Source organism: Pimephales promelas, chromosome 8, assembly GCF_988280905.1.
Source record: "Pimephales promelas chromosome 8, fPimPro1.hap1.1, whole genome shotgun sequence".
NCBI lineage: Eukaryota > Metazoa > Chordata > Actinopteri > Cypriniformes > Leuciscidae > Pimephales > Pimephales promelas.
Window position 1 is genome coordinate 36932257 of NC_142776.1, and position 72089 is coordinate 37004345.

Here is a 72089-nt window from a genome sequence, read left to right on the forward strand (position 1 = left end):
ACAATTAATACTATATTCTGTTGTTATGACTGACACAAATGGCTGCGTTCACTTTAAGAACTAGTGCGCGAATCCATTACTGTTTCATTAACTTTCTGTCACACGCGTTTAATGCTAATTTAAGACATTACCGACTGTCTTTACGAGGTTACTCACCAAGACCAGAGTTTTGACATAATGTCGCGTGTTTTAACTGTTTAACTGTTTATAATTTGCCATACTATAGTATAATGTGAGATAGAAATGAATATTTAAGTCATTAAATTCAAGATCACATAATCTTTTCCCTCGGTTGCAGCTGTCAGTAATTTTCCATTCAGCATTCAAACAAACAGCGCGTCGTTAGTCAGTCAGCATTCAAATAGCACAGCGCGTCGCATTCGGCAACGATGAAACTCTCTCCAAGATGATTAAATGTTACTATTATACTTAATCTGTAGATAAAGCTCAATGATTTCGCATAAATTGACTATCTTGCTGTAGTACCTCAATCATGTTCCTTTACCGCGTGTCTATCACAACATTGGAGAGAACTATCATTGTTCTTCACGCACACAGTAACTGAAATGTAAAACTGTTAAAAGAAAAGGCTCAATAAACTATTGCATAGATAGATAATGTATAATTATCTAATAGATACCCAGACAGCAAACTGACATTGAATCAACGTGGAAACAACGTCTCTCATGACATTGAAACAACGTTGATTTTGCTCATCGAATTAACGTTGAACCAACGTCAGACGCGGCATTCTTCAAAATGAAAATCGAAAATTGGTTTGCTTTCATAACGTTGAAACAACGTTGATTTCAAGTTGATTTTCCGTTAGTTTTGAAAGAATGACGCGTCTGACGTTGGTTCAACGTTAATTCGATGAGCAAATCAACGTTGTTTCAATGTCATGAGAGACGTCGTTTCCACGTTGATTCAATGTCAGTTTGCTGTCTGGGTTAGCTTTGAAGAATGCCGCGACTGACGTTGGTTCAACGTTAATTCGATGAGCAAAATCAACGTTGTTTCAATGTCATGAGAGACATCGTTTCCACGTTGATTCAATGTCAGTTTGCTGTCTGGGAAATGAAAATCGAAAATTGGTTTGCTTTCATAACGTTGAAACAACGTTGATTTCAAGTTGATTTTCCGTTAGTTTTGAAAGAATGACGCGTCTGACGTTGGTTCAACGTTAATTCGATGAGCAAAACAATGTCAGATCAACGTTGTTTCGATGTCATATTTCCACGTTGATTTAATGTCAGTTTGCTATCTGGGTAGATAACTGTATAATACACTATGCATCGAAATGTATTTCCTTTGTGCTTTGAACTTTTCAATGCGTAACTTGTCTAAACAGAGCTGCGGGTTGTGACTCATGTTGCCTCAAGCGCATCATTCAGCGTTCGGGATGCGCATAAGCACTGTGTGCAGCACTCTATTGGGGTCTTTCACAATCATAGCATAATACTTCGCAATAAAAGATTATTAATAGTATTTTTTCTGTTCTGTCCTATCTATCATATGTTGCTGCCTCATTAAACAGCTGTGCTATACATTTGTGCTATATATATATATATATATTGTTAATTTTATAGAATAAAATAATTGTTGTCTGGTTGTATATGGGCTGTGGCAATAATTTTTTTCTCACAACATATGGAAAAAAGAACTATGAACTAGGTAATTTTTTGAAGTATGAACTATGAACTGAACTAGTTCATTCTAAAATATGTGAACTGAACTTTGAACTAGTTCATGTAGAAAGTGAACTTTCCCAACACTGTTAACTTGTCAAACTGAAGTAAAGGTTCTAAGAATTTGTGACTTAAGTAAATGTGTATATTTTAGGAATGTCTTAGTTTTATTCAAGAAAATGAGTGAAAGGGGGAAAAAAAAAGCATAATTTCTGCCCGTCTTCTCTTAAATCCTTTATTTGTCTTTCCAGGTTCAGGAGAAGGTGAATCTGTGACTGATGGAGAACTTCAATGGAACATCTGCCTTTTTATCATTTTATTATCATCCCCCCCCCCTCCAAACGCAACCTCCCAAACCCTTCCAATAAAACTCTACAACCGAACACCTGCATTTCTGTTTGTCATGCATGTGTAGAGCTGATGCATGTATAACCTACGGCTAATGACAGTCCCTCCAGAAAAACGCGATTATGCGATCGCTGAATTCAATGCAAAATCAGCCAAAGTCCGCATATTTATGCGGGGGCCGCATTTTTTTCAAATACGCCTCACTTTCGCCGCATAAATTGCCGATTTCCGTGCAAAATATGCGGGGTTTGCATAATTTCATAATCCTAGCATTTTCGTTGCAAAAAAAGTCACATGTATCTTAGCAGAAAATTGAAAAATGTTGCGTTTGCTTCACATAAGAGCAGCCATTTCCCCCTGTTTCCATGGGAACGTTATGAAGTGACGCAATTACGCGACGCCAGACAGACTCACGGAGGCGATTGACATCTCACAAATCGAACTCGTATAACTGTCTGTCGAACGTTCTACCGTCACAGTGTTACTTAATAAACAACATAAGATAAAAGTATTAGCATCAAACAGAAATTACCCACACACATGGGGTGTTCGACAGTTCAACAGGGAGCGCGCAGCTCTTAAAGGGGCCACACCTTATTTACACTCTTACAGTCTGAAATAAAACAAGATGAGAAATTAAATATTCCCAGCACTTTCTATGATGTAGTATGCTTGTTTATCAAAGGAAGTAATAAGAAATGACTCTTACATTAACAGGATGTTGGGGGAATCACTTTTTTTCTCTTTTTCATCAAACCGCAATTTTTGCAAGTTCCCTCAATTTTTGTAAATTCCAGCAATTTCATCGCATAAAATTGCATAAATATCCCGCATATTCCATCGCATTTTTAAAGAAAACTGGCCGCATAATCAATCAATTTTTGCCCGCAACAATCACAAAAAAAAAACTCTGTGTTTTTCAGGAAGGACTGAATTCTAGGTAAATGTTAAATAGAAATCGCAAATTTTTTCACAAATTTTTGGAAATTACCACCACAAAATCAGTCATTTTGATCGCAAAAATCACAAAAAAAATCGTGAAATCCTGGAGGGACTGTAATGAGCACCACAAATGAGATTTATTTCTCCTTGATTTAAGCCAAACAGATTGAGTCTCATAGAGGTCAAGTCAAACTGAGATGTTAAAGAGCCCAGAAAATCAGCCCTCACGAAACAATGAATCCATGTCTTCTTTATCAGCCGGCCTTGAAGATAATGCAGCGAGAAGCTCTCCCTCGTCCCACAAGCAATGAATGAAGCTTGCATTCTTCACAGGAAAGATGCATACTGTATATCATAAAACTGGATCATAGTTTTAACCCTAATACTTTATTATTTCGATTCGATGATCCACTTTAGATGTTATACTAACTTTAAGTAACTTTGCAACTAGAACTTATTCTACTAACTCCACAGCGAGTTTGCTGACATGTAGTTGCAATGTTACTTAAAACTTGCAATGTCTTATTTGAGACGTTTGCTGTGGGGAATGCTGGCTGCATTAATATATAAAATAAAATAAATGCTTCTATTTACACAAGAACCTGCTGAGTGAACTAAATACTTGTGTAAATATATAGCTTTAATTTTTATTATGATTATAAATCACATTCAGCTCAGGTGAAGCAAAACAAGGCTACTGTTTTTAGTGAGATTCTCTACGAGACCAACCTTGAATGTTCATATGTGACAAAAATAATTTACTCAATTTTATGGCACACCTCTGACCCAGTTGTCAACATGGCATTCATTTCCCCCTTTTTTAAGGGCACTTGGCAGTATCTGTAGAATTATGATGAAATCACACCAGGTGTAATTTGACGATATCATCATTGTGTTTAATGTTATGCTATTAGTCTGCTTTGAATGATGATTTAAAGCAGTAGGAAATGAACATGAAGCTTCAGTCAGGTCAAAGTTTTGTCAGTCAGAAATGATTCACTGTTGAATGATTCATGAACAAACAAGACGGTGAAAGTCGAGAGGAGTTTTATCAATAACAGGTAAAGTTTTGTTTGTTTGTTGTACCAAATTTTAGAGCTAGTCTCTCCACAGTGGATAATGTATTACAGTCAGCAGGTCGTGTTTGCATGAGTTGTGCACATTTCTAGTGAGTATTTCTTTGCATGGTTGGTTGTGTATTAGTGTTACTGAACAGATTAGCAAGCCTTGCTTGTTCTCTGGGTTTACCTGTATGTGGCTTCCTCAACATGCGGTTGCTTTGCATCTAACCCACAGATTTGCATTCAAGACACATTTTCTCCAAGTAGGTTTCGGTTTTGTCAAATGAAGATCCTAAATTGAGGTCCCTATTGGGAAACAAACTTCTGTAAATCTTACACAATTATTATTTTTATTTAGCTTTTTTTGCAGAAAATGAATGAAGATTTCTGTGATGGGTCGGGTTAGGGTAAGAGGAGAGAATATACAGTTTGTACAGGATACAAATCATTATGTCAATGGAAAGTCCCTGCAAAGATAGTAAACCAGGTCCAGACGTGTGTGTGTCTGTGTGTTCTCGTTTATTTTGTTGATCTTTTTCTCTAACGTTAGCCACTGAGGTATAGCCCACCATGACAAGTGACAACTGACCCCGGTCGCCCCTTTAGTCCCAGTCTGTATCTCACCACGGTAACGGATTTGTGTTTTTCGTTCATCACTTTCGGTTTATGACTCAATGAAACCGGCTGACCTGATCCGCCCATAACAGCGAGAAACGAAACTAGACCAACATAAAAGACACTGACAGATGGAAGAAGCACTGAGACTGAAAACATCGAACCAGGTGAGTGCTTCAGATTATTTTAATTAAGAATCACGTTGTTTACACTATTATTTATATGTTACATCCATTGTCATTTGCTGCCGGCCGCTGTTTTTATTCGTTTAAAAGAGAACAGTTTTTTAGCCTGTCGTGTTTTTAGCTTGTTCATTTCCGGTAGATGACTAGTACGCAGTCATTTAATTTTAAATGTATTGTTTTTGTTTGTTTGTTTTTTTATTTTCGAGTAATAGGCCTAGTAATTCTACAATATATAAAAAATAACATTTTAATAAAGCATTTGAGTAAAGGAAATTTATTAAAGCATTTTATTAATAGTCTCTCTCTCTCTCTCTCTCTCTCTCTCTCTCTCTCTCTCTCTCTCTCTCTCTCTCTCTCTCATGTGTATTTTGCCACCAGGGGGTGGCCAGGGGTGGCCATGGCCACCCCTGGCCGACTCCTGGCCACCCCATTGGCCACCCCAATGGCCAGTATTAATTTTTGTAGCATCAGTTATGCATTTTATAAATAAGTCAAAAATATTCTTAACTAAAAGAAGACGGGGAATTATGTGTCGTGACGTGCTTTTTAAGTGCCAAATGGTATACAGCAGCTTTTAGGTGTGTTTTTGCCACGTTTGGACAGGCAGGGATGCAAACAGCCCGCTTTTCGGCGCCTCCCGCTTTTTTCACGTCAGTTTGGGTGACAAAGTCATCTGAAGTCATTCCATAGCTTAATGTGAGGGACAGAAGTATATTTACATCATTAAAATATAAACTCGTTTTCCCTCCTCTGCGACTGTCATCATTCTCCATTCATATTCAAACAGCACGCGCGCCTCTTGGATGCACGGTAAAACTCTCTCCAATATGATATATTGACATTATAAATGCATGATCTGTAGATAAAAGTCTGTATATTCGCATCAAATTACTTTATTTTCTTGGAGTTTGTTGCTGTTTTTAAGCGACTCACTACCGTGTTCTGTTAGATCACACATACATATCACAAGGATTAGCCTATGAATCGGCATCAAACGCACAATAACTGTGAAACAAAGGAACAAATCGCACTTGGATTTGTGTGCTCAACATTTTTTCGATTTGTGACATGAGCTTTTAAATGCGCACTTATGAAGCGCAGTGCTGCTGCACACTGTGACTCCATGTTGCTTTGAGCACATCATTCTGCACCCGCGATGTTTTTCATGTAATCATACAAGAACGGGCTCAATCATGGGTTTGCGCACTGAAATATTATTAAAAGCCAATATATTTTGTTATACCTAGCCTGCTCAATACATTTTAAATAAGCATAATTTAATTGTATATAATTTATTTGTAGTTTAGGCTATGCACTTCTGAATTCTTGACAGTAATATATAAATATAAAATTGTGACATGATTGCCTGATTGAATTTTAAAAGAGAACTAATAGTAATTTGTTTTTATTAACATATTTAGATTTTATAAAATTACTGTGCAGATTTTTTCAAGAATTACTTTTTGCTGCTGATGTATACACTCATTAAGTGTATTAAAAATTCATAATACATATATGTAATATTTAAAGGTGTTAACTGTAATCTTACACTGCAAACTAATAACTTAAAAATGATTAAATTCATCACAATTATGTAAGTATCTGGAAATTTGCTGTGGGGCAAGGACCCTTATATATCATATAATATATATCATTATATACAATGTAATATATATTAGTTGGGCCCTACTAATATCATTAGTAACATTAAATATTACACAATAAACCAAAGTATATCAGTAGAAGTTTCCTTAAGTCTTTCTGATAGTTTTCTACAGGCTGGTTTATTACAACAGTAAACAATTCTGAAATTATGGTTTATACTGTAGTTTTGGTGTGCCACCCCAAGATTTTAACTGGCCCCATCTGGCCACCCCTACGAAAAATTTCTGGAGGCGCCACTTGTTTGTTTGTTTTTTTATTTTCGAGTAATAGGCCTAGTAATTCTACAATATATAAAAAATAACATTTTAATAAAGCATTTGAGTAAAGGAAATTTATTAAAGCATTTTATTAATAGTCTCTCTCTCTCTCTCTCTCTCTCTCTCTCTCTCTCTCTCTCTCTCTCTCTCTCTCTCTCATGTGTATTTTTCTGTAGTCTTTTTATACATAGCTACCTTAGCGAGAAATGAAACTGAGTTCATAGTAGAATATCAATAATTTATCCAGGCATCAGCTATATGTTACTAAACTCATTAAAAGATTTCAGTTTAACACGTGCGTCTTGATTACTCTTGAATAAGATAGAAATTGTTTTGATGATATTTATTGTAATTATTTCTCAGATCACAATTTAAATTTTTAAACGCACCCTCTTGTCCCTTTTGCACATCATAAAAGCAAATTATAATTATTTTGAACAAGTTACCAATTGCTCAGGTAAATTCATCCACTGTTTCCTATATGATCAATTGCGATGTGTAATAGATCAAAATACATTTTATTTACATAGTTTAAATCAGGAAAAACTGACTGCACTTATTGCCAACATGAACAAGCATTTTGATATCTTATTTTGTGAACAATGACAAGGACTTTTCATTCTGATGATGCACTGATACACATTCATTGGGATAAATGTTTTCTTTTGAGATATTAACTAAGGATTTTGTGCAAGTTAGGCTAGTTTTTGCGGGTAATCAATGGTGATTTGTACAAATTGTTTCAAGAAATGCACTTATTGGGAGACTCATGCATTTTTGCTGAAAGGCGAAGAACGAATATGTATGTTCTGCAAGACTTTCCATTAAACATATTTTGGTAACGCTTCCTTTTACATTCCAGTTACCATACCATTTACTTATTTTTGTAACTACAATTACTGGGTAATAACTAGTACTAACCCTGAACCTACCCCTAAACCTACCCCTGTTCCATGTACTTACCTTATATTAGCCAGTACTTTCTAGGTAAGTACACTGTAAGTACTGTACTGTAAAAGGAAGCGTTACCCATATATTATTGGACTGTTCCACTTTTAAATATTAATGTGGACCCCCATGAAAACGAGATGTTTCATCTCATGGGGCTGATCCTCTAATAACTGTTTATAAATAAATAATGCAAATGGAAAACTTTTTTATGAAGTAAGCTCACTTAAGGACTTGTTTAGTGAGATTTTAACAGAAAATGTTTCAGAATTTCTTATGTTAAAGTATAACATCTTGTATATAATACGAATTATGCTGTTTAGTTTTTCCTTTTGTTTCGTTTTTATTATTTTTATATATTCATGCAACTTTTATATTTTTCTAACCCAGTTTTTGTCACGTAGGTAGATAGCCTCAGATTCTGACATGGCATTAAAAAGCTATATTACTACTACTGCACTTATTGGTTTGAAAATATTAACGGTGATTCAAGAAATGTACCAAAGAGACTGGGGGAAAAGTTGTAAAATGGACCGAAGTCATTGCATCAGATCCAGCCTTTCAGCCAGATGTAAAGCATAGCACTAGCAGTGAATAGAGAACATTTTCCTCTTGATTATTTCTATTTTCTGTATAATCTATTGGTATAATCACCTTGCAGAGATATTAACAGCTGTATAATGTCCAATCCAAGAGGAGGAGGTCAACAAAGAGGAAGAGGAGGCTTCAGTGGCCCTCAAAGAAGAGGTATAGATCTTTACATTACTTCGTTTTAACCCAAAAAATAAAAGTTGCTGTTTGGATTTACACAGGCGAATGCTTTAGAGTCTATGATTGGCTCATTATTGCAATGATTGTTTGGCAACAGTTCTTCTAACCCTAATTGATGGAGTGTGTAGTTTTTAGCCATGTAGGAATCATGGCCATATTCCAGGATGGCAATGTCAAGATTATTCAGACTCAAACTGTAAAAGAATGGTTTGAGGGAGCATTAAGGTTTTGACCAAAAATGGATGCACCTCTTGATGGAATTAAAGGACAACTCCGGCGCAAAATGAACCTTTGGTCTAATTACATATTGCTACCTAGTCAACCGTTATCTGAGATTTGTTTTCATGATTGCCGAATGTAAATTGTTTTATCTCTAAAAACAGTTTAGCCTATAACGCTAGTATATTGGGCATAGAGTAATGATTAGCCACTAACAAGGCTCAAAATAGCCCCACACTAACACGACAGCATAATAAGGGTCCCTACATTCAAACCGAAGCATTGAGAACTTTGTCAGTGTCCATACAGTTTAATAAGAAGATATTTTATACACACAGTCAACTTTGCGAATACAGGAAGAAGCCATCTTTGAAAAATAGTCTCTACCTGTCGATCTACGAGCGCCGATCCAAGTGCGCTGAACTGTGCAGAATCTCAATATGGTCCGTTGTTTCCACAAGAAACAAACACGAACCGTTTTCTTCTTATCAATATGTACATGTAGACTACTGTTCGTGCTCACCTTATCACCTTATTCACATCTCACCACCGCACTTGGATCGGCGTTCGTAGATCGACTGGTAGAGACTATTTTTCAAAGATGGCTTCTTCCTGTATTCGCGAAGTTGACTGTGTGTATAAAATATCTTCTCATTAAACTGTATGGACACTGACAAAGTTCTCAATGCTTCGGTTTGAATGTAGGGACCCTTATTATGCTGTCGTGTTAGTGTGGGGCTATTTTGAGCCTTGTTAGTGGTAATAACAAGCGATTTTTATTTGTCATAACTCTATGCCCTATATATTAGCGTTATAGGCTAAACTGTTTTTAGAGGTAAAACAATTTACATTCGGCAATCATGAAAACAAATCTCGGATAACGGTTGACTAGGTAACAATGTGTAATTAGACCAAAGGTTCATTTTGCGCCAGAGTTGTCCTTTAACATCAAGAGGTGCATCAATTTTTGGTCAAGGTCTGGTATTGTAAAATCTGTAAAATCTCCTCCAGCACATCCCAAAGACTTTCACTGAATTTAAGGTCCGTGCCAATTCATGTGTGAAAACAATTCTTCACACTCATTCTTTCACAATCTTAGCCTGATGAATCTTGACATTATCATCCTGGAATATGTCTATAACATGCTAGAAACATAATAATCACTACAATAATGATCCAATCATCAACTCTTAAAGTGTTTGCCTATTTAAATCCGAACTGCGACTTTTTGGGGGGCATTGTGCATCCTTATTTATTATGCGCCACAATTTTATTTTAACAGATGGTTCTGTGCCTGGTCGAAGACAAGCAAGTAGGTCTCCCAATCGAACCAGAGGAAGAGGAGGTGGCCAAGGCGAGGGAGGAGGAAGAGGTCAAGGTGACAGGAGTCAAAGATATCCGGATGAAAAAGCACAAGGCTCAAGAGGAGGTAGAGGAGGAGATGGAAGAGGTCGAGGACTGTGGAGAGGAGAAAACGCACCACATCTCCACCGCCCTGTGATAAGGGGACGCCCAACAAATGGTCCCCCATCCTTACGAGCATTTGGGAGACCTGTTTCTGGGTTCAATCCAACTCTTCTAAATCATCCTTTTCAGGCTCGTGTGAACCACACTGAACACACACACCACCAACGAGCCAGTAGAAGCATGACGGACTTAAGTGCCAGTCCACAAGGTGAAGAACCTCAAAGAGGACGAGAAGAAGCTATGAGAGGTAGAGGGGGTTTCGGGAGAGGAAGAGGACGATGGAGAGACGGCACACCTGAGGTACGCAAACTGGGGTATAGAACGCTCGAAGGTCTACTGGAGAAAGAAGCGTCCGAGGTGGCCATCACCCTTTCATCTAGCAGTGGGCTTAAGAATCTGCTTGAGGAGAATCCAATGAGAAGCGACTTGGTGCAATTGATCTGTCAGGTTCTCTGCAAGGCCTTTCAGTCTCGAATCGACCGCAAGAACGTCATGCATTTGGCCCACGTCTTCAAGGACTCGACGTTTTTCCGTAACCTCTTGCCCTATCATGTGACTGGAATGATGTCAGATTACAAGCAAGACCGAAGGGATCAGTATCCCCAACTTGTGAACAACATAATCAGCCTTCTCTCTCATGTTCTCAACATGTTTCCACACAGCTCTGTCCAGTCTGTGTCAATGTTGGTTGCTCTTTTGAAACCAACCATCAACCAGTTGCGTGCCTCTGGTGTGGATATTCTCGACAGTACCGATGGGGACTTGGAGAAGGTGCAGGATATGGTGGATCATCTCCAAGAGAAGTCAAGGGAAGGCACCTTGCGGACAGACAACTACTCTTTCCTGGCAGCTGATGAAGATGCTCCACCTGGGGAGGAAGACTTCAGGACGATGAGCATCTATCCAACCTTTGATGAGTTCCACCTAGACCAGAGGCCTTTCTTGAGACCCAACATAATGTCTCAAAGCTTCCCTAACGCTCGCATCTATCTGGACACACACTTCCGACTTCTGCGTGAAGATTTCGTGAGGCCACTGCGAGAGGGCGTCAAGCAGATCCTGCGCGATAATACTGATGGGGTACCAATAAACAAGAGGCGTTTTGATGACATCAGAGTCTACACGGACACCCGATTGCTGTTACCACTCTGCACATCCACGGGAATCGCCTACAAAGTGCAGTTTGACCCACAGCCTCTTAAGGTAATGACGAGCTTCTTTTCTATTGTAAGTATTCATTACTTGTCCGAGAGAACATTGTTCCTTCTAACAGTTTGTTATTACATTGCAACTTCTCTTACAGTTTGTCCGGTGGGAAAATTCCAAACGTCTTATTTACGGATCCCTTGTGTGTCTCTCCATGGACAACTTCAAGACCTTCCTGTTTGCAACCGTGGCCGATCGGGACCCAAAGTTTCTAAAGCATGGGCTGGTGAATCTGTCTTTTTCTTCTGAAAGCAGGGAAAGAATGGCCATGGTTCAGCCCTCAGACACCTTCCTGATGGTCGAGACCACAGCTTACTTTGAGGCCTACCGATACGTCCTAGAAGGTCTCCAAGAGGAAGACGAAAATGATGTTCCCTTTCAAAGGTATGCAGGTTTGAAGTGTACGTCTCGTTTACTTGTGCATAACTCTGTGGGTGGTTGCTATTTGCTTTGTAAGGTGTTCTGAATGGTTTAGAGTGTTGTTTTGTAGTTTCTAGGGTGTTCTGGAAGTTCCTAGGTGGTTTCAAATCAAGAGCTCACTGCCAAGTAGGGGTGTGTAATATACTGAATATCGTCTCCTACGATAATATCTGACATTTTCGAGTATGTTCCCCATTTTACAAAAACACATTTAGAGAGCGCATGCACTATGTGATGTAGTCTAGTAGGCTACTAGTGCGCTTGAACATTTATAGGTCACACTTTCACTGGGTGATTTAGCATTTTGAACAACCCCAATATTCAAGATAAAGGGCAAAAATACCTCTGTATGTCTTTATATTTATATTATTTTATAGTCAATCAATAATCAAACACGATGTGTCATTTTTTTTCTCCAAAATCAGCATATGAATATTACATATGTGATATTGATTTTTTACAACAGTTCAATAAACAAGAAGTTTTTATCTACGACAAAAGTAGAAGATGGATTCAAAGAGACCGGCGGCTTGTAGTTCATTCCAAACCCCAACGCAAACTCCACGTAAGACAAAGAAAATAAAACTTTTGTCTAGTGCCAGGCGTCGGAATAAGACGAGAGTCAACATCGGGAAGCTTTCAACAAATCGAGAGATCTCCGGTCGGCTCTAGGGCTCAAACGGGATCCTATACAAAGTAATAACTTATATTGTTCATGAACATGTTTCCATAATAATACAATCATAAGTGGATACAGAAAGCACATAAAACGGTTCAACATGGAGATAGATGGAAACAAAAAACGAAGTTTTCTACTACCCCCATTTCCCCCCTTACACATAAGTGTGTAATTTACTTAAATGCCTTTCCTTCATATATTTGAAATGACTTGCAGATTTATAACTTTATTACAAGTGTGCCTGTGGTCCATGAGCGTGCACACCTCTGGTTGCAGTTTCGCTTGTCGCCAGAGGGGGCGTAGTTCTGCAAAAACTCAGAGACTTGCGCTATGCACCTTTAATAAAAAATAAAAAAAAATATAGCTGCGAGCAGCGATGAAGGGCCCAAGCCGGTGGCACCGCAACCCCGGTTCCTTAGTTACCTAAAAGCACCAGGGTGGCCATGCCACTGGCTTTGGCCCTTCATCGCGGATCACAGCTATATATACATATATATACTGTATATATACATATATATATGAAGCCGGTGGCACCGCCACCCTGGTGCCTTTAGGTTTATTGTGCACGACATGCAAAATGTAACCCTGCTTTGACTGATGCAAGCTCTACAGCACAGTTTATAGTAAGAAAGAATATAGTAAGAAAGAAAAGTAAGCTGTTACTCTGAGATGGTTTGGGAAACAAACATTCATCATGTCGCATTGGTTTTAGTTACTTGTCCTCGAACAGAGCCCTAATCTGTTTATATTTCAGTTACACATTCTACATTGATTAAAAAAGAAAAATCAAATGTGTTTTTAATTCATACAGATATAAAATATTTATAATTCAGCTGAGAATAAAGTTAGTTCAAATTTTAAGAAAAACAAATATATGATCTGAAATATAGCACATTCATTTTTAAATTCATTCAGGTTCAATTACCAAAAATACAATCTTAATTTAATTTAAAGCAAATAATAAATCTAAAATATATGGGTTATATGCATATTTTGTAAAAAAAGAAAAAAAAAGAAAGAAAGATATATATCCAAAAACACAAGGCCTTTAACTTTAACAAGGGTGCAACTCTTATCACTACAACAAACATAGTCACACACACAAGTCAAGTCACTTACATTTTAGATGCAATATTGACTTTCTAGATGCAATATTGACTTTTTTCTGTTTCAGCAGAGAAAATAGTTAAACAAAGATCACAGCGACCCATCGCGCATCTCAAAGCAATGTGTTTTCTCATTACTGAATGATTCAGCATTTTGAATCCATGACTCATTCATTAAGACGGTCATCTGGTGACACCTTATGGTGATTTAGGGTTATGTTTAAAAGTATCGTTCTTTACAGCGATTTTTAATTGACTCCTGTTAAACCAATCTCGTAACATTATTGTGTAACCGATTTAATTTGATCAGCCTTACCTAGGGTAACAGCCCTATAGTGTCTTATTATTCTAAATTATTGAATTTATTGATCAAATTTACTAATGAAAAATGAAGCATACATTTCTGCCCTGCAGATATTAGGCTACAATATGCAGATTTAAATATACCATTTATCAAATAATCTGTTTATTTTTAGGTTACACATTACATTGTTTAAAAAATAAAAATCAAATGTGACCCGCTCTGGCGAAATGAGTCGGAAGTTGCAACCTTCCATTTTAAGATATGGGCCGATTATGTGGAAAAACCATGAAATAACAAAAAAAAATATATATATATATTTTTTTGCTAATTTCAAAGAACAGACATTCAAAAATAATCTCACAGGGTTTCGTAGTCGAGATAATTGAGTAAAGGTATTTAAATAACGATTAAAGTTGTCAAAGCTTTAAATTCGCTGAAATAAACATTGCTCTTCTCAACTCCCCTCGTCACCTCTGAGCATTTCCCGGGTATCCCCTGAAACGTTGAACTCACTGGAGGCTTCTAACCTAAACTGCGTGAGTATATTTATCTGCAAGAAGAATATAGCCTATGTAAGGCTGTAACGATCGCGACACTCAGATCCACGAACCTGTGTCGCGGTGTGAGAAGACAGAATCACGACACCGACACGTCCCTTCAACTCCCGAAGTTATCCTTCACGTCCAGACCCAATGCTACAACATCTTTAAATTACTATTAGTATTATTTGAAGTTAACATTATAAAATACGTAGACTTACACCACAAAACTTAAATTATTACTATTTTTTTTTTAAAATTGGGCAATTTCAGCATTATGGAGGAGATCCAATTCCCAGATAATTAAATATTTTAATAAATTGGCCTATGTGAACCACACTGCACAAACCAAAAGTAATACTCACCGGATGAAGAAGGGTTGACTCTCTCCAGAACATAAAATCTTTATTTTATTTTCCGTGTTCGCATTTATGAGGAAAAACAATCCGAACGTGACCGTTCTCTGGAAGCAGCACTAAAACTTTCACATAGCTTAAACATGCAAGCACAAAGCCTTTCTTTAAAGTAAATTTCGTTTTAAAATAATTATCTTAATTTAAATCAATGTTTCATCAACCAATTACTAGGATTTAATAATAAGAAATAAATTGCAGACAATAGGCTAGGCCTAATCACGACGCGGAGACGCGCGGCACGTGAACTGAAGCTTGTCTCATGAACCGAAAGTCAGCGTATAAGGTATCCTCACAGACATATATATTGAAATGTCTACTTTTAAAGACAACCATTCAAAATGAAAGAAAACAGACTGCTCTCTGCTTATGTGGGCTAATCCGTATGAAAACTGAATTTCTCTCTGACTCCTCTTCAATCTTTCTGATTTTAGAACATTTTTGTAAAAAGTGACTTTTAATTATTTATTTCAAAAAAATTAAAAATAAGTTGAGTTTCAGCCTCGTTAAATTGCATTTGTTAATCTATTTGGTCAAATTAAGCTATATAAAATAAATAGTTTATCCCTTAAAATGCTATGGATTTTGAAAGATATAAAAAAATAAAAAAAAATAAATAAAAAAAAAAACGGGCAAAAAAACTTTAAAAGCGATTTTCTTAGGTTTTCAATTGGAAAAAAAGGGCAGACGACCAGAATTCAAATCTGTATATCTTTACAACCATTCAAGGTATGACCAAGGTATCATTTGAAAGCTTACAGTGTCCTCTTTCCATTAATATCAAAATCTCAATTTTTAAATTTGGGTCACTGTGACTAATTTTGCTGGATCAGGTCGGTCACAAATGTGTTTTTTATTGTAGTATTATTTTATACAGAAATACATTATAATTATATATAATATACAAAATATAACCGTGGGCGCGATTAAACAGTGTTACAATAAAACTCAACATTGTGTTTTTTTAAAATAAATTCAAATAATACAAATCCCGAAATTGCACTAATTTTAAAATTAAACTAAAACTCATGGCTGTACAAGCATTCATAACTGTGCGCGCCAACAGCGAGGAACCAGCAGAACAGAGTGAACGTTCATTCTGTTTAGTTCAATCCTACTTAATAGGAATTTATTTAAAATGCTTGCTCTACTCCACAACATTAATGTCTTGTGCGGATATCTGTATTTTGACTTTCGGTTTTAAGTAAGCGATTTAAAAGTTCCCGAGTCCCAGCGGAGTCACACGTTGATTAACCGGTGGGAATATACACAATAGGCCTAACTGATATTGAACACAAGAGGGCAGTATAGCACTACGTATGACTCAGATTATTTTTTCTTCTTCTAAATTTTACAACCTGGCTGTTTTTGAACGTAAACATAATTCTTAAATGAAAAAAGGGAAAAACTGCTTTAATTATAATATTTGTATAATTTAATTTAGAAACAAATGATGTATAATTACATTTTTAGAAGATATGAGGCTTTTAGTGTTTACTTTTTTGACATTACTTTAATCTTTTGCCAAAGTTGCACATGCCTACTGGCTAATAAATGTGATGTATCTGTCGAGCTATCTGTATCTATCTGTTTCAAGCAATTTCAAGCATGCTAAGAGTCCCAAAAGTATCAAAAAAGAATGTTAAAGTTTGTTTGTTGCCACAGCAACAGTATCAAAGATATCAAGAATCCATTCACAGGTCTACATCTGCTGTATTTTTACATTATACAGATGAAGTTTGAAGCAAATCGGTTAAAAATAAGAGGGTGATATCAAAGCATTTTGAAAGTGACACACTTCCTGCTGCCAGTTGGTGGCGCTATAACTTTGACTCACAATAGTCACATCCATGTAATCAGCCTCTTACAGTGAACACACTGCTGAAGTTTCATCAAGATCAGTTAATGTATGCTGAAGTTATAACACACTTCCTGTTTCACGTTTCTCGCCATAATTTTGTTTCCTCGCCATGGCCAAACCGTTCGAGATATCAAAAATCCCCTCGCAAACTTTCATCCTCAATGCCTTGACTTCATGCTGACCGAGTTTTGTGCCGTGTGTTTGAATTCTCTAGGAGGAGTATTGCACATTCCATTGCGAGCGTTTTACAAACAAACCTCAATAGCCGACTTCCTGTTTGGCTGGGGTAAAAAGTAAGAGTGTGAGGTATAGATGAAACGATGACATCAACATGTGTACCGAGTTTCATATTATTACATGCAAGCGTGTTTGATTTATGGACCAAGTGTTCGGACCCCGTTCCAGGGGGCGCTGTCTAGCCCCCCTGCCACACCCAGGTACCATCTTCAGCCCGGCTCTGATGGCTGTGGGATCTGACCTGTGTGCAAAGTTTCAAGAGTTTTCAAACCCGTTAAGGGCCCCAAAAGCCGCTAAGAGTCTCAAAATCATAAAAAAAAAGAATTTTAAAGTTTGATGCGTTGCCACGGCAACAGTATCAAAGATATCAAGAATCCATTCACAGGTCTTCATCTGCTATGTATTTACATTATACAGATTAAGTTTGAAGCACATCGGGTAAAAATAAAAGGGTGAGTTCAAAGCATTTTGAAAGTGACACACTTCCTGCTACCAGTTGGTGGCACTATAACTTTGACTCACAATAGTCACATCCATGTGATCGTCCTCTTACAGCGAACACACTGCTGAAGTTTCATCAAGATCAGTTAATGTATGCTGAAGTTATAACACACTTCCTGTTTCACGTTTCTCGCCATAATTTCGTTTCCTCGCCACGGCCAAACCGTTCGATATATCAAAAATCCCCTCGCAAACTTTCATCCTCAATGCCTTGACTTCATGCTGACCGAGTTTCGTGCCGTGTGTTTGAATTCTCTAGGAGTAGTACTTCAAATTCCATTGCGAGTGTTTTATGAACAACCCTAAATAACCAACTTCCTGTTGGGCTGGGGTTAAAAGTAATAGTATGAGGTATATATGTACGATGAGATCTATATGTGCACCGAGTTTCATATTATTACATGCAAGCGTGTTTGATTTATGGACCAAGTTTTCGGACCCCGTTCCAGGGGGCGCTGTCTAGTCCCCCTGCCACGCCCGGGTACCATCTTCAGCCCGGCCCTGATGGCCGCGGGTTCTGACCCGTGTGCTAAGTTTCAAGAGTTTTTGAGCATGTTAAGGGCCCCAAAAGTGCCCGAATAGTCGTATAAATAATAATAATAATAATAAATATAGCTGCGAGCAGCGATGGCGGGCCCAAGCCGGTGGCACCGCAACCCCGGTTCCTTTAGTTACCTAAAGGCACCCGGGTAGCGGTGCCGAAGGCTTTGGCCCTTTTATGATTAAATGTTAAAACGGCTTGCCATACTCTGTCATTTCGACTAGTCACAATTATGTTACAGATGTCTTAAATGATAATACAAACTATCCAAAATGTAATTACGAATAGACAGAAAGACGTTGTTGATATCTACAATGTTAATTCCGGACAGGCAAACTTAGCTTTTAAATGTTAAAAGGGCTTGCCATACAGGGACGTAGGCTCAGAGAGAGGCTCACCATATTCAAACCAAAATATCTGACTTCCTCTTGGTCCGAGCTAATGACTATGTATTAGAAAGTTGTCCGGCTTGAGGAGTACAATGTATATACCGATTTTTGTAACTGTAGATAAAACTAACAACCCCACTTTTGTCAAAAGGTGGCGCTATTTAGTCCTTGCACATTGCCCGTTTCTGAAACTTTGCACGTCTACTGGCTAATAAATGTGATGTATCTGTTGAGTTTCAAGCAATTTCAATTTCAATTTGACTGTTGAAAAGAAGTGCGCCGATTAGATACTCAGGATCGGTATCGGCTCTGACACTGCCATCTTTGACGAGGCTGATTCAAATTCTATATTGTGCATATACTATTCTGTTAGGCACAAAGGCACAAAAACTTTCTAAAGTACCATAAAGTTTTTGTGTACTGTATTATTAGTGTTCTGAAGCTATTATGTGATATAGAAATTAATATTTAAGTCATTAAATTCAAGAACACAAACTTTTCCCTCTCTGCGCCTGTCAGTCATTCTCCATTCAGCATTCAAACAGCACGTCACATTCGGTTACAGTCAATGATGAAACGATCTTCAATGATTCAATGTTAATCCTATTATACTGGATCTTTAAGATAAAGGTCTAAAGGTCTATATTTTCGAATGAAGAAACTTTTTCTTGCTGGACTTTATTGCTGTAACTTAATCGTGTTACTTTCTACCGGGTGTCGGACGCTGTCGGTTAGATCACAACACTAGAGTCAGAGCACTATAATTGTTCTTCACGCACACAGTAACTGAAATTTAAAACCTTTAAAAGAAAAGGCTCAATAAACTATTGCATAGATAGATAATGTATAATACACTGTTCATAAATATGTATTTCCTTTGTGCTTTGAACTTTTCAATACGGACTCAATGCGCTGTAACTTCATGTGGCTTCAAGCACATCATTCTCCGCTCGGGATGCACATAAGTGCTTTGTGCTGCACCGTATTGGAGCCGTAATATCATAATGCAGTGACGTAATGACAGATTATTAATTGCCTTTCAATTATATGTTGCTTTATAGCAGCCATGGCTATATTTTTTTTTAATGATTTTTGTTATCTTGTTTTTCATGAATGTATTTTTCAAAAATAAGAGCAATGTGTATTATCTATTATTAATATGGTTTATAATAGCATTTTTGTCATAGATTATGACAAAGTAATCATATGATCCACCAGCGAGGAACCAGCAGAACAGAGTGAACATTCTTTCTGTTTAGTTCAATCCTACTTAATAGGAATTTATTTAAAATGCTCGCTCTACTCCACACCATTAATGTCTTGTGCGGACATCCGTATTTTGACTTTCGGTTTTAAGTAAGCGATTTAAAAGCTCCCAAGTCCCAGCGGAGTCACACGTTGATTAACCGATGGGAATATACACAATAGGCCTACCTGATATTGAACACAAGAGGGCAGTATAGCACTACGTATGACTCAGATTATTATTTTTTTATGAATTTTACAACAATTCTGGCTGTTTTTGAACGTAAACACAATTCTTAAATGAAAAAAAAGGAAAAATTGGGGAAGTTATAATATTTGTATAATTTAATTTAGAAACAAATGATGTATAATTACATTTTTAGAAGATATGAGGCTTTTAGTGTTTACTTTTTTGACATTACTTTAATCTTTTGCCATAGTTGCACATGTCTATTGGCTAATAAATGTGATGTATCTGTTGAGTTTCAAGCAATTTCAAGCAAGCTAAGAGTCCCAAAAGCATCAAAAAATAATGTTAAAGTTTGTTTCGTTGCCACGGCATTTTGAAAGTGACACACTTCCTGCTGCCAGTTGGTGGCGCTATAACTTTGACTCACAATAGTCACATCCATGTGATCGGTCTCTTACAGCGAAAACACTGCTGAAGTTTCATCAAGATCAGTTAATGTATGCTGAAGTTATAACACACATCCTGTTCCATGTTTCTCGCCATAATTTCGTTTCCTCGCCACGGCCAAACCGTTCGAGATATCAAAAATCCCGTGGCACTTTTTCATCCTTAATGTCTTGACTTCACGCTGATCGAGTTTCGTCGAATTTGGTTCAGTGCTCTAGGAGCAATAATTTAAATTACATTGCATGTGTTTTAAACACAACCCTAAATAGCCAACTTCCTGTTGGGCTGGGGTAAAAAGTAAGAGTGTGAAGTATATATGAAACGATGAGATCTATATGTGTACCAAGTTTCATATTATTACATGCAAGTGTGTTTGATTTATGGACCAAATTTTCAGACCAAGTTTATTGACCAAGTTAATCTGATTAATAAACTAATTATATAAAACTATTGTCAATTCACTACAATTAAACTAGTTATATGCCTTTACTTATAAAAAATAAAAATAAAAACTTATTTAAAAAATACCAGGCTTGAGAAATGTATTTTCTTTATGCAGGTCATACACACAGCAGTGAAATGGTTAAGCCCCCTCCCCCTGCACACACACACACACACACACACAGACAGCCAGCCAGCCAGCCAAAGGCTCAGAGTGGCCATATTCAAACAAAAATATCTGACTTTCTGTGGGTCCTAGCTAATAAGTGTCAATTAGAAAGTTGTCCGGCTCGAGGAGTACAATATACATACCAATTTTTGTAACTCTAGTTAAAACTAACCACCCCACTTTTGTCAAAAGGTGGCGCTACTGAGCCCTCACCACGCCCGTTTCTGCAACTTTGCACATGTCTACTGGCTAATAAATGTGATGTGTCTGTCGAGTTTCATGCAATTTGAAGCATGCTAAGGGTCTCAAAAGCATCCTAAAAGCATCCTAAAAGAAGGGTAAAGTTTGATGCGTCGCCACGGCAACAGTTTCAAAGATATCAAGAATCCATTCACAGGTCTACATCTGCCGTATGTTTACATTATACATATGAAGTTTGAAGCAAATCGGGTAAAAATAAAAGGGTGATATCTAAGCATTTTGAAAGTGACACACTTCCTGCTGCCAGTTGGTGGCGCTATAACTTTGACTCACAATAGTCACATCCATGTGATCGTCCTCTTACAGCGAACACACTGCTGAAGTTTCATCAAGATCAGTTAATGTATGCTGAAGTTATAACACACTTCCTGTTTCACGTTTCTCGCCATGATTTCGTTTCCTCGCCACGGACAAACCGTTCGAGATATAAAAAATCCCCTCGCAAACTTTCATCCTCAATGTCTTGACTTCACGCTGACCGAGTTTCGTCGAATGTGGATCAAAGCTCTAGGAGGAGTATTTGACATTCCATTGCGAGCGTTTTACAAACAAACCTCAATAGCCAAATTCCTGTTGGGCTGGGGTAAAAAGTAAGAGCGCGAGGTATAGATGAAACGATGAGATCAACATGTGTACCGAGTTTCATATTATTACATACAAGCGTGTTTGAGTTATGGACCAAGTGTTCGGACCCCGTTCCAGGGGGCGCTGACGAGCTGCCCTGCCACGCCCGGGTACCATCTTCAGCCCGGCTCTGATGGCCGCGGGTTCTGACCCGTGTGCAAAGTTTCAAGAGTTTTCGAGCACGTTAAGGGCCCCAAAAGTGCCCAAAAGGTAGTAAAATAATAATTATTATAATAATAATAATAGTAAAGAAAAATAATCCCAAGGAAAACAATAGGGCCTTCGCCCTTTCAGGGCTTGGGCCCTAATAAATATAGCTGCGAGCAGCGATTGCGGGCCCAAGCCGGTGGCACCGCAACCCCGATGCCTTTAGTTACCCAAAGGCACCGGGATGGTGGTACCGCCGGCTTTGGCCCTTTATCGCTGCTCACAGCTATATTTATATTTAATAAAAAGCCGGTGGCACCGCCACCTTGGTGCCTTTAGGGTTATTCTGTACGACGTGTAAAAACGTAACCCCCGCTTTGACTATCAAAAAGAAGTGTATTGTAGAGCTTGTATCAATGCGGACTCGATGCGCTGTGCGCTGTAAGTCCATGTGGCTTTAAGCGCATCATTCTCCACTCGGGATGCGCATAAGCGTTTTGTGCCACACTGTACTGAGCCTTTCTATCATAATGCAGTGACGCAATGACAGATTATTAATTGGCTTTCTTGTTCTGTTCCATCTATTATATGTTGATAATAGATAGGACAGAGCACTAAAAACCTCAAACAAAGCACTAAAAACTTAAGCTGTTTGCTGTGTAGTCTGAGAATGAGCTGTTTGATTTGCACCCTCTTCCTCTTCACTGTCCTCCATAAAAACCAGCTATCCAGGTCCATGTTGTTCTAGAAAGTTTGTATGTTGCTGCCTCAATTAACATCTCTGCTATACATTTAAAACATGGCTATATCTAAAATAATTTATCTTTTTGATTTGTGTTATCTTGTTTTTCATGAATATTTTACAACAATACAAAGAGCAATGTGTATTTTCCATTAATATAGTTTTTAATGGCTTTTTTGTAATAGATTTTAATCATATATTTTTTGGATTTGTTATTTATCTTTATAATGAAGTTGTCTGTATTAAGTAGATTGTGTTTAACACACACAAGAGTGATTTATTAGTTCAACACATAGTTATAGAAATTCTACTTTATCTAAAAAAAACCCTGCACTTTACACACACACACACACACACACACACACACAAATACATGTAAATAAAAAAAAAAAAACATCAAATGTGTTTTTAGTCAGAGTATTATTTTATACAGAAACAAATATTTGTAATTCAGAAAAGAATGAAGTTAGTGTTTTAAAATCTTAAGGAAAACAAATATATTGAAATATAGCACATGAATTTTAAATTCATTCAACTTCAATTACAAATACAATCTTACTTTTATTTAAAGCAAACTATACATTTAAAAGATGGGGGTTATATGCCTATTTTGTCATTTAAAAATATTGTTATGCGAAATTGTTATGCAAAAAGACAAGGACTTAGAGACAAGGACTTGTAGGAAAAATCACAGCCAGCCACACACACACACACATAAACACAGACAACAGCCCTCCCCTCCCCACACAGACACACACACCCACCCACACACACACACACACACACAGAGAGAGAGAGAGAGAGAGAGAGAGAGAGAGAGAGAGAGAGAGAGAGAATCGCAGGGGAAATAAATCCATTCAAACTACAATATCTGACTTTCTGTTGCTCAGAGCGAATGACTTTAAATTGGAAAGTTGATCGGCTTGACGAGAACAATATACGTGGTAAGTTTTGTAACTGTAGGTAAATTGAGCAAAGTTATAACACACTTTATGTGTCCTTTTTTAGTCATAAAATTCATTTCCTCGCCACGGCCAGACCGTTCGAGATATCAAAAATCCGTCCGGAATTGAGCATCCTCAATGTCTTGACTTCATGCACACCGAGTTTGGTTGTGATTGGTAAACACATGCGTTGTAATTTGATGTATTTCTCCTAGGACAATTATTCAAACAACCCATAATTCATAATTCATAAATAACTTCCATTTGAACTGTCATAAAACTTAGAGCACGAAAGTTGTTTGGCCTGATGTGATCTATAATTGTACCGAGTTTCATATTAATTCATGCAAGTGTGTTTGATTTATGGACAAATGTTCGAATCCCAGTCCAGGGGGCGCTGTCGAGCCGCCCTGCCACGCCCGGTTACCAGCTTCAGCCCGGCCCTGATGGCCATGGGTTCTGACCCGTGTGCAAAGTTTCAAGAGTTTTCGAGGATGTTAAGGCCCGCGAAAATGCCAGGGAAGTCGCACACAGCAAATAAAGGGTTAAAATTAACCTGACAGGCGCCCCTCCTCTCACTCACGCAGGGAGACACTGAGAGACTGGCAAAATTCTGAGATTTTCTCTACATTCAAACAAACATATCTGACTTTCTGTGGGTCCTAGCTAATGAGTGTCAATTAGAAAGTTGTCCGGCTCGAGGAGTACAATATACATACCAATTTTTGTAACTGTAGATAAAACTAACAACCCCACTTTTTTCAAAAGGTGGCGCTACTGATCCCTCACCACGCCCGTTTCTGAAACTTTGCACGTGTCTACTGGCTAATAAATGTGATGTGTCTGTCGAGTTTCATGCAATTTAAAGCATGCTAAGGGTCTCAAAAGCATCCTAAAAGAATGGTTAAGTTTGATGCGTTGCCATGGCAACAGTTTCAAAGATATCAAGAATCCATTCACAGGTCTTCATCTGCTGTGTATTTGCAGTATACAGATTAAGTTTGAAGCAAATCGACTAAAAATTAGAGGGTGATTTCAAAACATTTTGAAAATGACACACTTCCTGCTGCCAGATGGTGGCGCTATAACTTTGACTCACAATAGTCACATCCATGTGATCGTCCTCTTACAGCGAACACACTGCTGAAGTTTCATCAAGATCGGTTGATGTATGCTGAAGTTATGACACACTTTCTGTTTCACATTTCTCGCCATAATTTCGTTTCCTCGCCACGGCCAAACCGTTCGAGATATCAAAAATCCCCTCGCAAACTTTCATCTTCAATGTCTTGACTTCACGCTGACCGAAATTTCGTCGAATTTGGATCAAAGCTCTAGGAGGAGTATTTGACATTCCATTGCGAGCGTTTTACAAACAAACCTCAATAGCCGACTTCCTGTTGGGCTGGGGTAAAAAGTAAGAGCGCGAGGTATAGATGAAACGATGAGATCAACATGTGTACCGAGTTTCATATTATTACATACAAGCGTGTTTGAGTTATGGACCAAGTGTTCGGACCACGTTCCAGGGGGCGCTGACGAGCCACCCTGCCACGCCCGGGTACCAGCTTCAGCCCGGCTCTGATGGCCGCGGGTTCTGACCCGTGTGCAAAGTTTCAAGAGTTTTCGAGCACGTTAAGGGCCCCAAAAGTGCCCGAATAGTCGTTAGAAAAATAAAAGAAAAATATAGCTGCGAGCAGCGATGGCGGGCCCAAGCCGGAGGCACCGCAACCCCGGTTCCTTTAGTTACCTAAAGGCACCCGGGTGGCGGTGCCGAAGGCTTTGGCCCTTTCATGATTAAATGTTAAAACGGCTTGCCATACTCTGTCATTTCGACTAGTCACAATTATGTTACAGATATCTTAAATGATAATACAAACTATCCAAAGTGTAACGACTAGACAGAAAGACTTTGTTGATATCTACAATGTTAATTCCGGACAGGCAAACTTAGCTTTTAAATGTTAAAAGGGCTTGCCATACAGGGACGTAGGCTCAGAGAGAGGCTCACCATATTCAGACCAAAATATCTGACTTCCTCTTGGTCCGAGCTAATGACTATGTATTAGAAAGTTGTACGGCTTGAGGAGTACAATGTATATACCGATTTTTGTAACTGTAGATAAAACTAACAACCCCACTTTTAAGTATATATATGGTGCCTTTAGTGTTATTCTGCACGACGTGCAAAAACTTAACCCCCGCTTTTTTAAGTATATATATATATATATATATATATATATATATATATATAAAGAGGGTTATTCTGCACGACGTGCAAAAACTTAACCTCCGCATTGACTGTCGAAGAGAAGTGTGCAGAAGAGCTTGCATCAGTGAGGGCTTTGCAAAATATATATACATACAAACACACACACACACACACACATATAAATGAGGTTAGTGTTTTACAATATTAAGGAAAGCAAATGTATTGAAATATAGCACATTAATTTTAAATTCATTCAGCTTCAATTACCAATTTGTAGTTTACCAATTTATCTTACTTTTATTTAAAGCAAACTATACATTTAAAAGATTAGGGTTATATGCATATTTTGTCATTTAAAAAAATACAAAATTGTTATGCAAAAAGATAAGGACTTGCAGAAAAAATCTACAGTCAGCCACACACACACACACATAAACGCAGACACCAGCAACCCCCCCCCTCCCTCTTCCCCATACAGACACTGATAGAGACAAGATACACATCCAAACTGCAATATCTGACTTTCTTTTGGTCTGAGCTTCTTACTGTTAATTAGAAAGTTGATCGGCTTGACAAGAACAATATACGTGGCATGTTTTGTAACTGTAGGTAAAACGAGCAAAGTTAACACATTTTATGTGTCCTTTTTTAGTCATAAAATTATTTTCCTCGCCACGGCCAAACCGTTCGAGATATCAAAAATCCGTCCGGAATTGAGCATCCTCAATGTCTTGACTTCATGCACACCGAGTATGGTGGTGATTGGTAAACACATGCGTTGTAATTTGATGTATTTCTCCTAGGAGATTTATTCAAACAACACATAATTCCCAACTTCCATTTGAACTGTCTTAAAACTTAGAGCAGAGATGGGCGCAGGTCACGCAAGTCTCAAGTAAGTCTCAAGTCTTAACCGTCAAGTCTCAAGTAAGTCCCAAGTATTTTTTTGGGGGGGGGGCAAGTCAAGTCAAGTCACAGGCTATGTCAAGTCAAGTCAAGTCTTGTAGTAGGTTAAGTCAAGTGCAAGTCAAGTCACCTTATTATTTTAATTTTACATGCAGAATCTGATCTTAATAAAATGAAAAGACAAGATAAGTATTTGCCAGTAAATTACAATAATTTGCATTGTAAATACTCATGTTCAGTAAAATACACCATGGAATCAAACTAAATTGTAACTTCATAAAATTATTTATTTTTCACTTCTGCCAACAGTGTGTTTGAAATGTTTTAAATTTTCAACATTGAGTCCATAAAACAAATAACAGCTTAACATCCTACAGACTCTCTGAACACCTTCCTCTCTCTCAAACACAGTTTACAAACAATATTAAACTTTGTTACATTTCTCCTCTCTCTCTCTCTCTCTCTCTCTCTCTCTCTCTCTCTCTCTCTCTCACACACACACAGTGGCGGTTCTAGACCATTTCAACTGGGGGGGCCAAGCTGGGGCCAGTTGTACTGTTAGAGGGGCCAGTTACATTTAGACCTTATCATTTTCTGCACTGCACTGAATGCATAAATAAGCAAAATACCATGTTTATAATTATCCAACAATTTGCATTTGCATTATATTTTTACATTTGCATTACATATATCAGTCTGTATTTGAATTTCCATTTTATTTTTTTACATTGAATATACAGTATGTATATATATATATATATATATATAATTTTTACAAATTAATCTACGATTTTTGTGGGTTTTTTTTTTTTTTTTTGCAAAAAGATCAGCAAATTATCCTCTAAACTGGCCTTTTTAGGGGGCTTTCCTCTCAGGGTGAATGAGCTTTTTTATAATTGTTTTTTTCCTGACATCTTTGAAAGACAGAAGCAATAATTAATGCATCCTTGGCCAGGATATAATTATAAAATATGACATGATTTTAAAAGTGACCTATAATATCGACTATGCAATACACTTTAATTTATCTAGTGCTAATAAAATTATTAAGCCTATTTGGAGAGAGAGATGTTTATAATGTGACAATATGTCAGTCATCGTGATTCGTGTAATAAGATGACTAGGCCTAGACTACTTGTTCTGAGCAGGTGTTGTCAGTGAACAGGCTGTAAAACTGTTGTCTAAGTTACAGACTGATACTAATTAAATGGGAAACGAATCGATTACCTAACGTAACCTCGGTTCTCTCTAGATGAGGGAACGAGCATTGCGTAAGCTAGCTTACGCTACGGGAAAGATTCATCTTACATCAGTCAAGTTGTCATAGTTTTTGTCAAACAAGTTGTGAATTTGTTGTAACATTAAAACAGGAGATCATGACTTACTCCGTGCTCCAAGTGATGTTCGGAGCTCCAGTGATTAGTTTCATCTGTGGGACGGGTGAAGAAACTTTCGGAAGATGTTGTAACAGAATCATATGAACAATTCCAGGATATGCTTTTTTTCATTGGTTGTTGCGTTAAATTTTACCCAGATACAATAGTGCCCTTTTCTGATTGGCTATTAAGTAGCACTTCTCTTTTTTTGATTGGCTGATGCGTAGCAGGGTCGACTGCTGAACTCCAGGCGAGACGCGCTTGATTCTCACGTGAGAGCGGCGCGGCCAGAGAAATTGCGTATATTAAATATATTATTAAGTTTTTCCGCATGAGAAATACAATGTGTGACGGGAGTGTGAGACAAAAGACTGAAACGAGTGACTGTCATGCTCAATGCGTGACACACTATAAAAAAAATATTTCACACTGACTCCACATTTAGGGGGGCCACAAGGGGGTCCAAGCTTGTTGTCGCAGGGGCACTGGCCCCCCCAGGCCCCCGCCTAGAACCGCCACTGCTCACACACACACACTTTCTCTCTCTCTCAAGAAGCAAAAACATGACTGCTAAAGGTTGTATCAGCGATGGCGGGGTAACATCACTTAACATCACGAGTGATATTCCCTTAGGCCACGCCCCCTTGTCTCCCCAAAGTATTATAAGCAATCATGCGCATCCCGTGTGCAGAACGATGCACTTGAAGCAACACCAAGTCACAGCACGCAACGCTTCACATTGAAAAGAACATAGCGAAGGGATGGTATCTATAATCTATGCTTAGTAGGGCTGCACGATTTGGGAAAATGTCATATTGCCATTATTGAGCCAATATTGCAATTGCGATTTGCGACTCCGATATAATAAAATGGTTTCATGAGTCCAACTTGCTTGGTTCTAAAGTAAAATGCACACACAGATTAATGTTTATTTCTCAACTCAAACTAAAAACAACAACAACAATAAATGATTGATAACACCTATAATGATCAATAAACCATCAACCAAACCAACATTACAGTGATTCCATCAATTGAAAGCCATCAACTTTTTAAAAAATTATTAGGCTTAAAAAAAATATATAACAGCTTTTAAATTAAGTGAACTTCAAACAATCCCCACATAAACCCATAATAAAAAACATATTTACCTGTGCCCTTCCTGTCTTAACAGGTACAGAAATTGAATAAAGTTATCAAACAGTCTGCGCTGCCTGAATCATAAATTATATATATAATAATCCTTATTAAAGCTACAAAAGTTCTTTACTCAAGATCAGTGAGTAATTTTCTAATTTCCCTTTGTTCTTTTAACTTTACTGAAAGAACGCTTTATTCGCTGCTGGCCCTTTAAGAGCACCCGTTGCCGAGACGCGGATCTCACACGCGCCTCATAGCACAACTCACAACTCTCACATTTTGGCATAATTGTGTGTGCTATTGTTCGTTCAAGCTCGAAAGAGAACTGTTTATTCTGGGCTGGCACACGGTCAGTGCATGCGCATTATGCGAGTCTCATCTATTCTAATCTAGGGCACTCACAGGCAGCTTTTCACTTCTTGTCGTGCAAAATGCGAAAAGGCATTTGAACCAATAAGAGGGGGATCTTGTAACACTAGTCAAAGGATGACAAAAAAGAAGAGATGCTGCGCTAATAGCCATACTTTGTTTATTTCATTTAAAATCGCGGCATTTTGCGTTATATAATTGCATAGGTTTGAGATCGCTATTACGACTGCGATATAATTAATCGTGCAGCACTAATGCTTAGTGTATTCTAAAGGGCAATAAACTCCACTCCAGCAAGATAGTCATTTTATGCAAATCATAGACCTTTATGCCTTATCTACAAAGAAAGTATAATATTGGGAACATTGATCTTGAAGAGAGTGTCGTCGTGTTACTGTCGCAACCGAACGCGACGCGCTAATGCTGATGCATGGAGAATGACTGAGGCGAGATGACTTTCCGTTAACTTTAACTTAGAGACTAAAATATTAATTTTACCACACATTAAGCTATTGAATGACTTTAGAAGTCTTGGAATATAGTGTGAAAACTTGATTGTGCTTTACAGTTTTTTATGCCTTTAGTGGGGCTTAACAAAATAACACAATATGCAGAATGTCGGACGTCACTTATAGGCTAAACTGTTTTTATAGATAAAACTATTTACATTCGGCAGTCATGAAAACAAATCTCAGATAACGGTTGACTAGGTAACAATGTGTAATTTTGCGCCGGAGTTCTCCTTTAACTTACATTAGCTAGCTAACTACGAACGAGCTAACCAGATAACATTAACAAATTGACAAGCACTTACTGGGCAGAATATGGCTCTTCAAATGACGGACGAAATTGGAGGTTGTCATCTGACTGTCGATCTTAACGTTGCATGTCTTGCAAAGCGCTGTTCTTTTGCCATCTTGTTGTAAGAAATTCTTGAATCCAAAAGCGACGACGACCCTCGTTATCCCTCCGGCTGACATGTTGATGTGATCTGATGTAAGTGGGCGTGGTGTGCGCGTAAGGTATGAGAAGGCATGACTGATGATCTCTGATCCAGTCATGACAGCGCTATTCTCAGCCTGCGCTCCAGCTGGATCAACTTTATTTTTTTTTACATAATTTATATATTTTATATTCAAACTGAAAACATGATGTGATTAACACTCAAGTCATATTATTACATGCAAGTGTGTTTGATTTATGGACCAAATTTTCAGATCAAGTTTATGGACCAAGTTAATTTAATTAATAAACTAATTATATAAAACTATTAATGCACTACAATTAAACTGGTTATATGCCTTTACTTATAAAAAAATAAAAAACTTATTTAAAAAAATACCAGGCTTAAGGCATTTATTTTTTATGCAGGCCATACACACAGGAGTGAAATGGTTAATACCCCTCCCCCTACAAACACACACACATACACAGACAGGCAAAGACAGCAGGCTCAGATTGAGCAAGACCAAGTTATAATATTTGTATAATTTAATTTAGAAACAAATGATGTATAATTACATTTTTAGAAGATATGAGGCTTTTAGTGTTTACTTTTTTGACATTACTTTAATCTTTTGCCATAGTTGCACATGTCTATTGGCTAATAAATGTGATGTATCTGTTGAGTTTCAAGCAATTTCAAGCAAGCTAAGAGTCCCAAAAGCATCAAAAAATAATGTTAAAGTTTGTTTCGTTGCCACGGCATTTTGAAAGTGACACACTTCCTGCTGCCAGTTGGTGGCGCTATAACTTTGACTCACAATAGTCACATCCATGTGATCGGTCTCTTACAGCGAAAACACTGCTGAAGTTTCATCAAGATCAGTTAATGTATGCTGAAGTTATAACACACATCCTGTTCCATGTTTCTCGCCATAATTTCGTTTCCTCGCCACGGCCAAACCGTTCGAGATATCAAAAATCCCGTGGCACTTTTTCATCCTTAATGTCTTGACTTCACGCTGATCGAGTTTCGTCGAATTTGGTTCAGTGCTCTAGGAGCAATAATTTAAATTACATTGCATGTGTTTTAAACACAACCCTAAATAGCCAACTTCCTGTTGGGCTGGGGTAAAAAGTAAGAGTGTGAAGTATATATGAAACGATGAGATCTATATGTGTACCAAGTTTCATATTATTACATGCAAGTGTGTTTAATTTATGGACCAAATTTTCAGACCAAGTTTATTGACCAAGTTAATCTGATTAATAAACTAATTATATAAAACTATTGTCAATTCACTACAATTAAACTAGTTATATGCCTTTACTTATAAAAAATAAAAATAAAAACTTATTTAAAAAATACCAGGCTTGAGAAATGTATTTTCTTTATGCAGGTCATACACACAGCAGTGAAATGGTTAAGCCCCCTCCCCCTGCACACACACACACACACACAGACAGCCAGCCAGCCAGCCAAAGGCTCAGAGTGGCCATATTCAAACAAAAATATCTGAGTTTCTGTGGGTCCTAGCTAATAAGTGTCAATTAAAAAGTTGTCCGGCTCGAGGAGTACAATATACATACCAATTTTTGTAACTCTAGTTAAAACTAACCACCCCACTTTTGTCAAAAGGTGGCGCTACTGAGCCCTCACCACGCCCGTTTCTGCAACTTTGCACATGTCTACTGGCTAATAAATGTGATGTGTCTGTCGAGTTTCATGCAATTTGAAGCATGCTAAGGGTCTCAAAAGCATCCTAAAAGCATCCTAAAAGAAGGGTAAAGTTTGATGCGTCGCCACGGCAACAGTTTCAAAGATATCAAGAATCCATTCACAGGTCTACATCTGCCGTATGTTTACATTATACATATGAAGTTTGAAGCAAATCGGGTAAAAATAAAAGGGTGATATCTAAGCATTTTGAAAGTGACACACTTCCTGCTGCCAGTTGGTGGCGCTATAACTTTGACTCACAATAGTCACATCCATGTGATCGTCCTCTTACAGCGAACACACTGCTGAAGTTTCATCAAGATCAGTTAATGTATGCTGAAGTTATAACACACTTCCTGTTTCACGTTTCTCGCCATGATTTCGTTTCCTCGCCACGGACAAACCGTTCGAGATATAAAAAATCCCCTCGCAAACTTTCATCCTCAATGTCTTGACTTCACGCTGACCGAGTTTCGTCGAATGTGGATCAAAGCTCTAGGAGGAGTATTTGACATTCCATTGCGAGCGTTTTACAAACAAACCTCAATAGCCAAATTCCTGTTGGGCTGGGGTAAAAAGTAAGAGCGCGAGGTATAGATGAAACGATGAGATCAACGTGTGTACCGAGTTTCATATTATTACATACAAGCGTGTTTGAGTTATGGACCAAGTGTTCGGACCCCGTTCCAGGGGGCGCTGACGAGCTGCCCTGCCACGCCCGGGTACCATCTTCAGCCCGGCTCTGATGGCCGCGGGTTCTGACCCGTGTGCAAAGTTTCAAGAGTTTTCGAGCACGTTAAGGGCCCCAAAAGTGCCCAAAAGGTAGTAAAATAATAATTATTATAATAATAATAATAGTAAAGAAAAATAATCCCAAGGAAAACAATAGGGCCTTCGCCCTTTCAGGGCTTGGGCCCTAAAAAAAAAAATAATCGGAAGGAAAACAATAGGGCCTTCGCCCTTTCAGGGCTTGGGCCCTAATAATAAATATAGCTGCGAGCAGCGATGGCGGGCCCAAGCCGGTGGCACCGCAACCCCGGCTCCTTTAGTTACCTAAAGGCACCGGGGTGGCGGTGCCGAAGGCTTTGGCCCTTTCATGATTAAATGTTAAAACGGCTTGCCATAGTCTGTCATTTTGACTAGTCACAATTATGTTACAGATATCTTAAATGATAATACAAACTATCCAAAATGTAATTACGACTAGACAGAAAGACATTGTTGATATCTACAATGTTAATTTCCGGATAGGCAAACTTAGCTTTTAAATGTTAAAAGGGCTTGCCATACACGGACGTAGGCTCAGAGAGAGTCTCACCATATTCAAACCAAAATATCTGACTTCCTCTTGGTCTGAGCTAATGACTATGAATTAAAAAGTTGTCTGGCTTGAGGAGTACAATGTATATAACGATTTTTGTAACTGTAGATAAAAATAACAACCCCACTTTTGTCAAAAGGTGGCGCTATTTAGTCCCTGCACCATGCCCGTTTCTGAAACTTTACACATGTCTACTGGCTAATAAATGTGATGTGTCTGTTGAGTTTCATGCAATTTCAAGCATGCTAAGAGTCTCAAAAGCATCCTAAAATAATTTCAAAGTTTGAAGCTTTGCCACGGCAACAGTTTAAAAGATATCAAGAATCCATTCACAGGTCTACATCTACCGTATGTTTACATTATACAGATGAAGTTTTTCATCTGTTTTTCATCATTATACAGATGAAGTTTTTCATCTGTTTACATTATACAGATGAAGTTTTTCATTCATATTATTACATGCAAGCGTGTTTGATTTATGGAACAAGTTTTCGGACCCCGTTCCAGGGGGCGCTGTCTAGCCCCCCTGCCACGCCTAGGTACCATCTTCAGCCCGGGCCTGATGGCTGTGGGATATGACCTGTGTGCAAAGTTTCAAGAGTTTTCAAACCCGTTAAGGGCCTCAAAAGCCATTAAGAGTCTCAAAATCATCAAAAAAAAAAAGAATTTTAAAGTTTGATGCGTTGCCACGGCAACAGTATCAAAGATATCAAGAATCCATTCACAGGTCTTCATCTGCCATGTATTTACATTATACAGTTGAAGTTTGAAGCAAATCGGGTAAAAATAAGAGGTTGATTTTAAAGCATTTTGAAAGTGACACACTTCCTGCTGCCAGTTGGTGGCGCTATAACTTTGACTCGAAATAGTCACATCCATGTGATCGTCCTCTTACAGCGAACACACTGATGAAGTTTCATCAAGATCAGTTAATGTATGCTGAAGTTATAACACACTTCCTGTTTCACGTTTCTCGCAATAATTTCGTTTCCTCGCCACAGCCAAACCGTTTGAGATATCAAAAATCCCCTCACAAACTTTCATCCTCAATGTCTTGACTTCTTGCACACCGAGTTTGGTTGTGATTGGTAAACACATGCGTTGTAATTTGATGTATTTCTCCTAGGACAACTATTCAAACAACCCATAATTCTCAACTTCCATTTTAATTGTCGTAAAACTTAGAGCACGAAAGTTGTTTGGCCTGATGTGATCTATAATTGTACCGAGTTTCATATTAATTCACGCAAGTGTGTTTGATTTATGGACAAATGTTCGAATCCCAGTCCAGGGGGCGCTGTCGAGCCGCCCTGCCACGCCCGATGACCAGCTTCAGCCCGGCCCTGATGGCCATGGGTTCTGACCCGTGTGCAAAGTTTCAAGAGTTTTAGAGGATGTTAAGGCCCCCGAAAATGCCAGAGAAGTTGCACACAGCAAATAAAGGGTTAAAATTAACCTGACAGGCGCCCCTCCTCTCACTCACACAGAGAGACACTGAGAGACTGGCAAAATTCTAAGATTTTCTCTACATTCAAACAAAGATATCTGACTTTCTGTGGGTCCTAGCTAATGAGTGTCAATTAGAAAGTTGTCCGGCTCGAGGAGTACAATATACATACCGATTTTTGTAACTCTAGTTAAAACTAACAACCCCGCTTTTGTCAAAAGGTGGTGCTACTGAGCCCTCACCATGCCCGTTTCTGAAACTTTGCACGTGTCCACTGGCTAATAAATGTGATGTGTCTGTCGAGTTTCATGCGATTTGAAGCATGCTAAGGGTCTCAAAAGCATCCTAAAAGAATGGTAAAGTTTGATGCGTTGCCACGGCAACAGTTTAAAAGATATCAAGAATCCATTCACAGGTCTACATCTGCCGTATATTTACATTATACAGATGAAGTTTGAAGTAAATCGGGTAAAAATAAAAGGGTGATTTCAAAGCATTTTGAAAGTGACACACTTCCTGCTGCCAGTTGGTGGCGCTATAACTTTGACTCACAATAGTCACATCCATGTGATCGTCCTCTTACAGCGAACACACTGCTGAAGTTTCATCAAGATCAGTTAATGTATGCTGAAGTTATAACACACTTCCTGTTTCACGTTTCTCGCCATGATTTCGTTTCCTCGCCACGGACAAACCGTTCGAGATATCAAAAATCCCCACACAAACTTTCATCCTCAATGTCTTGACTTCACGCTGACCGAGTTTCGTCGAATTTGGATCAAAGCTCTAGGAGGAGTATTTCAAATACCATTGCGAGCGTTTTACAAACAAACCTCAATAGCCGACTTCCTGTTGGGCTGGGGTAAAAAGTAAGAGCGCGAGGTATAGATGAAACGATGAGATCAACATGTGTACCGAGTTTCATATTATTACATGCAAGCGTGTTTGAGTTATGGACCGAGTGTTCGGACCCCGTTCCAGGGGGCGCTGACGAGCCCCCCTGCCACGCCCAGGTACCATCTTCAGCCCGGCTCTGATGGCCGCGGGTTCTGACCCGTGTGCAAAGTTTCAAGAGTTTTCGAGCATGTTAAGGGCCCCAAAAGTGCCCAAAAGGTAGCAAAATAATAATAATACTAAAGAAGAATAATAATCCCAAGGAAAACAATAGGGCCTTCGCCCTTTCAGGGCTTGGGCCCTAATAATCCTAAGGAAAACAATAGGGCCTTCGCCCTTTCAGGGCTTGGGCCCTAATTAAAAAAGGCTTTATAAAGGTAAAAATGACCATAAAAGATATAAAATGTATCGCAAAAGATAATTTCTGGCCCTGCTGCGTATTGACCACCACACAGAATATGAAGAATATCAAAAATCTTAACCCTCAAACCGTATTCACTTTATAGCCCTTAATCTTGTAATTGAGGACAAATGTGGGCACAGAGGACTCCGGTGTGATCCTGAATGTTTATTTATTATAAATGTTATATCACTGTCTTCGATAAAGTTTTGTCTGTCCATTTATGGTGTTTTGTTTTAATTTTGGGGGTATTTTTGAATTTATTTACTTCAAAAAGTACCAGATTTTCTATTTACAATATTTCAATGTAAATTAATTACTATGTAGTTTTATTTTTTTAATTTTTTCAACTACATTAAAATATTCCAATAAGTTCTTAGAGCTAAAACCTAAAGATGAAGTGACTTTGTTTGTCTTATTTTGGCTTATTTTAGAATGCTCTAAATTAGTTTTTCCCATTCATTTCTATGGGTGCCCATTTTTGAGCCAAATACAAGATTAAGGAGGGTTTTTTTCACCCATTTAACATTATAGAATTGAGTCAAAAAAATGTGTGTGTTCAGGAGGCAAACTTAGGAAAAGTAGCAAAGTCTTGTACCGCTCAGATCAAGGGAAGTATTTTTTTAAAAATAAATCAAAACTATTTTGCCCACATTTGTCCAGAATACGGTTTTAGGGTTAAAAGTTAGTTGTCAACGACAGTCCTATACCTGCCAAGGTACCAGCACAACAAACACTCTCAGCTAAATATCGTCAAATTATTGTTTTTGTAGGTAGCCTAGAAAATTTTGAGAGATCTTTTCTTTTTTTTTTTTTTTAATATCGCACACCCCTACAGCCAAGTCATATTATTATAGGTTCCAGATCTGAACAAAAGTAATAGTGTTGCTTGACTTGGTAAACACCACACTTTTAATGTGTTGTAGGTACATAGTGGAGTGCAACACTGAGGTAGATCCTCCGGCTTACCTTCGGGTGGAGGGAAGGTCATACGACCTGTCGTGCATTACGGCAGGAGGACAGGAGAAGATCCCACCCTTCAACCCCCTGACCCAACACGCCTGGCCTGATGAGGAAACAATGGGTCTCGATGAAAGCCAACTTCAAGCACTAAAACTGGCCTTAACCAATGAGCTGGCCATCATACAGGGACCACCAGGCACAGGTGAATGTTTTAACCAATGCACAAAAAAAGTACATTTTAACATGCAACCTATTTCTGAGCCTCGCAGATATCTGGTAATGGTTTTGAAGATCCTGTGTGTTTTCTTCTTTGCAGGAAAGACACATGTTGGACTAAAGATCGCTCAGGCTTTGCTAGAGAATCATAAGGCCTGGTCTCAGGATTGTCCTATGCTGGTGGTCTGCTATACCAATCATGCTCTTGACCAGTTTCTCGAAGGTAACATATGATATTTATAAGAGCGTGTGGCTGATTTTTCTCTTGCTTTGAGGGTGATTGCATGGACAAAAACTTGATTTGGGATCTGTCTGATGTTTCTTTGAGCCAACTATTAGATTAAATGGAAAGTTGTCTCTCATGATGTAATCTCACATTGTTTTTGTTTTAAGTTTTTGTTTTAAGGCTATTCCAGTCCAGAGAGTTCAAACTAACACAGTCAAAGCTTCAACACAGCTTCATGAATGAAATTATGAGATATTTCACAACTTATGTCCCAGGTATCCATGGCTTCTTAAAGAAGGGCATTGTAAGAGTTGGAGGACGAAGTAACAGTGAAACTCTGAAGAGTTTCGGTCTGAGGGAGCTGACCAAGGCTCCGAACTTCCGGAAAGGTTTGCCACATCACCTGAGGAAAGCCCATACCGAGGTGAGCCCTATCATCGACATAACTCCTGTTTCATGTATTATTATTAAGTTATTTTATTATACTAGTTGTATTTAATAGGACTGTCAGTGGAATAAAATAGTTGTTTTGTTTTATTTTATTTTATTTTATTATACTGGTCTCTTATTTCTCAGGGCTTTGTCGGTATAATAAAAATAATTGCTTTATTTTATTATAGTAGTCTATTATTTCTTAGGACTGTCAGTAGAATTATTTATTTTTATTTTATTATACTAGTCTTATTTAATAGGACTATCAGTAGAATACAAATAGTTGTTTTATTTAATTATTTTATTTTATTATGCTTGTCTATTGTTTCTTAGGACTGTCAGTAGAACAAAAATAGTTGTTTTGTTTTGTTTTATTTTATTTTATTTTATTATACTGATCTCTTATTTCTCAGGGCTGTGTCGGTATAATCAAAATAATTGCTTTATTTTATTATAGGAATCTATTATTTCTTAGGACTGTCAGTAGAATTATTTATTTTTATTTTATTATACTAGTCTTATTTAATAGGACTATCAGTAGAATACAAATAGTTATTTTATTTTATTATTTTATTATGCTTGTCTATTGTTTCTTAGGACTGTCAGTAGAACAAAAATATTTTATTTTAATTTATTATTTTACTAGTCTATTAATTCTTAGGACTGTCAGTAGAATACAAATTAATTTTATTTTATTATACTATTATTTCTTAGCCAGTAGAATATAAATAATTGGATTATTTTATTATATTATACAAGTCTATTATTTATTAAGACTAAGTACAATAAAAATAATTGCTTTATTTTACTATACTAGTTTATTATTTCTTAGGACTGTCAGTAGTATAAAATATTTATTTTATTATACTATACAAATCTATTATTTCTTAGGACTGTCAGTAGAATAAAAATAGTTTGTTTATTTTATTTTACTAGTATATTATTTATTAGGACTGTCAAAAGAATAAAACTAATTTGTTTTTTTATGTTGCTGTAAACTTACTCAAGTTGAATTATAAAAATGAAAAAAAGATAGACTTGTTTTTAGATATTTGCATAAACTGTTCCTAAAGAGAACAAGAATATGTTACAAAATTTTTTCTCATTAGTAATCTAATTAATGGCATGTTTAATTTGATAAGTAAATGAAATATGTGGCTGTGCTCTAATGCATGTGCATAACTTGTATTATTATATGCAGATTTGTTAGGGTGTTTTTATTTCTTACATATTCTGGAAACAATTATGTGCCATAGTGTCTCATAATATATGAATGATATTTCTAATGCGTTGTGCTCAGATCTACACAGAGATGGAGCAGGCGGAGGAGCTCTTAAAGAGACAGACCGCACAGCTCGAGTGCAGTTTGCGTGGCGTTCTCAGAGAAGACTTTCTGGAAAGATACATCTCTTCTGAGCACTGGGACAGTCTGTGTCTACAGCCAGTGAGTCCACACACACACACACACACACACACACACATACAGCCGTCAAACATGCTATAGCATAAATACTTAAATACTTCATATAGACCATGTAGCAATTTTGTACCCTGCTTAACCCTATAATGTCATATTTATAGCCAGTTTGCAATTTCTAAGGCTTCTAAATGATCAGAACAATCTACGACCTATTGTAACCATAACCCTCTTAACTAACCCATTGTTAGCAATATTTCAAGATGAACACTTACTGGACTGAAGCAACATGATTTACATGATTATCCACACAACATTTATTTAAAAAAAAATCACAAGTATCAAATATGACCATCATGTTTTTAAGGAAGGTTGTATTGCATTGCATTATGTTTTAAAACTACAGAGCTTTGATCATAAACAGCATTTCAATATCATTTTAATGAGACATATTATGGGCCTCTGAATAAAATTTGAAAGGTTCAATAAACTGTTCCTTTTCAAAATATCTGATAATTGATATTCTGATATTTTGATAATCTGATATTTGATTAAACTTCAAGCCATGAGTCGTGTGACTTGTAATATGTACATAGGTTTTTACTCACAGCAATTTTCAAAACGTCCATTCTTTCTGTGTTAGGTGTATGACGAGTTTGAAAGCGTGGGGAAGAAGAAGAAGCATTCAATGATAGCAGAGTGGCTCGGCATCGGGTCTAATGTTTCTCTGCAGGGGCCACAATTAACATTTGGAGCAGGTGAGACTCAAACAGACCAAACACAATGTCGACAACAATTTATCTTTTTATGCTCTAATATGAGGTCAAATAAATCACCAGATGCTTTTTTCAATAAAGGAATGGCTTTTCAACTGCATTTTCGTCATTCTCTAATGCACAAGGATTTCCCCTCACCACTGAGATGCAGTATTTATTATTATTTGGTGCTAAATGCAAAAACTACTCATAAGACAAAGTTGTCAACATTTACTGGCATGAATACAGTGCTAGGAAATAGACATTGATTATACAGCTCATCGGGGCCCTCTGCTGGTTTAGAGCTCTGTGAAAATACTGCAAATGTGTCTGAACGCTTGTAATAAGATTTCACAGATTTCTAAATCTTTTTATTTCTAACATATTTGGGATCAGGGACGCATATAAGATTTGCCGTGGTCAATGAACACATCCAGAGTGTGTTTGGGCTTGTTTAACTACTTGTAATGTTTTAAGTGTAACACCTCATGTTAGTTACCTACATTAGTTAGCATGTACTAATAACAAACTCCACTTACCGGTATACAGTATTTATTAATCTTTGTTAATGTTGAAATTAACATTTACCAATACTTTATTAAAATCTTGTTATCATTAGTTTATGTACTATGAACTAAAATAAACAAAAAATGAACAGCTGTAGTTGTATCTAACATTAACAAATATGAATAAATATTGTAACAAATGTATCGCTTATGGTTAGTGCAAGTTAGTTAAAACATTAATTAATTTTAGCTAATGAACCTTAAAGTGAACTTTTAGCTAATGTAAAGTGTTACCATTTTTAGCAACATCCCTAAACAGTCATTTATTACAGACACATCCTATTATATCTGTGCATTAAAGGGATAGTTCACGTTGAAATTAACTTTAGGTCAAACCGTTCTTGTCTGTCAGTCATATAATGGAGGTCTATGGTCACCACCTCAAAGAGCATTCACAGAGAAGTCCAAATTAAACATGATTTAATGACTCGTAAATGTAAGTACACATTGATGGCCTAAGACACGAAACGAGCGGTTTGTGTGAGAAAACGAACAGTATTTATATCGTTTTTACCTCTTGTAACCACAGCTACGTCCAAGTGATCTGAGTGATCGGATTACAAGAGGTAAAACGATATAATTACTGTTCGTTTTCTCACACAAACTGCTCGTTTCATGTCTTAGGCCATCAATGTGGACTTAAATTTACGAGTCATTAAATCATGTTTAATTTGGACTTCTCTGTGCATGCTCTTTGAGGTGGTGACCATAGACCTCCATTATATGACTGACAGACAAGAACGGTTTGACCTAAAAATATCAAAATTGAAACTACTTCAGAAACAAAGACACCTACATCTTGGATGCCCTTGAGGTAAGATAAAACATACCAAAAAATCATTTCAAAGTGAACTATCACGTTAACCATGGTAAATTTTACATAAAAATATAACTTTTCAAATCTGAAGATAGGAAGTTTCTGTAATACAACTCCAAATTCAGCATTACAAACCTCTCTCTCTCTCTCTCTCTCTCTCCCTCGGCGGCAGATGAAAACGAGGCACAACTGGAGGACGAGGAACTGATAGTTATAGAAGAAGAGGCAGAACTGATCCAGGCCGAGAGGATATTGTTGGATTCAGATCATCGGGATAAAGACCGGCAGAAACTGAAACGGGATGAGAAAACCATCGCTGACATGGCTGAGGAGATGTTGTCTTTGAACCTGAATGATACTGAACCTCAACCAGACCAGAGTCGCAATCAGAGCCAGGCTCAGGCTGAGGAATGGCAGGTATGAATATTCATGAATTATTTGGTAACACTTTCATTAGTTACTAGTTAAAATGAACTAAGAATGAACAACACTTCTACAGCATTTATTAATCTTAGTCAATGTTAATTTCAGCATTTACTAATATGTTATTAAAATCAAAGGTTGTATTTGCTAACATTAGTTAATGCTAACCTGAAAAAAACAATAAACAGCTAGATTTCTATTAAATATATTCCTCATTGTTAGTTCATTCATGTTACATTAACTAATGTTAACTAATGAACCTTATTGTAAAGTGTTACTGCACTATTTAATAATTTATATCATATTATTTAAAATATATATTTTTTATTAAATATTTTAAGCCGTGTGTGTGTATTCAACATTTTCTACAAACACTTATTGATACTATTCACCTTGTGTGTGTATGTGTGTTTTGATGACGACAGTGCTACTGTTCTGTTCATGTGTGTTCAGGTGCAAGGCCACCAGAAGAAAAAAATGAAGCAAATGGTTCGAAAAGAGCTGAGGAAGACTTCAGCCCTGAGTGAGGCACAAGAAAGGCATATCAGAGATGTGTGGAGCCTGAGTCAGATAGACAAATGGAAACTGTATCGGTAAGACATAAACACTCCCTCCACGAGATGGCAGCATCTAAACACAAATGACTGAAGGGAAGTTTGGATGATTTTACTTAATCGGATCTTTGAGTCTACCTTAAGTAATTTCGTTAATTTCATCAGAATATAAATAAAATGTTACTTGTTAATAACCAAATTCCCCAATACATCAACTTATGCAAGCGTTGTTGACATTTAGAATAAGAAAAAACTAAAATCTCGACTCGGACTCGACTCTCTTTGGTCTCGGTCTAGACTTGCACTCGACTCTCTTTGGTTTCGACTTGGACTCGACTCTCTCTTTGGTCTCGGTCTCGACTTGGACTCGACTCTCTTTGCCCTCGACTCTCTCTGGTCTCAGTCTAGACTTGGACTCGACTCTCTTAGGTCTTGACTCTCTATGGTCTCGGTCTCGACTCGGACTCGACGCTCTTTGGTCTCGGTCTCGACTTGGACTCGACTCTCTTTGGTCTTGGTCTCGACTTGGACTCGACTCTCTTTGGTCTCGGTCTCGACTTGGACTCGACTCTCTTTGCCCTCGACTCTCTATGGTCTTGACTCTCTATGGTCTTGACTCTCTATGGTCTCGGTCTCGACTCGGACTCGACTCTCTTTGGTCTCGGTCTCGACTCGGACTCGACTCTCTTTGGTCTCGGTCTCGACTTGGACTCGACTCTCTTTGGTCTTGGTCTCGACTTGGACTCGACTCTCTTTGCCCTCGACTCTCTATGGTCTCGGTCTAGACTTGGACTCGACTCTCTTTGGTCTCGACTCTCTTTGGTCTCGACTTGGACTCGACTCTCTCTTTGGTCTCGGTCTCGACTTGGACTCGACTCTCTTTGCCCTCGACTCTCTCTGGTCTCAGTCTCGACTTGGACTCGACTCTCTTTGGTCTTGGTCTCGACTTGGACTCGACTCGGACTCGACTCTCTTTGGTCTTGGTCTCGACTTGGACTCGACTCTCTTTGCCCTCGACTCTCTATGGTCTCGGTCTAGACTTGGACTCGACTCTCTTTGGTCTCGACTCTCTTTGGTCTCGACTTGGACTCGACTCTCTTTGGTCTCGGTCTCGACTTGGACTCGACTCTCTTTGCCCTCGACTCTCTTTGGTCTCGGTCTCGACACGGACTCGACTCTCTGTGGTCTCGGTCTCGACTCGACTCTCTGTGGTCTCGGTCTCGACTCGGACTCGACTCTCTTTGGTCTCGGTCTCGACTCGGACTCGACTCTTTATGGCCTTGGTCTCGACTACAAGACTGCTCCTTTTCCACTATCTATAACCCTGTTGTCATTTTGCCTCTGTCCAGGGACTGCAGATGAAAATTTGCTTGAAGCTATCTCTCTTGTGTAACACATTTGTTGTGCAATGTCCCTGTCAAATAAATAAATAATATTAATAAATAAAATAAATAAATTACCATTGTGTATGAAATGTGCTATATAAATAATCTTGCCTTGCCTTGCCTTCAGCACTCTATCAGTTTATCTCTCCTCACCTCCTGATCCGAGTTGTTCTTTTGTCAATTCACATAGTCTGAAGCTATGCAGTCTGAAAGAGAACTGATTAGCTCACCTCTGTGAAACCAGGTCGAAAATGGGAAATAAATTCATGGTATAACAACTTTGTTTCCTCCTTCAGTCTTTGGCTTTTGCGCTATCGGACGGATCTTCGCACTAAAAGCCTGGCCGCTGAGCAGCTCTATCAGGATGCAGCGGAGCGGCTAAATGAGATCCGCCGTCGTGAGGATCTGTGTGTGTTGAAGCAGGCTCTGGTCGTCGGTATGACCACAACAGGAGCTGCTAAGTACAGACAGGCACTTCAGGAGCTGCGGCCCAGACTGGTGATCGTGGAGGAGGCGGCGGAGGTGTTGGAGGCGCACACCATCACCACCCTCAGCAAAGCCTGCCAGCACCTCATACTGATCGGAGATCACCAGCAGGTACACACGACTTGATCAATTGCTGAGACTATCAATGATTCAGGAAATATTCTGGGACAAATAAGTGTGTAATTTCCAGCAAAATATAAATCCAATAAATGCTTCAGTAGTGTGAAATCATAATGCTTTTTCTTTCTGTATTTGAACCTGCACAGCTGAGGCCTAGCGCAACAGTGTACGATCTTGCCAAGAATTTCAATCTGGAAGTGTCGATGTTTGAGAGGCTTGTCAAAGTGAACTTCCCGTTTGTGCGCCTCAACTACCAGGTTAGTTGCTGTACCATCACATCAGCCACTGGGTTACATATTCACAGATGTCAATGATTCCTTAAGTGAATCATGTGCTAAAACAACAACCCTGTTCTTTATATTTTATTTGTTTCTAGCATCGCATGAGGCCAAGCATCGCTCGACTCTTGACTCCTCATATCTATGAAACTCTGGAAAACCACCCCTCTGTGCTGGAGTATGACAATGTCAAGGTATAGAAACATAATTACACAACCTTAGATGCTCACTGACATTATTTATACTTAATAGTTATGTGGCTATTACTAAAATGCATCTACTTGACATCTGTATCTTTTGGTCTATAGGGGCTTCTGACAAATCTCTTTTTTGTGGATCATTCTCAACGTGAGGAAGAGATTAAGGATGGACGGAGCCACCAGAATCCTCACGAAGCGCATTTTGTTGTTGAGCTTTGCCGGTACTTGCTTAACCAGGACTACAAGCCCTCCCAGATTACCATTCTCACAACCTACACCGGACAACTTCACTGTCTGCGTAAGCTCATGCCCTCTCCACTTTTCACTGGCGTCAAAGTCCATGTCGTTGACAAATACCAAGGGGAGGAGAATGATATCATCATATTGTCTCTGGTGCGCAGCAACATTCAGGGGAGGGTCGGCTTCCTGAACATATCAAACCGAGTCTGTGTTGCTCTCTCTCGTGCTAAGATGGGTCTTTATTGTATTGGGAATATGGACATGCTTAGCTCGGTTAAACTGTGGAGCAACATCCTTCACACTCTGAGAGAGGCGGATCAAATTGGTCCTGCTTTGACGTTGAGCTGTCAGAACCATCCGGATAAACGGATCCAGGCGTCCTGCGGGAATGACTTCAAAGGTGCTCCTGAGGGTGGTTGCGATCAGCCCTGCGAGTACCGCCTGGAGTGTGGCCACGTGTGCACCCGTATGTGCCACCCATACGATGCTGAGCACAAGAAATACAAGTGCATGAAAGATTGTCCAAAGGTGAAGTGTGAACTGGGCCACAAATGCATGAAGCGCTGTTACCAAGAGTGTGGTGAATGCCGGGTACTCGTAAACAAGATAATACCGTCATGCCAGCACAATCAGGAGGTGCCCTGCCACCAAGACCCTGCCACATTTGAGTGCCAAGAGGACTGCCAGAAGACCCTACCATGCGGCCATCCATGCAAGGCGACCTGTGGCGTTTCCTGCACCTCTCGGTGCATGACAAGAGTTCAGATGGAGCTAAGATGTGGACACGTCCAAAAAGAACTATGCTATATTTCCAGGGACCTAAAAAATGAGCCAAACTGCAGACAGAAATGTGGCACCACCTTGAAATGTGGCCACACTTGCCCAGGATCTTGCCATGCATGCTATCAAGGTCGCCTGCATAGAGGATGCACCCACAAATGCCAAGCAACCCTCGTGTGTTCTCATCCCTGTCGGGAACCCTGTGTCAGAGATTGTCCACCATGTTCCTCACCTTGCGAGAACCGTTGCGTCCACAGCATCTGTAAGAAGACTTGTGGACAGCCTTGCGCCCGCTGCATCGAACCCTGCGAATGGCAGTGCCCTCATTACACCTGCACCAAGCTTTGTCACGAACCGTGCGATCGCCCACCTTGTTCAGTTCCCTGTAACAAAGAATTACCCTGCGGACATCGTTGCATAGGCCTATGCGGAGACCCTTGTCCCAAAAAGTGTCGCGTTTGCAACAAGGATGAGGTCACGGAGATCTTCTTCGGCAATGAAGACGAACCGGATGCTTGTTTTATTCAGCTAGAAGATTGCAGGCACCTGTTTGAGGCTAAAGGAATGGATCAATACATGAGTCTCGACGAAGACCAAGCTTCTGGATTGGATCAAAGGGCAATTAAACTCAAGGAGTGTCCAAGGTGTCGCACTCCCATCCGTAGAAACCTTCGGTATGGCACTCACATCAACCGCAGCCTGGCAGCCATCGAGATGGTCAAGGAGAAGATCAATGGTTTGCCTGATGTTATCAAGCAAAAGCAGGAAGTCCTACGTTTGCAACTGGTTGAGCAAATCAACTTGAAGAATCATCTTCCCAAAGAGTTCGACTCCATTCGTGAGAAGCTCAACACAAATGACCTTTCATTACAACAACTTTGGCATCTCGAGAATTTGATGAGCTTCCTCGAGAGCATTGGGAAACTGAAAGAAATGCAGAAAGAACGTATGACACCACAAGACAATTTTAAGTTCTCCCGCAAACTCGAAGAAGTTTTGAAATTCCTCTTGGATCGAAATCAGAGGTTTTTTGACCAGCAGGTTGAAGATCTCGAACGTGAATTGAAGAGACTTTCCTACCTGGCTGAGCTCAACGTGCGCTGCAAGAAATCTGAATTTAAACTTTTTGACGACGTTCTTGCCAGCGAAGTCCAACTGTTAAGAGAGATCCTGGAGGACACCTTGCCTTTCTCTGAGGGTCTAGAACGTACAGTCAAAAAAAAGTTCACAGAGCTGGATGCTAAGCTTCCGGTCAGTGGCCTGGGGATCACTGACGATGAGAGGGTGATGATACTCAAAGCCATCGGTTTGAATAAAGGGCATTGGTACAAATGTCCCAACGGACACGTGTATGCAATTGGTGAGTGTGGGGGTGCTATGGAACAAAGCAAATGTCCAGAATGCAACGCTGATATTGGAGGTACTCATCACACACTCCTTCAGGGAAATGCTGTGGCGTCTGAGATGGATGGTGCACAACATGCTGCCTGGTCAGATGCTGCCAACATGGGAAACTATAACCTGATGGACTTTGAAGATTGAAATTCTTAAACCACTTTCACAAAGAGATTATGGGAAATATACTGATCGTTTGATTTTATTGTGGTTCATTCATACTGGCAGTGATTTTTTTTTTGCAATCTGGAATTTGGAATGTGGCATGTTTGCAGAAATTTTTCCGCCCTTTTTCCTTGACGAACACAAACTTTCATCTTTGTTGATGTGAGAGTTGCACGATAACTACGTCATTGCGATGACAAAAACCCCTTACACCATTGGTCCTGCCTCTAATTAACACAGGATCATTCCTGGACTGATCCTAGCCGTGTCACTTGGTCCCCATTCCGGATTCAATCCTGGGATGTGTTTGCGTTCACACAGAAGGCACTTTAGAAATTGACTTATGGCTAAGCCACGCCCTCAAACGCGATGAGCCAATCACAGTGCACAGCCAACCCAATACAATCAAGACATTCTCTGCTTCCACGTCCATTGAAATGTATTGCATTTAGTCAGATTTCATTCGTTTTTTTCTTGTCATTTTAAGTTTAAAATGGTCAAACGGTGTGGATGGGGTACTCCGACACTAGGTTCCCGAGAGCCGGAATTTTTTTACCCTTTCCCAAGCCACATCTCAACTGAGATAAGTGTCTGCTCTGGATTAAGATATGCGGTAGACCACAACACCAACTAAATGTGGATGATTTAAACAAGGATGTCTACATCTGTTCTAAGTTAAGTCAACAACGTAATTGAACATTAGGGTGGTGATGGCGCAGTGGATAAGACACATGCCTTTGGTGTGAGAGACCTGGGTTTGAATCCACTGTGAGACACCAATGTGTGCCTGAGCAAGACACTTAACCCCTAGTTGCTCCAGAGGCAACTGCTACTGTATGTGCAACAAGTCAATCTCTTGATGAAATGCTACTTCCGCTTGGTTTTGATCCTCATATAGTCATTTGGTGGTGAAAAATTCTTACTGCCTTTTAACTGATGAGTTTCAAAGCCTATTTTTACTTGTACTTCATGCGTAGTGAGTTGAACCAGGCAATCTACCTTTTTATGTAACTGACTATTAAAGAATAAAATTAAGAGTAACTTGTAAGACTAGACTATGCGGTTTATGCAACTGGCCACTGGTTAGAAATAATACTGTCTGTACATTTCAATGCATCAGCTTTTTTTCCTTGCTTTTTTTTAAGTGATTAAAAAACACACTCTAAAAATGTTGGGTTGTTTTAACCCAGCTTTGGGTCAAATGGACAAACCCAAACTTTGGGTTAAAAATGTAATTAAAAAAATCTAACCCAATGGCTGGGTTTGTCCAAATTTGACCCAAAGTTGGGTTAAAACAACCCAACATTTTTTAGAGTGCACATTCATGTTTTTTGTTAGTTAGTTTTAAGTGCAATATACTCTTACTCGTAATAAAGGAGGTTAGTGCATAGTCTTTTTTTTAATTTTTTTATTCTTTATTTACAGTCAGCAAGAAATAATTACAGAATGAAAGTGATGATGAAAAACTGTCCATTTGCTGTTGTTTTTTTAGAACAGTACATGTATATGCTTTGAACAATTAGGGAGAGATAGTGCATAGTCGTTTAAAGCAAATATTTGTGGTTTTAGATACTGATTGATTGGTCAATATGATGTTCTAGGCTAAACTTGAATAGTCAAGGACCCAAATGCGCAAACATACACAATGCTTACCAATGAAATGACCTGTAGCTTGCATGCATGCTCACAGAAGAATAGCACTTTATCATAACTATGCTTAATAAAACCATGTTTTAATGAATAAGTGTGTATTTTTTATTAAATACTAACCATTTCATAAAAGCAGTAAGGCACTTGAGGTCATGTTTTATTGTCAATACACCAAAATTCTCATGCCTTATTGCATGCTTTAGTTTCAAGTACGTACTAGCATCTGTCCTTAGCTTAAAGGAGTAGTTCACTTTAAAAAAAAACTTTTGCTGATAATTTACTCACCCCCATGTCATCCAAGATATCCATGTCATTCTTTCTTCAGTCGAAAAGAAATTAAGGTTTTTTCAAGCGAAATGATCGCTCTTTATAAGTTTTATAAGCTCAAATGGTCGTCGCCTTGCTCTGTTCTGTGATGAGCGTTCGTGACTCTCGTGTTCGAACGTTTACAGTCTATGGTTCGAACTCGTTCATCAAAATGAACGAATCTTTTATTGGTGTCATTTGGTTCATTCAACGAACGAAGTGAACGAATTGACTCGGGGAAAAGATTCGTTCATTTCTTTTTTTTTTTTTTAAATGAGCGATTGTTTCCCTTGATCAGACCCTTATTCATCGTCTGGAATCGTTTAAAGCCCTTTGAAGCTGCACTGAAACTGTCTTTTGGACCTTGAACCGTTTGGTTCCCATTGAAGTCCATTATATGGAGAAAAATCCTGGAATGTTTTCATCAAAAACCTTAATTTCTGTTCGACTGAAGAAAGAAAGACATGGACATCTTGGATGACATGGGGGAGAGTAAATTATCAGCAAAAGTTTTTTTTAAAGTGAACTACTCCTTTAATTTCACTAGGTGGCAGCAGTGTACTGGTCAGCAACTCTCCCAGCTTGTGTTGTTGGAACAGAATGCATTTGTGCTCTCCATAATGCAAGCTGTGGTTTCTCTCATGTACGGTCAGACTTTGACCTGCATCAGGAAACACACTGGTCTCTGCCAACTTCAGCAGGTTTATCCATATCTGGCTAATAATAAAGCATCACCCGAGCTCTCAGCCTAAATTACCAGCAGTCACGTGAGACGAGAGGCTAGCCGTGAGCTGCTAGGTCGACTTCCCGGCAGCTTACATCAGTTTATTATGTGATGAATGTTACCTTGTCATAACCTAGCCTAAACCCGAATGCAAAGTCGGCACTTTCTGCACAGAAAATAAGGGTGGGGTGGAGGAGCGACGACAACAAAATCTGTTGTGTCAGGATGCAAAGGAAAAGCAAGCGCAAGTTTAAGCATATTTTTGAGGGACAGGCTGTGATTTTTTTATAGGGCCAAAAAAAAAAAATGCAAGTGAAGCAAGATTACACAATTTATTCAGTCATTTTCATTTGCGTTAACAACATCCCTTAACTCTGTTAAAATCCATTGCTTTTGTGTGGCAACAGCAATATGATAAAAGGCACAAATGGTCAATGAATCAATGTTTTTGCTAATTAATATAATTTATTAGTATAGAGCATTTACTATTGCTACAGATCAACAAGGCATTTTGGCAGATTTATGCATAATTGGTGTGAGGTTACAGGTTTCAGTGGCTTCACTCTCATCTGCTCATTATGGATGTGACTTATTTTCAGTTTGAATTCAAGGGCAGATTAGGACAGAGTCTGACGCATGATTCGGGGAGGAGGAGGAGGGATTGAGCATCTATGCGTGATTGTTCGTGTTTAATGGAGAGGATCGTGTCACAGAGAATGGACTGAGCACATGCTAACCCTGAGTGCTAAATGTAATTAGTGTTCAAGTGCTTCAGTATGCAAATGGTGAAAAAGATTTTTAACAGTAGCCTACCGTAGATGGGAAAAGTAGGATTGTGGCTGAAATTGTGACATGTTGGTGCTGAGAAGAACAAAATGCCATGCTATTAGGGTGTTTTGACATAATAATACGCTAGGTATATGTCAGGGTTTCTCAATCACAGGTTTGTAAGATTGTTGTAGTAATGTCAATGCTTTTGTGTGGCAACAGCAATATGATAAAATGCACAAATGTTCAATGAATCAATGTTTTTGCTAATTAATATAATTTATTAGTAGGCTATTTACTATTGCTGCAGATCAACAAGGCATTTTGGCAGATTTAAGCATAATTGGTGTGAGGAAATGAACGAGTTGACTCGTTAAAAGATTTGTTCATTTTGATTGAACAGGAGAGTCACGAACGCGCATCACAGAACAGAGAAAGGTGAGCATTTGAGCTTATAAAACTTAAACTTTGTTATTTATTTATTAAATGAGCGATCGTTTCGCTTGATAAGACCCTTATTCATCGTCTGGAATCGTTTAAAGCCCTTTTAACAGTTTGCAGTCTGCACTGAAACTGTCTTTTGGACCTTGAGCCGTTTGGTTCCCATTGAAGTCCATTATATGGAGAAAAATCCTGGAATGTTTTCATCAAAAACCTTAATTTCTTTTCGACTGAAGAAAGAAAGATATGGACATCTTGGATGGCATGAGGGTGAGTAAATTATCAGCCAAAGTTTTTTTTTTTTAAAGTGAACTACTCCTTTAATATGGTAATCATTTGCGTATTTATGATAAACACCATATCCAAGTTATATAATACAACTATTGTCTCATTTCTTTCTATTTTTTGTCATGAAGATTTTTAGAAGGAAAAAATCCTTAAACAAATATACACAAATTGAGCCATTAGAGTTTATTGAACTTTAATATGAATGTGTAGCTCAGATCATTTGGAGAAATTGCCGTGAAATACTTGAGTTGGTTTGGATTGGTAAATCTGAGCACAGTTTGAGACATTGATGAGATCTTTTCCAGAGACATAAGATTACTGGTGTGTTTTTCTCAGGAGAGACATCTGAAAGTTTTCTTTGTTCTCTATTTAATTTCATTGCTAATATGAAGATAAAGTAGATCTCATTTGGTGTCTGCTAAATTAATGTAAATGTAGATCTCATTTGTGACCTGTGATCTCAGCTGTTTATCAGTTTCATGACTGCATATTGTTCTCAGTTGGCTTCAGTTTGGTGTGAGCGTTATAAAAATTACATCTGTGGCTGTTTTCCACGTTGCATTTGTCAAACCTGCCTGGCTGAAAAGAACTGATTAAAATTTCATTGGGCCCTGTGGTGACCAGCTATATGCTTTCATGAAATAATGTGCGTGTGGATGTGTAAATATAGATCTGGTAAGGTTATAGCTAGGCCATAAATGCGTATGAAAGCCTTATTCACTCTCTGTTCTCTGTTTCAGCGAGGCACTTTTGTGTCCTGCATTACCGCTGCTTTAATTAATGTTGGATTATGTCCTTTGAACAGTCACTGACTCATGTTCAAAAGGAGGTTTGTCGTGTAACGAGCTGTAATCATAAATCGAGTTTTGGTGTGCCTTATGAAACATTTGTGAAGTTTTAATCATGTACGTAATTACTAATGGGAACAGTACAGGGGAAAAACAGTGACTAAAAGATTAACCTGCATAAGAGGTTCTGTCATGAGAAAAACACCAATAACGTACCTAATCTACTCGAGCATCTGTACTCATCTGTTACGAAACGGACCTCGTCCACAACCGGATATAAGGCATTGATGAAATATGTGGTTTAATTTTCGATGACAGAATTCTTAAAGGAGTAGTTCACTTTAAAAAAAATCTTTTGCTGATAATGTACTCCCCCCATGTCATCCAAGATGTCCATGTGTTTCTTTCTTCAGTCGAAAAGAAATTAAGGTTTTTGATGAAAACATTCCAGGATTTTCTCCATATAATGGACTTCAATGGGGTCCAAACGGTTCAAGGTCCAAATGGGAGTTTCAGTGCAGCTTCAAAGGGCTTTAAACGGCACCAGGCGATGAATAAGGGTCTTATCAAGCGAAACTAAATAAATTAAATAGTTTAAGTTTTATAAGCACAAATGCTCGCCTTGCTCTGTTCTGGGATGCATGTTCGTGACTAGGGTTGGGTATCGTTTGAATTTGAACGATTCTGATTCCGATTCCTTGTTTCGATTCCGGTTCCTAACGATTCTCGATTCCGATTCTTTTAAGAGGCAGGGTCAAAAAAGTTTAGCTAACCTTGCTAACCAACTGCCTTTTGGAAGGAAATAATCCTTTCTGAAGGAAATACTCCTTTTGTCACAAATTTTGCATTTTGCCGAGATTTCGTTATTTTTAGAAAAGTGAAGCCACACTTTGGACCGCCGACGTAAGGTACTCATGTTCAACTCGCGCCGGTTATGCCAACACTTCCGGTAGACGCTTCTTCGTTGGTGTTGTTCAGCGGTTTCTTCTTCCGCTCGGCGGACTGTGAATATCGAAACTAGGAATCGAAATTTTAACTTTTGAACGATTCCGGGAAAAACGAAAAGTTATTCCCGGTTCCAATCGATACTCGATTCTCGATACCCAACCCTATTCGTGACTCTCCTGTTCAAACTCGTTCATCAAAATGAACAAATCTTTTTTCGAGTCATGACTCGAAGGGTCCTAGATAAGACCCTTATTCATTGTCTGGTGTCGTTTAAAGCCCTTTGAAGCTGCACTGAAACTCTCATTTGGACCTTGAACCGTTTGGTTCCCAATGAAGTCCATTATATGGAGAAAATCCTGGAATGTTTTCATCAAAAACTTTAATTTCTTTTCGACTGAAGAAAGAAACACGTGGACATCTTGGATGACATGGGGGCGAGTAAATTATCAGCAAAAGTTTTTTAAAAAAAACCCTGAACTACTCCTTTAATTTACTGTTGGCTCACATTATTAACCAGAAGCGATCACTTCTGTTGTGTAAGATGTGCACCACATAGGGTTTGTTTTTCCACTGATCATGGTGCAATGCATTGCAACATCTTCTGTTTAACAACTTGCCCTTTATTACTTCCAACAGACTCACATCAATATGAAAATATGCTTCTTAATTCCTCACTCCCTGTTGAAGTGATTTCGCTTTGGCTCACGTTCCTGTAATGCAAGTCTTTTATTTGGAGTGGACGAGTTCTCTGGTGCCTCCGCTCCTTTTTGGCACCGGTCCTGCCAATGTGTTTCGTAAAACCACTGCCAATTACAGACTCAGCAAAGCATGCTTTTAATAAGGATGTAAAAGGAAAAACATGCACCGACACGCTTTTTGATGAGGGGAGCAAATTTGAAAGTTGCAAAATTCCAAGATGTATCAAGATGAGGAACAACTTTAAATGTTGATGTTTTTCATTTATACTTTTGGGAGATAAACATTAGTGGTAAACTCGAGTCTCATGAGTTGCTGTTCGATTTCCTAATGTGGTTTTAGTGCACTGTTATTATAAGTTCTTACCCAGTGGGGTACGACTAACATGACACCTTCATAATCAGGACATATGTTATGAGTTTTATGCATGTTTATGACAACTGTCATTAAGTGTCATTCGCTCATTTATGACATTTTTAATGCAAATATGACATTGTTTGAGATGTCTTTGTTATGACACCTTGACAAACCAATACATTATAACCTGTCAGTGTCTTTATCATGACAACTTGACTTACTAAGACAACACAACCTGTCATAAACATGATATAGCAGATTAATGATCAAACTTAAGAAACCACCTAGCTTTATTGGTTAATAACGTTATATTAAACTGTCAGGTGGTTGGTTTTGACATTGACTGTCATGAAGCTATTATAACTTTTTAATTACAAATTCAATTAGTAGTTGAGGTCAAGAAAAATATTCAAGACACAGTTATAATGGCCTCATGACAGCCAATGTCAAAGCCAACCACATGACCGTTTAACTTCATTTTAGGTCAAGATGTCATAACAAAGACATCCTAAACAATGTCATATTTGCATTCAAAATGTCATGATTGAGCAAATGACAGTTATATGCTTAACATATTTAGAACTATATCTTTATCGTTTTTCATGATATCGTTATCCCCTTCTTCAATGCGTGTCTTTGGGATTTTTATTGATTTATCATTAGTCCATTAACTTTAAATTCTAATATTGATGCATGACTTTGTAAATGCTCAGGCTCCCCAATAGACATCCATCCCGTTAATGTAACTATTGCTATGCATTATGCATCACTTTAATTTTCTTTAACCATAAAAACTCTCTTTCTATAGAAGCCTGAAGGGTTTGACACGACCAGTTGATCTTCAATGGAAACCAACCCCAGGTATGTGAACTAATTGTGAATTATACTTACACTCTAAAAAATGCTGGGTTGTTTTAACCCAATTTTGGGTCAAATATGGACAAACCCAAAATGCTGGGTTAAAAATGTAATGTAAAAATTTAACCCAACGGCTGGGTTAGTCCATATTTGACCCAAAGTTGGGTTAAAACAACCCAGCATTTTTTAGAGTGTAATAATCTTGAACTGAGACTCGCACATGATTCTTTTCACATGATAATTATGAACGTTGTAACTGTTTTGGTGCCTTTTTCAGTCACTGGAGCTTTGGGTTTATCCGCATTTTGTATTTTAATTCATCATCTTGATGCACGCCTCTCTTGACATGTGAATAAAATTATGCAACTTTTTGGCCAAGTAAGCATATTTACTCAGGTGTGATTTGAATAAACGTATGAAACTCAATTCCACCTAATGGCGGATCGCTATACGAGCACCTGCCGTCGAGTTAGTGAGTGACATTAAGTCGTTTTGCTGCGCTGGGCTGAGAAATGCTTCATAATTTTCAATATGACACCATATGTGCTTTTTTGAAATTGCCAATTATGTGTGTGTACTTCACATTAAATGAAACATAGCCAAGAAACTGGAGCTAATGAGAACCAATTATCTCCCTTACCATTTCAGACAGCGTTCATTTACTGGAGTACATAACGAGCGTGCAACTTGTAATTGTAATAATTCATTATTTTATTATAATAATGAAGTATTTTGGGTAGGAAGATTCATCCCTCAATGCAAATCTAAGGGATTTTTCGCTTGTTTTGATGGTTTTATAAGCAGTAGTACCACAGCTCTCTTCAACAAAGCTGCATGATTTGAGGAATCATGAGGTCTCATCCCCTAATTTGAGCAATAGAAATGCTTCTGCTTGTCTTTGTACTGGATATTATTGTCGTCTCAGGTTTGACACAGAAGCAGCGGCTCCTTAATTTAACCTGCCACCATTTGACTTGTGTGTTAAAAGACATCCGTGCACTATATAACACTAGGAAAGCCATTCTGTTTGAAAAGGGAACCGAAAATCTTGGCATGCCACCTTTGCCGACACTGCAACGTGCCAAGTGTGCTGAATGGACGTTTGGCAGGAGCGGGGGGGCGTCTGACAGGCTGCTTTTATATGCCTGCGTAGCTGCGTGATTTGTGCTCTGCCAAAACCATCGATCCACTCCAAATTAGAACAATTACTGTCGCCTTGCCTCCCTTTTTGCCTGCCTTTCATTAAAAATGGCTCTGTCGATAGCACTGTTTGTGTCAGGATTAATGTGATGCCGACCTGACAGGATGTCATTATGTGATCATTTCATCTTGCACTGGCAGAAGCAAAAGAATAAGATAGGATGAAGCTGAAAGATTATTCTTAAAAATAATGTTTTGCCTCACCTGGCACTTTGAGGATTTCCTTGAATTTTGGTATACATGCATGTATAATGTATATACTGTATGTATATATATACGGATTATTAGGAACAGCGTACTAATACTGGGTTTGACCTTCTTTTCCCCTTCAGAACTGCCTTAATTCTACATGGCATTGATTCAACAAGGTGCTGAAAGCATTCTTTAGAAATGTTGGCCCATATTGATAGGATAGCATCTTGTGGTTGATGGAGATTTGTGGGATGAAGCTCCCGTTCCACCACATCCCAAAGATGCTATTGGGTTGAGATTGGGTGATGTGTATATATGAAGAGTTCAGATGCAAAAGCCTCTAAGTGCCATTTGAAATTTTCTTCTAGAATGATCGTTTTTATCAAGCTTGTATTTTTAAGTCCAGTAATTTCACTTAAATGGCAATGATAATTACCTATTAATTGTCATTTAAGTGAAATTACTGAACTTAAATATACAAGCTTGATAAAAATGGTCATTTTAGAAGAACATTTCAAATGGCATTTAGAGTAGGGCTGGGCGATATGGCCAAAAAATCATATCTCGATATTTTTTGGTCAAATGGCGATATACGATATATATCTCGGTACTTTCTACGTTTTCTATTTAGATAAAGAAAATCTTTATATTTAAATATATATATATATATATATATATATATATATATATATATATTCACATTCGGCCCAATGATATCCTACAAACAATGTTGATATTGAAGGATATGGAAACAAATATAATATAGGCTATGCAATATATTATGTGCAAAAAGCTTTTGTTTTTATATTGACTAAAAGCTAAACTAAAAATGAAAATAAAAACAAAAACAAACGCACAAACTAATTATATTAGCCTGCATTTGATTACCCCATTATAATCACTTTCACTTTCATTAAAAATATATACTTGTAGGTTTAAAATTCCACATATGGCACATTTATTTTCTCCAACAACAAATATTTTAGCAATATGTTTATTTTAGTCAGAATTATTGCGTACTACGTAGTACTATTCACGCGCATGCGCGCGCCGGCGCTCGTTCAAGGAAGCATGAATTTTAGCGGAGATTCACTTGCAGAAGCTCGTCCTCTTCTGACATGGACATATTTGTTGTGAAATGGACATATTTGCTTTACTTTCTAACATTTACAGATGGAGAATATGTGAAATGTAAGTTGAGCACTGAGGAAAGCACCACATCTCAAACGCATTAAACAGCGCAAGTATATCTGTCAGTCAGCTACAGTGTCTGTCAGAGCATTTGCCTTAAACTTGTTAACTATATCAAAGTGATTTTGACGCAATTAATATAAGCTTGTGTCATGTTTAGGACAAATTGTACTACGTAGCCTAGCTACTTTCACTGCAGCAGCTCACACTGCAACCTCCGCTATTTTTCAGATGTGCTCGAGTCATATCAAACTACTGTATCGATATAAACGGTATCCCAGCTAACAAAGTTAGGTTCTGAGAACGTTTTTCTAACGTTCCATTTTGGTTGTGGGAACGTTAATTTAAAATGTTCTATAAACGTGGAAATGTCCAGTTTGCTTAACGTTGCTGGAACGGTGTCTTAATGTTTGCAGAACGTTGCTGGAACGTTAGCATAATGTTGTTAGAACGTTATCCTAAGGTTAGCATAATGTTGCTGGAACGTTATGAGAACGTTTATCAAACACAAATAACCTGATAAAGACGTTCCGATAACGTTGTTCTAAGAACGTTTTTTATCAACGTAATGAGAACGTTCATCAAATACAAATAACGTGATAAAGATGTTCCAAGAACGTTGTTCTAAGAACGTTTTCTCTCAACGTTACAAGAATGTTAATAATGTTATATGAACGTTCCGAAAACATTATTTTAATAACGTTTTGTCCTAACATTTACACAACTTTTAAAGAACGTTAGTGAATGTTCTGGGAACGTTCCCTGTTAGCTGGGATTGCCTCATTCCATATCGTTTCAAAAAATATAACGATACATCGTACATACTCGATATATCGCCCAGCCCTAATTTAGAGGCTATATAGGACGCTTTTGCAAAAGCGTAAATATCCAACGCACATGGCACCCTTTAACGTCTAATGAGACGCTTCGGTTATGGTTAAGTTTAGGTATGGTGTAGGGTAAGGGTTAGACCACTAGGGGGCGCCTTCTGCCCAAATATATCTGCGTCTCATTTCACGTTAAAGGGTGCCATGTGCGTTGGATATTTCCGCTTTTGCAAAAGCGTCCTATATGGCGCTTTGGGATGAGAATGCGTTGATATTTATATATGTGTGTGTTCAATGGTTTCATGCTTTTGGCAGACAATAGTTCACCTCACAAACTGCAATATTGTTCAGCAATATTGATCCATATATAATTATCCTTATTGCATTGCAGGTTAAACCCATACTTAATATATGGGTTTTCTTTTACCTCGTACAGTTTTATTTCTGTTTTTTTGAGTACGCGTTGAGTAAATAGTATGCAAAGTGTTTCTCCTCGACTTTAAATATCTATTTATTTTGCCATAATCATGATTATATGGTTAGTTGCTTTTTATTATCTGCTTAGTTGTTCCCCGCTGATTGTAAGTGGGATAATTTCAGTCGTTCGGGATCAGCTGGCGGGAAAGGTTGGAAGAGAAGCCTTGCAATTTCTATTACATCCAATTCCTTCAGGATGGAGGAGGCAGATCTAAGATGTGAATTGAAAAGCCTCTCTTACCTGTTTGAACTCAATGTTTGCTGTTAGTTTAAAATTCAACTCAACGCAGATTAGACTCCCAGAATATATGTCTATCTGCAATAAAGATATGATTGTGTTTTTTTGCTTGGAAAGAATGTTTAGATCATAGAAAATATCAATAAATAGATTTTGCAATGACAAACTGTAACAATCTTACAAGGAACAAACTGTAACAATCTTACAAGGAATAATTGCATAAATGTTAATTGTGATATTCTGGTCTCTAGATATGGATCAGGTCCCTCCTTCAATGTAAATATGTGAGATATTTCCTCCTTTTTCCATGCATGAGACAAAAGACATGAGACGCAGGTACAATGGTCAAACACATCCACCTACACTCTTAGAAGAAAAGGTTCTATATAGAACCTTAAAAGGTTCTATCAGCGCTACGTATTTGGAACCCCTAAAAGGTTCTATACACTCTTAAAAAAAATGGTTCCACTGGGTTCTATATAGAACCCTGGGGTTCCATACTTGGCCAATAGAACCTTTTACCAAAATAAACAAAAAAAAATGGTTCCATATTTGAGTTCCATATATGAAGCGGGGGATGGAACCGTTTCTGGTTCTAAATAGAACAATTTCTTAGAACCAAGAGTGTAGCACATGTTTAGAAAAAAAACAAAACAATGGAAAAGCTACACAGAGAAAGGGAAAAATGAGTTCTCTGTGAACGTCATCCTGTCAATTTAATAAGTTAAGCTTTAAAAACAATGCATTTCCTCGTTTCTTCAAGTAATCCTTTGAGTCTCAATGCCGTTACAAAGCTGAGCAAATTACGAAGCTCCTCAATCCTCAGCATGGGATTTCACACCATAAAACAAAAGGCCGGCGCACGCAGACTCTGGATTTGTCATGGCACGCCGCATATGGCCTGCTGTACAGGAGAGGGTTCTTCTCTCTGAGATCAGCTGAGCGAGGTGTCCTGCGCCCGCGGGTGTCTGAATGAGTTTCGACAGCTGCTCGGCCACAGATAGTCACATTGTGTCATGACAGGCCAAAGAGAGCGAGGAGGAATACAGGGAAGAAGCTCTCGTTGCTGACCTGAGACCTGTCAAAGCCCTGTCATCCTGCTGTGGCATCACCTCAACAACATCTGCTAACAATCTGCACACAATTAGCCAGACGCCCGGGACGTTTCGTCAAGCGACACCTGTTCATTCTGCCATCGCGAGAGGAAGCGTTCTGGCAGACAGCCGAGTTAAAGACACAGATTTCTACTAAAACGCACAAAACAGGGAAGTTTCTCATCTGTTAAAGTTAGTCGACGTGACATCTCACAGTGATATTTACTTTCTTTATACAAGCTCCTGGTTTTAGCATTATTCATCTACTCACATTCAATCTTTCAGCAAAATGTAATAACGTGCTCTGAAATGTTTTTCAGCTGACGTGGCGAGCATCCTGCAGATGTTTTCAGACCTGTAAGTAAAACTCTAAACTACTTAAATAGGAAATGAATCATCCTTTTTGTATGATTTTGTTCTTTTTTTGTTTTTTTTTAGATATTTTGGCTCCTATAATAACACACTATGTATAACAAATATATGAAAGCATAAATGTAACTAATTATTTATACCAATGACCTGAGCTGAAGTGAAAGTCAAAGTCTCATTCATTTTCTCTATGGAATTGATTTTGAACTATAAATTCTAAGCCATTAGACAGACCTACTGTGAGCTATGGGGTTGTTTATCGATGGTTTGTGCTTTTGTTGAAGTCATCATCAGCCCACACTATTTCAACTTGTTTTTTTAAATAATCATTTTTAACAGCAGAATTCCTGGAGAAAAAAAATACATTATCCATAATTCTGCATAGAAGTATTCATCAATCAGAGATCGAACAAGCAAATTGACCAAACATAACAGCGCGTTCATAAAAAAATATTTTCATGATTTGCAATCACAACATTTTTTCTTTTGTCAAATCAACTTAATTTATGTAGTTCAGATGACATAACATTTTGAGTTTCTGATGCTTAAATCAATCTCCTTCATTGACTCAATTTTTACAGTTCAATGAACTTAAAATTTTAAGGCAACTTTATGTTAAAAAATAACTTATTATACTTATTTTTAACTTATTTTTTATGTTTTTAATTAATTTACGAAGCCACTGTGAACTTCATAATTGCATATTATATTGGTATATTACAATGCTATCACTGCCCAGTTCGGATTTAAACAGGCAAATGCTTAAGAGTCTATTATTGGATCATTATTTTAGTGATTATTTTGTTTATGTTTGGCAACTTCTAACCCTAATTGATGGAATGTGTGGCTTTTCAAATTTTAAAACATATTTGCATTGTCAATACAAGATCTTGACTAAAATGATGCATCTTTTGATGGAAATGAATGTTTTGATGTTATTTCCATCAAGATGTGCATACATTTTTGGAAAGAGTCACTCTGTAAAATCTCCTCCAGCACATCCCAAAGACTTTCATTGAATTTCAGGTCCGTGCCAATTCATGTGTGAAAATGATTCTTCATGCTCTTCCCAACCATTCTCAGCCTGATGAATCTTGACATTATCATCCTGGAATATGGCCATGATGTGTCTTACTATTTGTTTAAGAAATGAAAAACTACACACTCAATCAATCAGGGTTAGAAGTTGTTTTTCAATCATATATGCTAGAAACATAATAATCACTGCAATGATGATCCAATCATCGACTCTTAAGCGTATGCCGATTTAAATCCGAACAGGGTTTTTTCGCAGGGCATATTTTGTGCAGGCAATTAGCTCGTTTTGTTGTAAATAAAAAAGTCGGAGGGTGTCACTGCAAAATCCTTGTATTCCACCTTGTTTCGCACTGACTCGTAAACTCGGCCTGAGCTTCCCACTGGTATTTACGACTTTGTGATGCCGTTCAACTCGTAAATACAAGCTTTCTGACGTGACTTGGACGCACCATAACTCTTTAGCACTTGCCCACTCCCATGATGCACTGCGAATGACGTAATCAAGTCAGTCTCTCAAATTACTTAAATATTTGTATGCATAATTTGATTTGGGAAGATGCTTTTATCCAAAGCGACTTACAAAAGAGGAGCAAAAGCATTTTGTCAAAGAGCCAAAAATATTTGTAATATACAGCCAGGTTTATTAGACAACCTGATTAGGAAACAAGAGGAGAAAAACAAACGAATAATACAAAATGGTCATGGGCTTGTGGTTCTTTCCCTCATTAAGGCTGGCTGTTAAGCACAGTCTTGAACCTTCGTCTTTTTGTCAGATTTTCAAATGATTTTTTTGCTGCAAATGTGATTCACTTGGTTGGTTGAGCTCATGCTTGTAAATCTTCAACGAAAACTTTAAGAATCCCTGTATGGGAAAAAATGAATGGGAATATACAATACCACTGAAAAAGTCGAAGGGAACTGTTGCCATAATTACTTTTACACAGTAAAATGTTTTACTTTCATAAATTAAAGTAAAGTTTTGATAAAGTAACCTATTAGTTCTCAAATATTAACATTAAGCAGTTAATTCAAGAGTAAAAAATATAACCTGAACCAGTGAAATGTACATCATGCTTATTAACAACACACAGCCAGCACCAAAAAAACACGTTTGTTTCAGTCGTTTGTCTCTTAATTGCTATACATGGTTCGTCAGCACAACCCTGTCTGCTGCTGTGGTCAGAATTAAAGCTACCAATTTTATCATTAGCATTAATTCAGTTTGTGTAAAGTTAGCACGGTTTTCGACCGTTGACTGTTTTAGCAGTTTGCTGACCTTTTACAGCGGGAGGTTAATTGCAATGCGCTTATGCAAAGGAACAGTTCAGGCCCATGTCAGGATTGTGAACCGGATGTCAAGTGCTTTGTGTACAACACTGCAATTCAGTTTTACACTAATCTTCCCCTCAAAAGGCTAACTCTACAAAGATAAGCAGTACTCTGCATTTTAATGACCAAATGCATATATTTATTCATATGCATTATTGACCAGTTTAATCACTCATGTTTTTATGAACATTTTATGAATAATGAAATGCACACCTGTAGATTTTTTAAAGTGTTTACATATTGAGTCAATCACAAACATGGTGATTACCAAGGGTTGTCATTACTGTAATCTAATAATTAATTTACTATACTGTGATGTTGTATTTAAATCAGTAAAATTGCATACTTCACAGTTTAAATAATACAGTATAATTTTTTTTTACAGATTGCAGTAACGACAATGTGATTTGTATTAGTGTGAACACACACATATTTTTGTCTTGGGGTGAAATATGACATAAAAAGGTCTGTGAGCATCATTCAAAAACATTTTAAATCAGTCAAACTTAATGTAAACTGAGTAAACTAAAATACAGTATTTGACACTGCAACAAAGATTTTCCCAGACAACAGTGCTATTAAATGACTGACTCAATGATTTCCACATCATTAATTATGATTATCGCTCCCTGTTTCTGTGACGGATATTTTTATATGATTTAATAATCATTAGAGTATGAAGCTCTTGGAGGATCTGATTATCACAATCACACCATCAGGCACATACTTATTTTTCAATTAATTACATCAATTACCTTTTCATTTCGATGAGATGCACTCAACCTCTCACAGGCATTCATGGCTGAGAGCTGATGTATCGTTCTGTTTGCTGAAACGAACAGAATAAAGAAAGAAGTTTGCTTTACACTATTAATATTTGATTTGCAGGTTTACAAACAATGGAAAGCACCTGTGACAATCACGAGATCCAATCAGAACTAATGCTTGATTTCCAGGTGTCTGGGATTGAGCAAATCACATCAAAGGGATTTTTGCAAGGTTAGTTGCATCAGATCTTTGTACAGTCTTTTCAGGTTAAGTTTTTTTTTTTGTGTGTGTGTGTGTGCAAACAGTGCTATAGTTCAGCAAGGTTTTAGCATGAATTTCGTATGCACTCATCTTCTAAATGAAAAAAAAAAAAAAAAAACTTTAATATGTTTGTCTCTCTTCCCACAGTCCGTTACACGTTTTAGTTCAAGGTTCGTTAATCCCAGAAGAAAGCATAAATGTCACAACAACTTGTAAACTTTCTGAGCAGTGATTTGTACCATGTGACCACTGAATCACCTGACTGCTGAAGATTCATATTGCAGTTGAGTTTTGCCATAGAAACCCATAATTTCTCCCATAATAAAGTCTGAGGTGAGGATGTGAACAGCTCTGGGTAGAACGTCACTGTAATTACAGTAATTACGAGAAGGTGTGAATACAGCCTCAGTTTCTTTAGTGCTTTCTATGCAGTCAAAACTTCTGTGCAATAATTTGAAGAGATAGTTCACCCAAAAATTATGCTTGATGCGTGAGAACCTCATTGGTTCTTGCTGAAGCTCAAACGTGATGCGTAACGCGAGAATGAACCTCATTGGTTCTCGCAAGTAAGGTTCCGTTTATCATAACTGATACGAGTTGATTAATATCAGAGCCCGTAACGGAGAGCCTTGGCACTTCCTAATAGCCCCATTGTGTATCATCTTGGTTGCAGTTCCATTAGAATTCCACTGGGGGTGATCGCGGGAGAGAGCAGAATGAAGGGGAGTCTATGGGGCTAAACGGCTAAATGTGTCTCTTTCACCTGCTTGTCGTTAAATCAAAATAGATTTTTTTGTTGATTCCGCCAGTTCAATATAGATTATAGGCCAAAAGTCGAATGAACGAGTACTTTTATCCTTTTGATTTCTTACAGGTTAGGCCGTTGTTGGCCGGAAAACGCTAGCATTCTGCTATTGTGTGACGTCATCACATTTTTGAATGGATTTTTAGAACAGATAAGTGAACTTAAAAATGCTATTTTCAGCTGAGTGTATTATCTTAGCCCTCCCCTTTGAATGCAACTTTCAAATTACTTGACAAAAAATTACATCCTGAGAAAAGAGGATTTCTGGGGGTGAAACCCCATTGACTCCCATTCATTCTGCACTTGACCGCGAGCGCCCCCGCATGGACAGAAACGTGTTACTGCAGCCAGTCCAGAACCCGGAAGTAACCAGCCAGTGCCAATGGGCTATATGCACGCATAAGTTCCGCATTTGACGTAAGGATGCTCGTCCATTTCCGGTTGTGTAGATTAAAGCAGAGGAAAACCGGAGAAAACGGGATTATGGCAGAGTCTTCAATATTTACTGTCCTCCCGTCTTTGAAATGAAACGTACATACGTTTAGACGTAATTTTTTATATAGTTATGTTTATTTAATATAATTTAAAAAAGAAGCATAAACACAACGAGGGGTGTCTGTTTTATCTGTTTTTGTGACTAACGTTTCATTAGTATAACCATGGAGTATAAAATTCAATATAAATTCTCGGTATTGAATTGGACTCTATGATCGGCGGAAGTTATCGAGCATCCCTATGCTTCACCGGAAATAACGCCGTGCATAGAGCCCATTCTCTTTAATTAGACTTTCTCTGTTAATATTTATGTGAATGAAAGCCTAATTCAATCTGTTCATCATATAAAGTGATGAGTCTCTTTAGAAAATCATATGAGTTGGTTTTACAATCTCTTTATGAACTTTTTGAAGTGTCAAAGTGGTAGTTGCGTAGCTGCCAATGGAGGGACAGAAAGCTCTCAGATTTCATTAAAAATATCTTAATTTGTGTTCAGAAGATGAACGAAAGTCTTACAGGTTTGGAACGACATGAGGGAGAGTAATTAATAACAGAATTTTTCATTTTTTGGGTAAACTAACCCTTAAAACGTTTTTTTTTTTCCCCACTGGTGGTTTATTTTTTTATTTTTTTGGTTTATTTATCCTCTAAATGGCACAAAAGAACAGTCTCTTGATATGTTGGTCAGACATCTTACTTCAAGTCTAGACTGCACTAAATATGAGTCAGCATTTCGATTTTTTTGCTGACTGGGGAGAAACTGTGTCAAGCATGCAACAGATTAAAACGTTAAAAAAGTTTCCCCACCATTTTATTTTTCATTTTCATTATCTGTCAGTGGAGGTATAAATGCCACGAGGATTAGAAAAATTACATGGAGTCTTTGCTCGCCTGTCCTCAGCGCTTATCCGGCTCTCCGGTCCGCGTCCTCCATCCCGGGTCATTAACTCCCGCAGGCATTCCCCTCACGCCGGCGGGTCGAGGCAAAGCTCGCAGACAAGCCCGTGACCTGGTGGGCCATAGTGCCGCAGTGTCTTAGGAATTTCTATAATCCCGCAGATCTATTACAGATAGCAGCGCTGACACAGGCGACAGAGATTAGGAGCAGCAGATACTGACTGTATCGATTGGCCTCTTCTCATCCCGTGTAACCAAACGCCGTAGTGAATTCCAGCAGGCCGTCACAGTCCCAGACCTCTAACTGAGTCGGAAGTGTGCAAACTGAGGAACGTATGTTATGCCTTGTCCAAAAACTTGACCACTTGTCTACTTCTCTACGCATTTCCTCTGTTTGGCCCAAGTGTTCAAGTATAGGCGAAAATACCGCAAGTGTGTGTAGAATTTTTGATTAGTCGATGGGACACACTTATATTCTTTGCATTTTAAAATAAACGTCTACACTGTTCAGTAGTCGCTAAGAGAAGACACACATTTAAAGCAGTAGTTCACTTCTAAAAAAAAACTTTTGTTGATAATTTACTCAGCCCCGCATGTCATCCAAGATGTCCATGTCTTTTTTTTTTTCTTTAGTTGAAAAGAAATTAAGGTTTTTGATGAAAACATCCAGGATTTTTCTCCATAATGGACTTCAATGGGAACCAAACGGTTCAAGTTCCAAATGAGAGTTTCAGTGCAGCTTCAAAGGGCTTTAAACGACACAGACGATGAATAAGGGTCTTATCTAGGACCCTTCGAGTCATGACTCGAAAAAAGATTCGTTCATTTTGATGAACAAGTTCGAACAGGAGAGTCACGAACGCTCATCACAGAACAGACCAAGGCGAGCATTTGTGCTTATAAAACTTAAAATTTTTAATTTATTTTCTAAATGACCGATCGTTTCACTTGATAAGACCCTTATTCATCGTCTGAAATCGTTTAAAGCCCTTTGAAGCTGCACTAAAACTGTCATTTGGACCTTGAACCATTTGGACCCCATTGAAGTCCATTATATGGAGAAAAATGCTGGAATGTTTTCATCAAAAACCTTAATTTCTTTTCGACTGATGAAAGAAAGACATGCACATCTTGGATGACATGGGTTTGAGTAAATTATCAGCAAAAGTTTTTTTAAAAGTGAACTACTCCTTTAAGTGAGTTGCAAATGTTGTACAAAATAGGCCTTTTTGCACTCATCTTTGCACCAATAAAATTTTTATGCAACACTTTATGTTTTTACTACCAAATTATATGTCTAATTAATGCATGATGGGATACGCCACCACTCCGAAGCCAAGACCGCAAGTGTGGGTATTTGAACGAGGCATAACCCTGATTAAAAGACGGGTGACTTGTCTTTTCGTTTGTCTTCCATTTTGTAATTCCTGACACAGTGCTCTTTCAAACCTTCCAGTTGATTTGTGAAAGCGTTTGTGTGTGTGTGTGTGTGTGTGTGTGTGAGGTTTCGGTGCAGATGAGGATTATTGCTGGAAAGTTACATCATTTTTTCCTCGAGGAAGTTCTTCTAAGCCCGTGAGCTCTTCAGTCATAACACACCACAGAAACACTGATGAGAAGAATACGCCACGTATCACTGACCATATATGAGTGTTTTTACTGTTTAATTTTTAAACCAAAATACTGACACTCTTAGAAAAAAGGTTTAAATGATACATTTACTGTACTTGAGAAGCAAAACAACTAAGTCTTGTTCTCTAAAGTTTATGCTTAAACCAATAAAAAATAACTTGTTTTCTTTTGAATTATGTTTGTTTTTCTGATCCATTTAATTAATCATAAATACACCTAAATAAAACAAGATTTCTTATTTTAAGTAATTTTGCTTCAACAGTAAATGTATCTTGATTTAAGGATGTTTAAATATTTGTACTGGAAAACCCAAACCTTTTTGCAGTGTAAAACACATTATTCTCTGCAAATGTAGGCTACAACATTTTTCCTTCTTTCATAGTTCCACATTGATTTGCATTTCTGTTTTGAAGTGACTTTTAAAGAACAATACATGATTTTAAATGCATATCACACATCAGTGTGATATATTCCCTGAAATGCTTTTGTTTATACACTTGCTTATATTTTGCCATGTGAATGCACAGCATGATTCCCACTTGGTGTCGTGAGAATACACCAAGCATAATACTAATGCTGCATAATGCAAAAGCACAATATTTACATTGTTGTCATTGATATCACGGTAAAAATATGTTTGTTCATGTGGATAAGGGATCAGATGCATTTCCTTAACTTTTTATGACGGGACTATGGGCTATATGCACGCATAAGTTCCGCATTTGACGCAAGGATGCTCGTCTATTTCCGGTTGTGTAGATTAAAGCGGAGGAAAACCGGAGAAAACGGGATTATGGCAGAGTCTTCAATATTTACTGTCCTCCCGTCTTTGAAACGAAACGTACATACGTTTAGATGTAATTTTATATATAGTTATGTTTATTTAATATAATTTTAAAAATAAGCATAAACACAACGAGGGTGTCTGTTTTATCTGTTTTTGTGACTAACGTTTCATACCATGGAGTATAAAATTCAATATAAATTCTCGGTATTGCATTGGACTCTATGATCGGCGGAAGTTATCGAGCATCCTTAATCCATCACCGGAAATAACGCCGTGCATAGAGCCCATTGCTCGAGTCACGATTAAAATCAAAACAGCGGAAATACTCAAGACGTATGCCAGGAATTCCTGCTGTCTATTCAGTCTTTTGCTCACACTTAGGTCTACCACAATCAATACAGGCTGTTACTGTAAATGACTCTTTGTGGAGCAGATCTGGAATCAAATCAAGGCCATGTCATGTTTTTCCTCAGTAAGTTATTGAGTTTTTTAGGCACTACGAGTATTGTGTCTTTAGCTGCCCTCTTTAGGCCTTCCGTTCAATTACATCACTGACAGACCTGCAGAAATTAAGCCGCACCGTTCGCCTATACAAGCTCGACTAGGAAACTTGCGTGCAAATGTTGAGTCTTGCTGCATATTCTCAAGCGTGGTTCAAAAGCGGCGCTTGTTAAATTCATTATTGACTGCCGAACAGTTTCTAATAGGCCGAGTGGTTAAGCCCGTGAGTCTCCTTTTCTTTTCGCAGCAGGTCTGCTTTTCCCGCAGGCATCAGCATTGATACGATAGATTGCTAACAACACACAATAGCTACAAGGCTGTTGCTAATCACAGTATTGATCCTAAAACTCTCCCCATTAGAAACTCTTTAGCTTTGTGGGTTGTATTGTATGAATGAAGTGGAGTTGTGGAAGTCTCGGGGGAGTGTGATTAAGACTTCTCAAGTGCACAGACCTAGAGAATCGTCAAGATCGCTGATAAATGAACATTTATAACATTGAGGCGTATGCTTTGCACAGATCTTGATGATCTCGAGGTATTGCATTGCATTAGTAGTGCGGCTAGAGACAATATTTTATCCTTGTATGAATGTACAATGCAAATGCACACTGAAAAAAATCTATATTGATTGCAGTTTAAATTATTTTATTATCTTGCAGATTTGCCTGATGCTTTCCCTAAATGAGATCTCACACTAGTTGAGATGTTCTGTAGAAAAAAAGTTCAAAGATGACATTCAAGATGGGTGAGTTTTAATCTAATAACTGTTGAAAGTTACAAACAAAGGTTTTGCATTTCATCACAACCATTGATTTTTAACATCATTGATTCCCATGCATAATTCACATTGAGTGACATTTCATTTTATACTGCATATATGCACATTTTTTATATTTTAAAGGGCAAAACGTGTGTTTGCATGTTGGTGTTTGGGGGGATAAATTGGTGCAACAATGCAAACTGGAAACTAACATTGTAATTGGATGGGAAAATATGTGATTTGCACAATGAGCAGTTTGTTGGGGTTGTGAAAATGAGCGCATCTTGTTTCTATCATGCATGCGAATCAATCAAGCGTATGTTAAAATTGTGTGATTCATGCAAACCAACAAGCAAACACTTTTTTCGGGGTTTTATTTGTGAAATGCAAAACCTTTGTTTTTATCTTTCATAAACACCAAACAAAAGCCAGTTACAACACTCCTAGCAAAATATGACAATATATATTAGTTTTAATATGTATTTCACTTTATTTATGGACCTAATTAGATATACATAGGCTACACAATGTAACGTGTCATTGCACATTTAAATAAAATATCTCACAATAAAATACAATGCGCATCCCTCTCCAAAATCTCCTAAAAAATATGGCAATGATTTACATTTTGGTCCTCCTTTTTTTTGTCTTGCTTTTACTACTGAAAGCAGCAGTTTTCAGCATCAAGCTCATTGGTTTTCAGTGAAAGATGGTGACTTATAATTGATAGATGTGCCACGGTGGCAAAGAGCAAGTGTTGACTGAATTTGTCTGTGATATGATGCATTATGCATTGGTGTAATTTATATGCAACAACACGGCATAAAACCTGAATCAATGCAAACATGAGCTGACGTTTATAACCATTACCACTGCAGCCGAAACTAGACTGTAGACATGCGGATGGAGCATCAAAACAATTGAGTTTTTTTTGGTTCTATATAAAATGAAATGTCAATCACAGCTGCCTAAAATGTTGCTGTGACAATGAGTGCATCTTGTTTTCTGTCACGGCTGTGCGTGAGAATCAACAGCTTGAATAAGCATAAATATACAGTAAGTGTACACTTATAAGTGCTGCTATATAGTGTACACTTATAAGTGTACACTACACTGTAAAGAATAGAAAAATCCTGTGCATTGTCCTAGCAGATCTGTGTCATTCAAAAACTTCCTTCAGGCTTTTGCAAAAATGCATTTAGAATGGAATTCATTCTGTAATTGTTTTCATAATTGACATCAGTAATAGCAGCATTCTGGCTAAACCTAATTAGGAAAAGCTGTTAGTAATAATTATTCTCAACTGCCTTACATAGTTTGACCTTTAAAGACCAGAAAACATCTGCATTGACCTTGACGAGCGATGCCGGGAGGGGGTTCGCTTCATCAGCTAAGAGAAATCCAAGGAGTGGATCTCGTCCCATGATCCCATCCGACAGGAATCAGACACAAATGAGGAAGTGCAAGCCTAATAGCGCAGCGGGAACAGTGAAGTCAAGCCGGGTCATCCCTCTTACGCTGCACGTTTTATAAAAGCACATCACAGACCGTCAGATTTATGCTTGGTCAAACTCAGCCACTTTATTCATTATAACTTTCACATGGAAATGAGCAGGACGTTTATAACGAGACGAAGTTAATCATTAATCAGTTAGCTACGTACTTTCAATCATTTTTGAAATCATTT

General features: G+C 38.0%; 2 protein-coding genes across 2 annotated transcripts in view; both read left to right on the plus strand.

Annotated features, from left to right (window-relative positions):
* ddx27 (DEAD-box helicase 27) overlaps positions 1-2071 on the plus strand; it is a 16132-nt gene extending 14061 nt beyond the window's left edge. The window contains exon 21 of the mRNA XM_039693160.2: positions 1940-2071. Within this exon, the coding sequence (XP_039549094.2) occupies positions 1940-1955 (16 nt within the window). The 3' untranslated portion in view covers positions 1956-2071. The remainder of the gene's footprint in view (positions 1-1939) is intronic.
* Positions 2072-4460: 2389 nt separating this feature from the next.
* Positions 4461-49461, plus strand: znfx1 (zinc finger, NFX1-type containing 1). Its single transcript, XM_039692536.2, has 15 exons — positions 4461-4821; positions 8371-8456; positions 9982-11369; positions 11470-11756; positions 37226-37464; positions 37579-37701; positions 37980-38128; positions 39437-39580; positions 40197-40311; positions 41864-42108; positions 42568-42707; positions 44350-44650; positions 44806-44916; positions 45036-45131; positions 45246-49461. Exons 2-15 carry the CDS (start codon positions 8390-8392, stop codon positions 47697-47699), a joined length of 5859 nt encoding a protein of 1952 aa, XP_039548470.2. The 5' UTR covers positions 4461-4821; positions 8371-8389; the 3' UTR covers positions 47700-49461.
* The last annotated feature ends 22628 nt before the right edge of the window (positions 49462-72089 follow it).

Bases quoted from the DNA above. Each gene is read 5' to 3' on its own strand.
- znfx1 (XM_039692536.2), top strand. From the start codon at position 8,390: ATGTCCAATCCAAGAGGAGGAGGTCAACAAAGAGGAAGAGGAGGCTTC. The intron at 37,465-37,578 runs GTGAATGTTTTA...TCTTCTTTGCAG, and splicing joins ACAGGGACCACCAGGCACAG to GAAAGACACATGTTGGACTA. The intron at 38,129-39,436 runs GTGAGCCCTATC...CGTTGTGCTCAG, and splicing joins TGAGGAAAGCCCATACCGAG to ATCTACACAGAGATGGAGCA.